Genomic DNA, 72,089 nt, shown 5'->3' with positions numbered 1-72,089 from the left:
GTGAGTCTTACATCAGCAGTAGGGAAACTGATGGAAACACGCTTAAAAGAAAGAGTTGTGGATTACTGTATCTCAAATCCAGCAATTTACAGGATCCCAAACAACATGGATTCACTGGGGGAGATCGTGTCAAACAAACCTTATTGACTTTGTGACTAAAGTGACGATAAAGGTGGAGCCATGGATATATAGCATATCTAGACTTTAGTAAGGCTTTTGACATTGTTCCACATCGCAGACTGCTAAATAAACTCGAAAGCTTGGGATTGGATACTAAGATGGTTGAATGGATAAGATCTTGTTTGCAGGATAGAAAACAGAGAGTTATGGTAAATGTAGTGCATTCACAGGAGGGAAATGTTACCAGTGGAGTACCCCAGGGATCTGTACTTGGACCAGTGCTTTTTAATATCTTTATTGGCATTAAAGGTAAAGTTTGCCTTTTTGCAGATGACACAAAGGTATGCAACAGGGAAGATACACCAGGAGAGGTAAAACAATTTGATTGAGGATCTAGGTAGACTAGAGGAATGGTCAAGAGTGTGTCAATTACAGTTTAATGCCAAAAATGTCTAAATCATGCACTTGGGTCTCAAAAGTCCAAAGGCTAAATATAGTATAAATGGCACTATACTGGAAACTACTGAGGAGGAAAGGGATCTAGGAGTCACTATTTTAGGTGGCTTAAAGGCAGGTAAGCAATGTAACAAAGCAATGAGGAAGGCAAGTCAGATGCTTGGCTGCATTGGGAGAGGAATCAGCAGAAAGAAGTAATAATGCCACTGTAGAGATCATTGGTATGGCCTCATCTAGAATACAGTGTTCAGTTCTGGAGGCCATATCTTCAAAAGGATATTAATACATTAGAGATTGTACAAAGAAGGGCAACTAAAATGGTGCATGGCCTACGTCACAGAACATACCCTGGAAGACTAAGAAATCTCAATATGTATAGTTTGGAGCAGAGAAGGGAAAGGGGGGACATGATAGAAACTTTCAAATATATCAAGGGTTTTAACAAAGTCCAAGAGGGAAACATTCTTCAAATGAAGAGAAGCAATAGGACACGAGGACATGCACTGAGACTGGAGGGAGGGAGGTTCAGGGGAAATTTGAGGAAAAAATACTTCACAGAAAGGGTAGTGAACAAGTGCACTAGCCTCCCACAAGACAATAGAGCAATTTAAATAGGCATGGGATAGACATAAGCATATCCTTACAAAGAAATAAGAATCAAATAAGGTTTAAGATAAAAATATGGTAAAAAAAAAGGGGCAGACAAGATGGGCTAAGTGGTTCTTATCTGCCCTCAAATTCTATGTTTCTATGTTTAACATTATGGCAGAAGAGGGAAATTTGGGGCTCTCCAACCAGATGAGGAGTAGGGAGCTCGGTTCCAATCCACACCTCCAAGAAGAAACAGAACTCTTGAACATCCAATTCCGGCATAGCTCGCTGGGACATCTGTATCGCCTGGACAGTACTTTGATTTGCATCTCCACTACTGAGAGGCTGGTTGTGCTGGACAGTGTTGATCTTCCACTATCGTCCCCACATCATTTCTTACAATGGGGGTGATTCAGATGTGGACAGAGCTCAGGTGTCCATTGCAAAGTACCAATTATCGGTAATTTGCACATGTGCATGACCAGTTCTGTATATGCGTGAACAGGTCCTGCAACACAGGTTGAAGGGACGGCAACAGAATGTCAGTGATTAACAGTCTGATGCCATTTGGGAGTGGCGACGGCATCCGTTTCTCCAAATGGAGACGTGACACCGCCATTGCGAGGTAGGGAAGAGGCCATGATCTCCATCAGAGGATGGAGATTTCCTAGCCTCTGTGTAAGGCTTGCAGCAGCCAGCTTTTGAGACCCCATAGATCACACAGTCGGCCGATGGTGCCAGGGAATATTTGGTACTGTGTCCTTGGAAGCAGTTCGGATTAGTAATGCAGCAGGAGGTGTGACATCTACTGCTGCATTACCATATTAGAAGCATTACTACATACAAGCAGCAGCGATAGCAACTCCAACCACATCTACATTAGGCCCAGTTTCACATACTGTAGCTGACAAAATACTGCAAATTGGCAGAACCTTTGACATTAATAGGTGTCAGCAGTGTGCAACTGAGGCCATTCCACACTTTAGATAACTTAACCAGTTTGGGTGGTTTATTAACCAGCATAAAACAGTATGTAGTTAACACAGGTATGGCAGCAGGTACACAAGGCAGGTATAAACTCTCTTTATGGAGACACTCTTAAAGAATATACAGTTATTAAAACAAATGAAATGTATTCATCTGTATTAAAAGCTATACACTACATAACAATATCTCTTTAAGGAGTAAACACACATGCAGTAAAATACAACATATGAGGTCAAAAATACTCTGGCTCCATCTGGCGTATTGTGTATAATGGGCTCTACCTGGCATAATGTGTATAAGGTGCTCTACCTGGCATAATGTGTGTGTGTATAATGGGCTGTACCTGATGGAAGGTACTTTACCTGGCGTATAGTATGTAATAGGCTCAACCTGGCATAATGTGTATAAGGTGCTCTACCTGGCGTAATGTGTGTAATGGGCTTTACCTGGCGTAATGTGTATGAGATGCTCCATCTGACATAGTGCGTATAATAGGCTCTACCTGGGGTAATGTGAAAAAGATGCTCTACCTGGCGCAATGTGTGTAATGGTCTCTACCTGGCATAATGAGTATAAGGGCTCTACCTGGCATAATGAGTATAAGATGCTCTACCTGTCGTAATGTGTATAAGGTGCTCTAACTTGTGTAATGTGCATAGGGGGCTCTACTTGATGTAATGTGTATAGGGGACTCTACTTGGACATAATGTATTAAGGTGCTCTAACTGGCGTAATGTGTGTAATGGGCTCTACCTGGCATAATGTGTAAAAGGGCTCTACCTAGCATAATCTGTTCAAGATGCTTTATCTGGTGTAATGTGTATAAGGTGCTCTACCTGGTGTAATGTGCATAGAGGGCTCTACTTGGCGTAATGTGTATAGGGGGCTCTACCTGGTGTAATGTGTATATGGTGCTCTACCTGGCATAACGTGTATAAATGCTCTATCTGGCATAATGTGTATAATGGTCTTTTCCTGACGTAATGTGTGTAATGGGCTCTACCTGGTGTAATGTGTATTATGTGCTCTACCTGGCATAAGGTGTATAAGAGCTTTACATAGAGTAATGTGTATATGAGGCTCTACCTGGCATATTTTGTATATGAGGCTTTACTTGGCGTAATGTGTATATGGGGCTTTACCTGGGATAATTATGAAATGCTCTATCTGGAGTAATGTGTATAAGGTGCTCTACCTTGCTTAATGTGTATAAGATGCTCTACCCTGCGTAATGTGTATAATGGGCTCTATCTGGCATAATGTGTATAAGGGATCTACCTTGCAAAATGTTTATAAGATGCTGTACCTAATATAATGTGTATAAGGGGCTCTACCTGGCATAATATGTATAAGGAGTACTACTGTGTGGTGTGATGTGAATTGGTACTATTCTGTAGCCGCGCCACTTCCCTGTGAAGCCATGCCTCTAAATTTTTTGCTACTTTTTTTGTTACTACATGTAGATATTTGATAAGTGGCAACACTTTCCATCACCCACACAGTGGGAAGAAATATGTAATTCAGTACCATCTAACGTGTAAGAGTATGTATGTCATCTATCAAATAATATGTCCATGTGGACTTTCCTATATAGGAAAAATGCAAAGCAAATTTAAAGAACGCATGGCAGCTCACTATTCATCTGTTAAATTGGCATTAGAGACTGGGCACAGTGAGCAACCGGTGGCCCGGCATTTTTTGGAGGCACGACATAACCTGTACAGTTTGAGGTACCGGATGATAGACCACCTCCCTTCCCCCCCGAGAAGGGGTGGTGATAGGAATGGACTTCTGTTAAAGCGAGAAACAGAGTGGATCATTAGGCTGCTTTTTGATCTTCTTTACCTCCGTTATCTTTTTTATTTCCTTTAATTTCTTTAATGTCCATAACATCCTGTACTCATTAGTCCTTTGGCTCCTAGACCAATTATTGTCTTTACTTGTTTTCTGTATTGATCGAGATACAATGGGTGTGTTGTTTATTCATTTTTGGCTCCATATAGGTACCATTAGTGTATATATTGGCTGTAGAAGCCACTATATTTTACCCGGGCCAATGTTATTACCGCTGGTATTGTGGGATATATGTCATGTATCAGTGTATGCACCTTCATATACAGTATACATTCGTTTTTGTCAGGAAACATATGTATTATATATACATTGTATGTATGCTACAACGCACTAGGTTACCCGTTTTTGGTTAGGTTATTTAAAGTGGTTCCTGATGTGAGAGCCGTAGACATTTATCTATGTCTTAACCATCCATTGTATATGCAGTCACCATGGTAACAATATCCTGTTGGGTGGACGTGCATCGCGTCTGTACGTGATGACGTCACTGAGCCGCGTAGACGCTGTGGGAGTCTCCGTGTGTGACGCGGCAGCACATTGTGGAGGGGGTGATGTAAGGTGAGAAGGAATACTCAATGTTTGTATCCTGATGACAATCGTTCTAAGATGGAAACATTGATCCTGACTATGGTGGTCGTGTGATTATTTTTCTTATTCAGTGAGCCGCGAGTGTCGCCCCCTGCTGCTACATTGTATGTTACCCATTTGACGAGGGCACCGGGTACAGCTACATTATTAGTGGGATTGCCGGACACATCTTGGACCTTATTTATATACACACACACACACACACACACACACACACACACACACACACACACACACACACACACACACGTTGGGTATCCCTTATCCAAAATCAAAATCCCACATTTTTATTTATTTGTATTTGGTACCTGTACTGGAATAATGACACAAACGTCATTATAGCACACGCTGTGGGCTGGTTACCACACGCTGTGGGCTGGTTACCACACGGTTCAAAGAAAATCCACTGGCACAAACTGCATACCCGTCAGACAGGCCACGCCCCAACGCGTTTCGTATCACACTTCGTCAGGAGGCTCCTGACGAAGTGTGATACGAAACGCGTTGGGACGTGGCCTGTCTGACGCACTGTGTCCACCTGTGCAGCTGCTCCCACTGTCTGATCCAGAGAGGTTTCCCGACGAGTCACGGCTATTTCCATAGCCGGCGGCGCGGTGTGTGGTCCCGGGTGGCAGCCAGCGGGTATGCAGTTTGTGCCAGTGGATTTTCTTTGAACCGTGTGGTAACTAGCCCACAGCGTGTGCTATATGGTACGAGTCCTATACAATTTGTCCGTGGACCTGTTACTGTTTTTAAATTGAATAAACAGTCTGCACTATGAGCGCCTTTTCCATTATGTTTTATTCTTAGAAATATATATATATATATATATATATATATATATATATATATACTCCTCACACTGGTCCGGCACTCTCCTCTCCCACTGGGTACTGGCTCTGGTGCCCTCCTCAGGGAATGGGTACCCTTCTATGTCCTCCTCAATCAGGCGGCACTCAGAGGCTGAATAAATGGTGAAAACATCCAGTGCTTTATAAAGCACTGGACGTTTTCACCATTTATTCAGCCTCTGAGTGCCGCCTGATTGAGGAGGATATATATATATAAATATATATATATATACCCAGTAATGTGCCGGAGTAAGAGTTTCACACGAGTCCTAAATTATATCGGACTCGTGTGAAAAACTCATGTCGACCTTTTGTCATGTCGGCCTAGAACATGTCGACCTAGTGCCCATGTCGACCTAGAAACCCTGTTGACATAATGCATGTTGACCAATAGTGGTCGACCTAATTACTGTCAACCTACGCGTGGTCGACCTAGAGACCGCATACCCAGTATAACACAGGTAGATCCTTTTTAGCCTGGTTAATGCGTAAGAGAATAACTGCATTCTGCTTCCCGTTAGAAAACAAGGCATGTGTTTCTATTTTTTGTGTGACAAATGAATAATGACAAACCAATTGAACATTTTGATGTGACACAGAACCATTTATTTCTGTTATATCAGTTGGAGGACTGTCTGATATAATTTAGGAAGTTACCCTGTACTCTTTCTCCCACACATTACTGGGTATATATACCCAGAATATCTTGCATGATATATCCCCTGTAAAAAAACATCTTAACTGAGGTATTTTTAACCTCCTACTGTATGTTGGATTTCACTGTATGTGTGTTTACTCCTTAAAACTTTATTGTTATGTTGTGTATAGCTTTAATGCATATCATTAAATTTCATTTTTTTAAAAACCGTAGATTCTTTAGGAGTGCCCCTACAAAGAGAGTTTGTTTTTGCTTCATTTGTGCATTTCCCAATTTAAACTCTAGTGGCGCACCACCAGAACTTGTATCTTTATATTCAACATTGCTAGAAATATTTGCGTGATACTGGTTCAAAAATATGAACTTATCCAGTGCAAATGGACCCACCCCCTCTCCTTATCTCCTGTGAACACAATGCAGGTATGCAGTATTGGGTACAGCCAAGAACATAAAAAGACAAAACTGACAGCTCCTCATTGATCAATCTATAGAGAAATATGTTATTATAGTAGAACAATGCTCTGGGTAGAATTAAAAACAACAACATTTATTCAGACAAATATTATCAAACAAATATCTCAATCTAAAAATATACTACATGTATACACTATATATATATATATATATATATATATATATATATATATATATAGTGCGATATGTTTATAAAATCATATAATTATTGCAATAAAAAAAGCACAAAATACCCTCCTGCCAGCTAATCAAAAAGATGATTTACTGATTCAGACCAGAAAATAGGAGAACAAAGGACATTTTCTCACTACTTTAGTCCCTACAATAAATGACCTGCTGGTATGTATATATGCAGTTTTGCAGAGAGCGTTAGTGTAAAGATCAGATAGTCTTAGGAATGCTGAACACAGACCATTCAGTGTGACATTATCCCCAGTCAATAATCCAGTTTAGGGGGTGAGAGGATGATTGGTAATCTATGTCTAGAAGGGCGTCTGGTCAGTAATGTACCTCAGTGAGGGCGGGGACGGAGGGCAGGCGATAGTCTGTGTCCCATTAGTGGGAACCACTTCTGTTTCTTGTAATGCACTTTCCTTAACTTTTGTTCTTGTCTCAATTTTCAAGCAAAATTTAATTGTCTCAACTTTTGTAAATGTTAATGTTTGATTGCCAATCCATTTGATTGTGATAGGGTCACACTCAGTTAGTTTACTGAACAATTCTTCATTACAGCTGAAATTCATTCTTGCCTGAATCAACATACCGACAATCTTTTTTGTGGTTATCTCTGACAATGAGGGAAACTCATCTTTATCATTAGATTTCTGGCTCTGCAGTCAGTTGCTTAATTATAACAGTTGAACTTTCTGAATAACTATTTTTTTGCTTGTAATGCAGTTGTCTCAGCATTTGATTCATAGGTTAAATATTCCTTAAACTGGTATAGCTATGCCCTTATTGGGGTAAATTTACTAAGGGAAGGTGCGAGTATAGAACTGGTGTTGTTGCCCATAGCAACCAATCAGATTCTATCTATTATCTTCTAAAAGCAGCTAGATAAATGTTAAATAGAATCTGATTGGGTGCTATGAGCAACATCACCAGTTCTAAAGAAACTCCCACCTTAGTAAATTTATCCCATTGTGTCTGTTGTCAACTAGGAATTCAAACTCTGGTGTTAAATTTTGCAGCGTGGCTGTCACTAATTCTTCATCATCTGTTTGTACTCCAACGAGCATAAACTGCTGAGAGACAATCATCTGAATATATAATCACTCATACTTCTTCATTCACATAACTTTGTAATGGACAATGCTCATCTCCAATTTATTATTTTTATGAGACCCCCCCATCCTGATATGCTTACTGCAATGTCATCCACATGTCTCTATCTGACAGTCTCCCATTAATTATGGTGTCCATGGCTCTCTCTACATCATCTGGGCTTGGACTGTCACCAGGATCTACTGTTACCTTCCACAGCCTTTCCAGCTTTAGTTACATTTCCATAGAACTCATTATTAGAACTCAATAATTAATAAATATGCGTATCATATCATTCTTCTCTGTAAACATGAACCAGAGTAAGTGCCTGTGCAGTACTAAAAATTACACAGTGCAACAGATTTTCTTCATATATTATTCAGTGAGTGTGGTCTTCAAGGGATTCTACTCTGTACATGATCATGCATGTAGTTAGTGATACAGTATACATAAAAGTTGTGTAAAGAGCTACAAACAGTATATTTTTATTGTACTGAAATACACAGTGATATAAACAGATCACTTATTTACTCTTCAATAACGTGGAATTGTCGTACACTGTCATTTCCTATTTTATACAAACTAAATTAAGTATCGAATAACTGATTGAGAATGGATAAAATTGACTAGTGTTCCCACAGGATGGGCTCTGAAAGGCCTGCATGAAGCACGTAGGCAGACTGAACAGTAATTAACATGCTGAGACGGAAATAAACAAAAAATTACAATCAGCGCCAGATAACTGCCTCTGCAGGCCTAAAATATATTGATTAGTTTTATTTTAGACCATACAAGGAACTTCTGCATTTTTAATATGGATTGACTCATAATAACTGAAACCATGCATTAATTCTGAGAATGCTGAAGATAAAGCAAATATTCAATAGCAGCATTAATATTGGAAATTTGTGAATCCTTTGGTCAAGGTTTATCAAAATTTTCTGAAAAGTTTAGGCAAGTACCAATTTATATTTACAAAGGCTTTGTAATAGCCACAAAGGATTCCCATAATAAGCTTACCATACCTATCTGATGTTACTCACATGTTAATTTTTACAATTTCCAAAATAGCCATAGCACTACTGTATAATAACATTAAGAACTGCAGAACACACAAAAAAGTCACATTCTGCAAGCTAATCACTATTGACCAGATTGTTCCTCAAAAATACAATTGATCAGTTACACAAATTACTTTTTTAGACTGACAGCATTAGAAATTGTTTACTGCATGAAAAATGAAAGATGTTTAGAAAATCATTGTACTTTAATAACAGAACAATACACACATCACATACAGTACCATACAGATATAGTTCAATAACAGACTGCAATTACCAGTTTATCGGGACATCAACATTTGATTATATTTCAGACATCCACACAAGTATAGATTTGAAATATTCAGAAAATATATTAAATTCAGTTACCTAATTATAACATATGTGGTCAGTCTATTTCTACAGTGATTTACCAAGTCCACCCTTATTTCCCCAGCAGTATATAAAGCATCTACAAATATCTAAATGCTTTCACCATGAATTCCCAAGTTTCTAAAAAAAAATATGACAGTGGTTCTTACTATTGCAACAAAACTGACACATACCTGTATACCATGCCATCATTCTGTGTGATGTATTAATGTTACATCATTATAGTAAATGAAACCCTCAAGAAAAGTATGAGCAGATTGTAAAACCAAAACAAATGTAAGCAAAACCCTCATGGTTTAAAGTAAAAGATAGATCATATATTATTAGGAACAGTCTCAGAAAAATTCACTTTTGATTTAATAACAAGTAGTGGCCACCAGAGTTCACAAATTGCTATTGAACTTGCCCTTATCCAAGATGGCTAGTACTAAATGAAGAGGTTCTATATTGGATCCTGTTACCTGTTTGGTGTATAAATAATTACTCTCTGATTGAAGACTTTGTTTCAGCATTTTGTTTGCTCAGCTCCTTCTTCTTGATCATTTTCCTCTTACAGTAGATTATATGCTACCTTTTTGTGCACCTGATTGGCCACAGGAATCACAAATTTTCCTATGCACCCCTGGCCCTGATGAGACTGTCAGCCAGGTGATTTATTTCTGAAGTCAATGGGTACCATCTAGCCTGAAGGGGTTGGTCCTTGGTTCCAGAACTGCAGTTTCGGGTCAATAGTGTTCTAATGTTTGATTATTAGTATTAAGGAAAAGATATAGGTATTGAAAAAAATTAAATGCAAGTTACACATGGTTGCACTTGCGGTACCACTGGTATTGGAAATTTTTGTTTGCAGCCCCATAGGAATGCATACAAGCAGAGCCATAAGGGGACTGTTGGTGGTGTTTCCACACCGTTACAATTGCCCCACTAAGTGTAAATTGAATTGACCCCAATGTTTCAAAACAACACACGGGTGGACACACCACTAGAGTAGTTGTCTTCTATAGTTACATATAGTAAAAGAAAATACATTTGGCAGTTGATATTAAAAACTCTATACCTTGTTACAGGAAGAGATTAAAGCTGGGCATACATTAGAACGATTTTAGGGAAGATTGCACGATTTCGATGCATCGGAGTAATAAAAATAATTTAAATTGTGCAAATCGTGCCATTTTCATGAACGATATCGATCCGATGCGCGATCCCACGGGTCGTTTGTCGTTTCTTCAGATCTTACGTGCAGCAGGTGAGATCTGAAGCTATCGCGTCAACGACAGCAAGCTCCTGGATGTGGCCACTCTTCAGATCTTTTGCAAGATATTAAAGATCTATTGTTAGCGACATCGCTCACTTGCCAGCTTAACACTTTTAGGGTTGTATCCAATTAGCGTCGAAAAAAGTTTTTGGGCCTATATTATTTTAAAGAGCAATCCTATTAGGACGCCTGAAAAAAAAAGTAATTTTCTTGCGGAAATACACATCAGTTATATGTTTGCTTTCAGGGATTTTATTTTGCCTGCTCGAGGCAGGGGAAACAAAATCCCTGATAAGCGGCAGCTCGCACCGGCTATTCAAGGCTAATTAGTTAGTCCCGGGTGAATCCATTAGCCAAAAGAAAATATTGTGGCTAATTGGATACCACCCTTAATGTATTGATTTATTTGTTAACAGTATAAAAGTAATACAAAACTTTGCTGCAATATTTTAAAACATATATGAATCTCCATATCTTACAGAACCTTAATAGTGCAAACAGAGTTTTATTTTCACAAATTGGCAGTAGATGTCACATTTTAGAATGCGTGATCCCCTCACAGGGTTAAATTCCTGAAATAGCCTCCGAGATGTATGTAGGTGTAAAGTTGTATAGTATTTATATGCAACCAGGTAACCAGCTAAAGTATAGTTTCTTCCTAATATAACGTTAATGTACATTTAGCAACAAATAGACCAATAAATATAGTAACATGATACTACTATGCCAACATCATGCTGCAAGACAAGTGGATTGGGCACATAATTGAGATGTTGCGTACTAATCTTTGAACTAAACATGAAAAACTAATGTTAAAACACTGTCCACACACACATATTTCAAGACTTTGCTTGCACCATATTCCAAATTGTACATAGTGTTTTTCCACATGTATGAAAAATAGTGTAGGCAACAGGATGCATTGATCCCAGCCACTGAGGGATGTAATGTATGATGTTCACTGTCTGTCTGGACTGTATGGTGGCCACTGGGATGCTGTCTGTACTGTAGGCGGTCAGTAAGATGCTCAATGTTCACTGGGATGTTGCCTGTACAATATTGCAGTCATTGAGATGCTCTCTGTACATAATAATGGTTACAACAATGTTCTCTGTATTGTATGTCACCGGGATGCTGTCTGCGTCACACGCACCTGCTTCCCAAGATGTCTGGATGTGTCCCATGCTGTGCTGCCACCTGTAGTTGTTTATTTCCTTCATGTGGAGTCAGCATTGCTGGAACATGGGCTGAGCCATCTTACCTGAGATCAGCTGACCGCTGTTATACCAGTCCTAGACCTGATTCCCTGCACATGACTCCAGTGACCTATCAGCAGTCAGAGCTCCCCATATAAGTCTCTTCCTGACCACTACTAATTTCCAGAACAACTTCTGCAGTTACCTGGTTGTAAACTTTCAGTTTGCGGTTGTTCCACAGTTTGGCTCAATTGTACAGTGTACTCCATCTGCTGCTGTGTTCCTTTTACGCTATCAGCACCTGTCATATTATTGGGCGTTCTCCATAGATTCCACTGTGTTCCCGAGATACTCTCAGCACCAGTCAGTATTACTGTGCAGTCTCCACAGTTTCCAGTGTGCTCCTGTGATACCAGTCACCTTTTCAGCGCACTAGTAACCGCAGACTCCAGTCACTCATTGCTCTATGCCCTGTGTACACTCCATTGTGCACAACAGTATATCTGACTCCTCTGGCTATCAGCTTCCTGCTTTACTCATTGTCAGGGCCGAATTTAGGGGTCAGGCCGCCCATAGGCACATTATTGGCCACGGCCCCCCCCCCCCTTCAGTACATCATTGTCCCCTTAATTTCAGGTGTCAGTCCGGATGCCTTCGAGACCACCAACGCAGCCCCAATCTCACCCTACTACCAACTTCTGGACCACAATTTTCTGCCCACCGTCTTACCCCCATTATTTGCTATACATATATATATATATATATATATATATATATGTAATGACGAAAAAAAAAGAATCGTCCACCCCTTATCAGCAAGGTGTGCCTCCCCTAGGCGTGTGCCTCACGTGCCTAGTGGGAAATCCGCTACTGCTCATTGTGCTTAGAGCTCTATAGAAATTGATCGTTCCTGGGTAGACAGTTTCTTCAGTCAGTAATCACTTTTTATGTAGGAGATCGCATGCTCTGGAAGATGTCTGTTGGTGTAGGAATATAACCAAGTCACACAATAGAGGTTCAGCCAAACTGATGCTCCCTGTGTCACCTTCTGCCTCCTGTATCCCCTCCAGCCTCCTGTCCCATTTCACTGACCCCTGTATCTCTCTAGCCTCCAGTCCTATGTTTCTGCTACTTCCTGCCCATCTTTCGAGCCTCATGCCACATCTCTCCAGCCTCCTGCCACATGTCTCCCTAACCTCCTGCCCCATCACTCCAGCCCCGGTCACTCCAATGTCCTGCTCCCTGTCACTCCAGCCCCCCGGTTACTCCAGCCTACTGCCTCTGGTCACTCTAGCCTCCCGCCACCCTGTTCTGTCTCATGCTCAGCAGTGCAAGTGGGCTGGTACGGGTGGGTACAGCGTACCCTTAAGAATTTAGCTGTGGGTACGCCGTACCCACGCCGACGGGCCAACGCTCCTCGCCGCTCGCTCCCCTCCCTCCGCTGATCACCGCCGCTGCATGAGGGGAGGAGAGCGCAGTGTTCGCTCTCCTGCCCCTCAGTGTCTTTATTCAATTCAGCGCCTGGCCCATGAGCCAATCAGAGCTCGCGGACCGGCAGCCAATGCTGCCGGACAGCAAGCTTTGATTGGCTCACGGATCGTGCTGAATTGAAGAAAGACACCCGCACCGACTGAGGGGCAGGAGAGGCGCACCCTCACACACACAGGACAGCAGCAGCGGTGAGCAGGTGGGGGATTGGGGCAGAGAGGCATGTATACCTGGCACTGGGGGCACATGTGTATCTTTCACTGGGGGCATATCTGGCACTGGGGTATATCTGGCACTGGGGGCATACAGTATCTGGCACTGGGGAACATGTATACCTGGCACTGGGGGCATATCTGGCACTGCGGAGGACATATGTATCTGGCACTGGGGCATATCTGGCACTGGGGGGGACATATGTATCTGGCACTGGGGGCATATCTGGCACTGCGGGGGACATGTGCATCTGGCACTGGGGGCATATCTGGCACGGGGGCATGTCTGGCACTGCGGAGGACATGTGTATCTGGCACTGGGGCATATCTGGCACTGGGGGGACATATGTATCTGGCACTGGGGGCATATCTGGCACTGCGGGGGACATGTGTATCTGGCACTGGGGGCATATCTGGCACTGCGGGGACATGTATATCTGTCACTGGGGGCATTTCTGTATTTGGCACTGGGGGCATATCTGGCACTGTGAGGGCATTTCTGTATCTGGCACTGGGGGCATATCTGGCACTGTGAAGGCATTTTTGTATCTAGCACTGGGGCAATGTATATATGACACAGTGGGGGCATTTGTGTATCTGGCACTGTGGGGCAATGTGTATCTGGCACTCTGGGGGCATTTGTGTATCTGGCGCTGTGAGGCAATGTATATCTGGCACTGTGAGGCAATGTATATCTGGCACTCTGCTCTGAGTGTATATTTATGCTACTATCATTTACCTAAAATGATTTGGCCTATTTGTTTAGGCACCTGATAGAAATCTTTATGTGTATAGATTTTAATTTGAGTAAATATCACAAGTTATCAGCAGCTGCAGATACCCAGGTATGCCTGTAACCACATAGTAAAGGGGGGTACACACTAGGCGATTGTATGGGGGCATTATTGTTGAGCGATGAACGATGCACACTTCCGCACGTCAGTTAGCGATCACCAATATTGAAATTGAGCTGACATGCAGCTCAACCTGTCAATGGGGGTCATTCCGAGATGATCGTAGCTGTGCTAAATTTAGCACAGCTACGATCATTCACACTGACATGCGGTGGGACGCCGAGCACAGGACTAGTCTGTACCGCATGTCAGTGCCGCCCCCCCCCCCCCCCGCAGAAGTGCAAAGGCATCGCACAGCGGCGATGCCTTTGCACTTCAAGAGTAGCTCCCGACCAGTGCAGCTTTAGCGTGCTGGCCGGGAGCTACTCGTAGCTCCCCGGCCCGCAGCGGCTGCGTGTGATGTCACGCAGCCACTACTGCTCGCCCCCAGTTCGGTCTGGCCACACCTGCATTGGCCAGGCCACGCCCACGAAATTGCGGCCAAATGCGCCGTTCCGCCCCCCCCGTCCAGCGACCGCCTCTGCCTGTCAATCAGGCAGAGGCGTTTGTAGCCTTCGGACATCTGGCACGCGCTGGCGCACTGCTGCGCCGGTGCATGAGCAGTCCAGACCCGATCACACCGCTGCAATAAACTGCAGCGTGCGATCGGGTCAGAATGACCCCCAATGTTGGGCTGTGCTGCATGTCCGGGAATGCCGGCGGTGACGTCGCTGATCATTATTGTTGAATGATTCTGTGTGTATTCGCTATATCGTTGAACGCTATATCGTTCTACGATATAGTTGTTCACCGCGGACATTTAAACATCGGCTAGTGTGTACCCGCCTTAAGAAATGTTATCCAATAAAGAATGACAAAACATTGCAAAATGAAATATTAATGGTAATGCACTTATCAATACAAAAACAGTCTGTTTTGGCTGAAATAATATCAACACACTTACATATAATAAATAAAATAATATATATTCATGAATACTTTAAATAACAATAAGTACATTTTAACCCCTGGGATGCCTACATGGATCGAAGAGGACAGATCTACACAGGATTTTTTGTGAGTATATTTTTTGTTAAAACAGGTACCCTAGTGGATTCTTCTTGGACAAGGGGACGTGAATGGCGGCGTGGGATGTAGGTAAGTATGTGTGAGTGTCAGTTGCGTAAGTCTGTCCCAGTTGCTAGGAGGCAAGATATATATTGGTGCTCCCCCCCTTGTATATATTGATAAATATTAGAGATGAGCGCCTGAAATTTTTCGGGTTTTGTGTTTTGGTTTTGGGTTCGGTTCCGCGGCCGTGTTTTGGGTTCGAACGCGTTTTGGCAAAACCTCACAGAATTTTTTTTGTCGGATTCGGGTGTGTTTTGGATTCGGGTGTTTTTTTCAAAAAACACTAAAAAACAGCTTAAATCATAGAATTTGGGGGTCATTTTGATCCCAAAGTATTATTAACCTCAAAAACCATAATTTACACTCATTTTCAGTCTATTCTGAATACCTCACACCTCACAATATTATTTTTAGTCCTAAAATTTGCACCGAGGTCGCTGTGTGAGTAAGATAAGCGACCCTAGTGGCCGACACAAACACCGGGCCCATCTAGGAGTGGCACTGCAGTGTCACGCAGGATGTCCCTTCCAAAAAACCCTCCCCAAACAGCACATGACGCAAAGAAAAAAAGAGGCGCAATGAGGTAGCTGTGTGAGTAAGATTAGCGACCCTAGTGGCCGACACAAACACCGGGCCCATCTAGGAGTGGCACTGCAGTGTCACGCAGGATGGCCCTTCCAAAAAACCCTCCCCAAACAGCACATGACGCAAAGAAAAAAAGAGGCGCAATGAGGTAGCTGTGTGAGTAAGATTAGCGACCCTAGTGGCCGACACAAACACCGGGCCCATCTAGGAGTGGCACTGCAGTGTCACGCAGGATGTCCCTTCCAAAAAACCCTCCCCAAACAGCACATGACGCAAAGAAAAAAAGAGGCGCAATGAGGTAGCTGTGTGAGTAAGATTAGCGACCCTAGTGGCCGACACAAACACCGGGCCCATCTAGGAGTGGCACTGCAGTGTCACGCAGGATGTCCCTTCCAAAAAACCCTCCCCAAACAGCACATGACGCAAAGAAAAAAAGAGGCGCAATGAGGTAGCTGACTGTGTGAGTAAGATTAGCGACCCTAGTGGCCGACACAAACACCGGGCCCATTTAGGAGTGGCACTGCAGTGTCACGCAGGATGTCCCTTCCAAAAAACCCTCCCCAATCAGCACATGATGCAAAGAAAAAGAAAAGAAAAAAGAGGTGCAAGATGGAATTGTCCTTGGGCCCTCCCACCCACCCTTATGTTGTATAAACAAAACAGGACATGCACACTTTAACCAACCCATCATTTCAGTGACAGGGTCTGCCACACGACTGTGACTGATATGACGGGTTGGTTTGGACCCCCCCCAAAAAAGAAGCAATTAATCTCTCCTTGCACAAACTGGCTCTACAGAGGCAAGATGTCCACCTCATCATCACCCTCCGATATATCACCGTGTACATCCCCCTCCTCACAGATTATCAATTCGTCCCCACTGGAATCCACCATCTCAGCTCCCTGTGTACTTTGTGGAGGCAATTGCTGCTGGTCAATGTCTCCGCGGAGGAATTGATTATAATTCATTTTAATGAACATCATCTTCTCCACATTTTCTGGATGTAACCTCGTACGCCGATTGCTGACAAGGTGAGCGGCGGCACTAAACACTCTTTCGGAGTACACACTTGTGGGAGGGCAACTTAGGTAGAATAAAGCCAGTTTGTGCAAGGGCCTCCAAATTGCCTCTTTTTCCTGCCAGTATAAGTACGGACTGTGTGACGTGCCTACTTGGATGCGGTCACTCATATAATCCTCCACCATTCTATCAATGTTGAGAGAATCATATGCAGTGACAGTAGACGACATGTCCGTAATCGTTGTCAGGTCCTTCAGTCCGGACCAGATGTCAGCATCAGCAGTCGCTCCAGACTGCCCTGCATCACCGCCAGCGGGTGGGCTCGGAATTCTGAGCTTTTCCTCGCACCCCCAGTTGCGGGAGAATGTGAAGGAGGAGATGTTGACAGGTCGCGTTCCGCTTGACTTGACAATTTTGTCACCAGCAGGTCTTTCAACCCCAGCAGACTTGTGTCTGCCGGAAAGAGAGATCCAAGGTAGGCTTTAAATCTAGGATCGAGCACGGTGGCCAAAATGTAGTGCTCTGATTTCAACAGATTGACCACCCGTGAATCCTTGTTAAGCGAATTAAGGGCTCCATCCACAAGTCCCACATGCCTAGCGGAATCGCTCCGTGTTAGCTCCTCCTTCAATGTCTCCAGCTTCTTCTGCAAAAGCCTGATGAGGGGAATGACCTGACTCAGGCTGGCAGTGTCTGAACTGACTTCACGTGTGGCAAGTTCAAAGGGCATCAGAACCTTGCACAACGTTGAAATCATTCTCCACTGCGCTTGAGACAGGTGCATTCCACCTACTATATCGTGCTCAATTGTATAGGCTTGAATGGCCTTTTGCTGCTCCTCCAACCTCTGAAGCATATAGAGGGTTGAATTCCACCTCGTTACCACTTCTTGCTTCAGATGATGGCAGGGCAGGTTCAGTAGTTTTTGGTGGTGCTCCAGTCTTCTGTACGTGGTGCCTGTACGCCGAAAGTGTCCCGCAATTCTTCTGGCCACCGACAGCATCTCTTGCACGCCCCTGTCGTTTTTTAAAAAATTCTGCACCACCAAATTCAAGGTATGTGCAAAACATGGGACGTGCTGGAATTTGCCCATATTTAATGCACACACAATATTGCTGGCGTTGTCCGATGCCACAAATCCACAGGAGAGTCCAATTGGGGTAAGCCATTCCGCGATGATCTTCCTCAGTTGCCGTAAGAGGTTTTCAGCTGTGTGCGTATTCTGGAAACCGGTGATACAAAGCGTAGCCTGCCTAGGAAAGAGTTGGCGTTTGCGAGATGCTGCTACTGGTGCCGCCGCTGCTGTTCTTGCGGCGGGAGTCCATACATCTACCCAGTGGGCTGTCACAGTCATATAGTCCTGACCCTGCCCTGCTCCACTTGTCCACATGTCCGTGGTTAAGTGGACATTGGGTACAGCTGCATTTTTTAGGACACTGGTGACTCTTTTTCTGAGGTCTGTGTACATTTTCGGTATCGCCTGCCTAGAGAAATGGAACCTAGATGGTATTTGGTACCGGGGACACAGTACCTCCAACAAGTCTCTAGTTGGCTCTGCAGTAATGATGGATACCGGAACCACGTTTCTCACCACCCAGGATGCCAAGGCCTCAGTTATCCGCTTTGCAGTAGGATGACTGCTGTGATATTTCATCTTCCTCGCAAAGGACTGTTGAACAGTCAATTGCTTACTGGAAGTAGTACAAGTGGGCTTACGACTTCCCCTCTGGGATGACCATCGACTCCCAGCGGCAACAACAGCAGCGCCAGCAGCAGTAGGCGTTACACGCAAGGATGCATCGGAGGAATCCCAGGCAGGAGAGGACTCGTCAGAATTGCCAGTGACATGGCCTGCAGGACTATTGGCATTCCTGGGGAAGGAGGAAATTGACACTGAGGGAGTTGGTGGGGTGGTTTGCGTGAGCTTGGTTACAAGAGGAAGGGATTTACTGGTCAGTGGACTGCTTCCGCTGTCACCCAAAGTTTTTGAACTTGTCACTGACTTATTATGAATGCGCTGCATGTGACGTATAAGGGAGGATGTTCCGAGGTGGTTAACGTCCTTACCCCTACTTATTACAGCTTGACAAAGGGAACACACGGCTTGACACCTGTTGTCCGCATTTCTGGTGAAATACCTCCACACCGAAGAGCTGATTTTTTTGGTATTTTCACCTGGCATGTCAACGGCCATATTCCTCCCACGGACAACAGGTGTCTCCCCGGGTGCCTGACTTAAACAAACCACCTCACCATCAGAATCCTCCTGGTCAATTTCCTCCCCAGCGCCAGCAACACCCATATCCTCCTCATCCTGGTGTACTTCAACACTGACATCTTCAATCTGACTATCAGGAACTGGACTGCGGGTGCTCCTTCCAGCACTTGCAGGGGGCGTGCAAATGGTGGAAGGCGCATGCTCTTCACGTCCAGTGTTGGGAAGGTCAGGCATCGCAACCGACACAATTGGACTCTCCTTGTGGATTTGGGATTTCGAAGAATGCACAGTTCTTTGCTGTGCTGCTTTTGCCAGCTTGAGTCTTTTCATTTTTCTAGCGAGAGGCTGAGTGCTTCCATCCTCATGTGAAGCTGAACCACTAGCCATGAACATAGGCCAGGGCCTCAGCCGTTCCTTGCCACTCCGTGTCGTAAATGGCATATTGGCAAGTTTACGCTTCTCCTCCGACAATTTTATTTTAGGTTTTGGAGTCCTTTTTTTTCTGATATTTGGTGTTTTGGATTTGACATGCTCTGTACTATGACATTGGGCATCGGCCCTGGCAGACGACGTTGCTGGCATTTCATCGTCTCGGCCATGACTAGTGGCAGCAGCTTCAGCACGAGGTGGAAGTGGATCTTGATCTTTCCCTAATTTTGGAACCTCAACATTTTTGTTCTCCATATTTTAATAGGCACAACTAAAAGGCACCTCAGGTAAACAATGGAGATGGATACTAGTATACAATTATGGACTGCCTGCCGAGTGCAGACACAGAGGTAGCCACAGCCGTGAACTACCGTACTGTACTGTGTCTGCTGCTAATATAGACTGGTTGATAAAGAGATGTCTATGTAACTATGTATGTATAAAGAAGAAAGAAAAAAAACCCACGGTTAGGTGGTATACAATTATGGACGGACTGCCTGCCGAGTGCCGACACAGAGGTAGCCACAGCCGTGAACTACCGCACTGTACTGTGTCTGCTGCTAATATATAGACTGGTTGATAAAGAGATAGTATACTCGTAACTAGTATGTATGTATAAAGAAAGAAAAAAAAACCACGGTTAGGTGGTATATACAATTATGGACGGGCTGCCGAGTGCCGACACAGAGGTAGCCACAGCCGTGAACTACCGCACTGTACTGTGTCTGCTGCTAATATATAGACTGGTTGATAAAGAGATAGTATACTCGTAACTAGTATGTATGTATAAAGAAAGAAAAAAAAACCACGGTTAGGTGGTATATACAATTATGGACGGGCTGCCGAGTGCCGACACAGAGGTAGCCACAGCCGTGAACTACCGCACTGTACTGTGTCTGCTGCTAATATAGACTGGTTGATAAAGAGATAGTATACTCGTAACTAGTATGTATGTATAAAGAAAGAAAAAAAAACCACGGTTAGGTGGTATATACAATTATGGACGGGCTGCCGAGTGCCGACACAGAGGTAGCCACAGCCGTGAACTACCGCACTGTACTGTGTCTGCTGCTAATATAGACTGGTTGATAAAGAGATAGTATACTCGTAACTAGTATGACTATAAAGAAAGAAAAAAAAACCACGGTTAGGTGGTATATACAATTATGGACGGGCTGCCGAGTGCCGACACAGAGGTAGCCACAGCCGTGAACTACCGCACTGTACTGTGTCTGCTGCTAATATATAGACTGGTTGATAAAGAGATAGTATACTCGTAACTAGTATGTATGTATAAAGAAAGAAAAAAAAACCACGGTTAGGTGGTATATACAATTATGGACGGGCTGCCGAGTGCCGACACAGAGGTAGCCACAGCCGTGAACTACCGCACTGTACTGTGTCTGCTGCTAATATATAGACTGGTTGATAAAGAGATAGTATACTCGTAACTAGTATGTATGTATAAAGAAAGAAAAAAAAACCACGGTTAGGTGGTATATACAATTATGGACGGGCTGCCGAGTGCCGACACAGAGGTAGCCACAGCCGTGAACTACCGCACTGTACTGTGTCTGCTGCTAATATATAGACTGGTTGATAAAGAGATAGTATACTCGTAACTAGTATGTATGTATAAAGAAAGAAAAAAAAACCACGGTTAGGTGGTATATACAATTATGGACGGGCTGCCGAGTGCCGACACAGAGGTAGCCACAGCCGTGAACTACCGCACTGTACTGTGTCTGCTGCTAATATAGACTGGTTGATAAAGAGATAGTATACTCGTAACTAGTATGTATGTATAAAGAAAGAAAAAAAAACCACGGTTAGGTGGTATATACAATTATGGACGGGCTGCCGAGTGCCGACACAGAGGTAGCCACAGCCGTGAACTACCGCACTGTACTGTGTCTGCTGCTAATATATAGACTGGTTGATAAAGAGATAGTATACTCGTAACTAGTATGTATGTATAAAGAAACTAAAAAAAACCCACGGTTAGGTGGTATATACAATTATGGACGGGCTGCCGAGTGCCGACACAGAGGTAGCCACAGCCGTGAACTACCGCACTGTACTGTGTCTGCTGCTAATATATAGACTGGTTGATAAAGAGATAGTATACTCGTAACTAGTATGTATGTATAAAGAAAGAAAAAAAAACCACGGTTAGGTGGTATATACAATTATGGACGGGCTGCCGAGTGCCGACACAGAGGTAGCCACAGCCGTGAACTACCGCACTGTACTGTGTCTGCTGCTAATATAGACTGGTTGATAAAGAGATAGTATACTACTAATATTATATATACTGGTGGTCAGGTCACTGGTCACTAGTCACACTGGCAGTGGCACTCCTGCAGCAAAAGTGTGCACTGTTTAATTTTAATATAATATTATGTACTCCTGGCTCCTGCTATAACCTATAACTGGCACTGCAGTGTTCCCCAGTCTCCCCCACAATTATAAGCTGTGTGAGCTGAGCACAGTCAGATATATATATACATTGATGCAGCACACTGGGCTGAGCAGTGCACACAGATATGGTATGTGACTGAGTCACTGTGTGTATCGTTTTTTTCAGGCAGAGAACGGATATATTAAATAAAACAAACAACTGCACTGTCTGGTGGTCACTGTGGTCGTCAGTCACTAAACTCTGCACTCTCTTCTACAGTATCACAGCCTCAGGTCAATCTCTCTCTCTCTCTCTCAACCCTAATCTAAATGGAGAGGACGCCAGCCACGTCCTCTCCCTATCAATCTCAATGCACGTGTGAAAATGGCGGCGACGCGCGGCTCCTTATATAGAATCCGAGTCTCGCGATAGAATCCGAGCCTCGCGAGAATCCGACAGCGTCATGATGACGTTCGGGCGCGCTCGGGTTAACCGAGCAAGGCGGGAAGATCCGAGTCGCTCGGACCCGTGAAAAAAAACATGAAGTTCGGGCGGGTTCGGATTCAGAGAAACCGAACCCGCTCATCTCTAATAAATATATGTATGTGTGTGTGCGTGTGTGCGTGTATGGAGTGTTCTGAAAAAAAAGTATATACATTTCATTGTCTTTTATTTTAAATCACACATTTCTTAGCAGTCATACCCAGGATTAGAACCCATGACCTGTTACACTGACAGCAGACACCTTACTGATGGAGCTATTTTCTCCTGTGCAAGAGGCATGACAATTTTAACTATATGAAGTTACATGTAATTGTCAGAGAATTAACTTCATATAGTTAGAATTCTCATATTTCCAATACAGGAGCAAACAGCTTCATCAGTAAGGTGTCTGCTTCCAGTGTAATAGGTCGTGGTTTCTAATCCTGGGTATGACACTTGTCAAATGTGTATCTACAGTATAATAAAAAGGGTGTGACTTCTAAGGCGCAGGGACCAGTGAGGAAGTCAGACACTGAAGAGATAGCGGCAGCTATCAATTAACTTAATTCAGTGGTGTCACAAAATGGGAGGAGAGGTACCCCCCTTCATAGCAGGAGCCTGGCGGCAGATGACTCTGTTTCCTCCCAGAGTTATGCCTCTGGTGAGTGTGTAAATAATCTTTTACCTTCAAGGTGTGTGTGTGTATTGTCTTTTTTGGGGTATTTCTTTTGTTGTGGAATTACACGTAACAGCGGGCCCGTTAATTCCCCGCATGCTGGTATTTTTGGTTCTCCAAGTACCAGCATGCGGGGGTGGGGGTGGGGCTTGCTGGGACTTGTAGTTCCACAGCAAAAGACAATATTATTTTTAACACTTTCACGGCTATCAGCCCGGCACCCACCACCCAGGGGTGCTGAGGAAAGCCCCGGGCTTCATCCCTGGCCCGTGGGTGCCTGGAGGGGGGACCTCTTTATTTTAAGGGTCCCCACTCCCCCAGGGAACCCCGGCCAGGGTTGACTAGTAGGGGTGTGTGCTGCAGGGACTTATATAAAAGTGTCCCCCGGATGCGGCATCACCTCCCTGGCTAGTGGAGCCCGGTGCTGGTCTCAAAAATACGGGGGACCCCTACTTATTTTGTCCCTCGTATTTTTGGAACCAAGATTTGTCCAAGAGTCTGGTGCTGGTTACTTAAATATGGGGAACCCAAGTAAATTTTTTCCCCGTATTTTTGCAACCATGACCGGCTCAGAGAGCCCGGGGCCGGTTATGCTTTTGTGGGGGACTTGCACGTCATTTAAAAAAAAAAAAATTTAACACTTTTTAACACTTTCTTTACTGTTCCATACAGAAGCATGCACGGATCACACTGATAAAAACATGAACAAAAACCGCAAGTTTTTATTACTAAAAATTGCATGTTTCCTTTACTAAAAATCGCCAAAAATCACATGCAAATTCCATTTTAACCATAGTAAAAAATCGCAGGTTACAAATGTGCAATTTGGTGCGATTTTTTTAGACACCTAAAAAAATCGCCCCCATTACATCTAGCCCCTTGAGTAAAAATGGTTCTTATCTGTATAGACATTAAAAAGATGTTTTATCAATGGCCCTCATTCCGAGTTGATCGCTCGCTAGCTGCTTTTAGCAGCAGTGCAAACGCTAAGCCGCCGCCCTCTGGGAGTGTATCTTAGCTTAGCAGAAGTGCGAACGAAAGGCTAGCAGAACAGTGCTGACATTTTTTCAAGCAGTTTCAGAGTAGCTGCAGACCTACTCCTACCTTGCGATCACTTCAGTCTGTTTAGTTCCTGTTTTGACGTCACAAACACGCTCTGCGTTCGGCCAGCCACTCCCCCATTTCCCAAGGCACGCCTGCATTGTTACCTGACACGCCTGCGTTTTTTAGCACACTCCCGGAAAACGGTCAGTTACCACACAGATACACCCACTTCCTGTCAATCACTCACCGATCAACAGTGCGACAGAAAAGCGTTGCTCAACCTTGTGTGAAACTTCATAGTTTTGTGTGAAAGTAAGTTGCGCGTGCGCACTGCGGCCCATACGCATGTGCAGAAATGCCGATTTTTAGCCTGATCGCTGCGCTGTCAACAATGGCAGCTAGCGATCAACTCAGAATGACCCCCAATATTCCCTAGTACCTTAACAAAGAAGGACTTTTTGAAGTGCACCACTGCACATCAATGGAGCCAGTCTGACCTGCATAAACTTCTCAGCCACCAGCTGCCTCTGTACAGGAACTTCACTCCCGGGACTTCTGAGAAGGAAAATTCCGTGTAATTCTCTTTTCAGTGATCATCTGGTAGAAAGCAAGGCTATCTTATGGGGATGGTTAACTGTTACATATCAAATAACAAGTGTATTTAATTATGTGAGTGTTATAATCATAATAAAGGGGGTAATTCCAAGTTGATCGCAGCAGGAATTTAGTTAGCAATTGGGCAAAACCATGTGCACTGCAGGGGAGGCAGATCTAACATGTGCAGAGAGAGTTAGATTTGGGTGGGTTATTTAATTTCTGTGCAGGGTAAATACTGGCTGCTTTATTTTTACACTGCAAATTAGATTGCAGATTGAACTCACCACACCCAAATCTAACTCTCTCTGCACATGTTATATCTGCCTCCCCTGCAGTGCACATGGGGGGTCATTCCGAGTTGTTCGCTCTGTAAATTTTTTCGCATCGTAGCGATTTTCCGCTTAGTGCGCATGCGCAATGTCCGCAGTGCGACTGCGCAAAGTAAATTTGCTATGCAGTTAGGTTTTTTACTCACGGTTTTTTCTTCGTTCTGGTGATCGTAATGTGATTGACAGGAAGTGGGTGTTTCTGGGTGGAAACTGGCCGTTTTATGGGAGTGTGTGAAAAAACGCTACAGTTTCTGGGAAAAACTCGGGAGTGGCTGGAGAAACGGAGGAGTGTCTGGGCGAACGCTGGGTGTGTTTATGACGTCAAACCAGGAACGACAAGCACTGAACTGATCGCAGATGCCGAGTAAGTCTCGAGCTACTCAGAAACTGCACAGAGATGTCTTTTCGCTATATTGCGAATCTTTCGTTCGCAATTTTAAGAAGCTAAGATTCACTCCCAGTAGGCGGCGGCTTAGCGTGTGTAAAGCTGCTAAAAGCAGCTTGCGAGCGAACAACTCGGAATGAGGGCCATGGTTTTGCCCAATTGCTAACTAAATTCCTGCTGCGATCAACTTGGAATAACCCCCCATGTGCACTGCAGGGGAGGCAGATATAACGTGCAGAGAGAGTTAGATTTGGGTGTGGTGTGTTTAATCTGCAATCTAAATTGCAGTGTAAAAATAAAGCAGCCAGTATTTACCTTGCACAGAAACAAAATAACCCACCCAAATCTAACTCTCTCTGCACGTTATATCTGCCTCCCCTGCAGTGCACATCGTTTTGCCCAACTGCTAAAAAAATTCCTGCTGCGATCAACTTGGAATTACCCCCAAAGTGTTGAGAATAATGCACTAAATATGCTTTTCTTGATCTTTTTTGGGATACATCTGAATTTTGAACAATGGTCCATTAAAAATACCACGTAACCATAAAGATACAGGGGCCCATTTATCAATATGTGCAATGCGATCTGGGCACGATATTAGCGCCCAGGATTGCACTGCAGAATTGGGTGAATGTATCACCTGGCACAGGCAGGGATATGGGCTCCAAAAGCAGCTTGTCCTTGCGATGTACCAAGTGTGGTGCCGGGGCTTCTGCGCATGCGCGGTCCCTACTGACTGCCATGCACAGCGGCCAATATTAGCAGTAATGGCAGGGGCCAAAGATAGCAGTAATGGCAGGGGCCAATATTGGGAATGCTTTGCACAGCGGCCACTTCCACAGAGGGTTCTGGGGGATCCCTCTACCCAGCCAACTACGCGTAGCCTGTAGACTACAGTGACTGTGACCATTTTCAGATGGCGGTAGCTGCAGGGACCAATATTGGGAATGCATTGCATTTCAGATATTAGTAAATCAGTCAGCATCGTATACCCATATAAACCTATGGGGGATGCGGCTGCGGTACGGTTACCACCTCCAGGGCCATTTTAACAGCAGTGTTGGCCCCTGGGCACAGCAATGCACTGGGTCCCCTATCCATCCTCCAGTGGTAGGGCTGGGGGATGCTATCAGCAGCAGCTTTGATGTCCTGTGGCGGTAGGGAGTGTTCTGTCTTCCGCTCAGCATGTAGGACCTGGAGCAGTAATTTCTAATTATAACTCTTTTACTGCACAGATGGAAGGAGATGGAGCAGGAGGGAGAACACTAAACTGTAGAAGGGGGCATTAAGCTGAATGAAGGGGCCCCGGTACATGACTTTCTGGGCGGTAGGGGGTGTTTAATATGCACGGGAGAGTTGGATAGTGGAGTGGGCTGAATATTCATCATTTTCCGGTGGGAGGGCAGCTTGCTTGACTGCAGGTATCTCCAGTTCTTGATAATAGATTTCTAAGCTTTAAATGGGATAATAAACTAGATAGTCCCATCTTTCATGAGGTACTTGGGACTTGGGGATCAGAGTTCAGGAGTCAGAGCAATCCACTGACGAAAATGTAAAACTGCATACCAGGTGTGTGGAGCCAGAGCAGGGACAAGCTGCTGGAAGGCTTATATATGTATCCACCGAAAGGGGAGGGCCCCAGCTTTTGGAGTATACCCTCAGAAAAAGTCAGACAGAACCCGAGATATCTGATTGGGAAGAGCAATTAACAGGTTCAGATGGGGACTACTGCTTAGAAGTCGGATATCTCCGGTTCCTCCAGACGATTTTCAAAATTATGGTACCCTTGGAAAAAGGGAACTCTCAGCTATCATCCCAGGGCCCATATACTCCTGTGGCCCTTGGGCAACTGCCCATTGAGCGCATACGAAAAGATGGCCCTGACCACCTCATCCCTTTAATTCTGGACACATTAATTACAAAGCTTCTGTGGCTGATTAAAACCAGGTGAAATGGAGTCTTGAAGTCACCAAGCCACAGAACCTGTGTAATTAATATGTGAGAAAGGGGTTTGTGGGAGCCGCACCGGTCTAGCAACAATTTTTGTAAGAAAAGCAATCTGAGTAATGTCCTCTGAGAAACTGAAATTTGTGTTATAGAATTGCTTCAGATTAAGGTAACTGTGCATATAGGAAGATATTATATCTTTCAAGGTGCACTAAATATAGTTACCATTCAGTGGTGCTCCCATGAGTCAAAAATATATTGAGAAAGATACCAAATAAGAGAAAATGGAAAAAGAAGTAGCCTCTTGTTTGGGAGCACTCTAACTCAGAGGAACTAAGTTGTATACATGTCTTAGACTGGTAAAATCATGATTTTAATAGATTCTTATTAAAATATATAGAATTATCGGAGTTCAAAATTTATTATATGTGATTCAAGACTATTGTGCAAAAATATCTATATCAATTTAGTAAATAATTAGCGAGAATTGCTATAGTATAATGTAAGCCGGAAAAGCTTAAGAATTCACAAAAAGGGGGGGGGGGGGAAACCTTCTAGTCTCAATGGTGTCTGTCAAATGAATATATGACCATCATAAGCGCCTTGAGTCCTGTTGGAGAAAGAGCGCTATATAAATAAAAATTATTATTAATTATTATTATTCTTACTGCAAAAATCCCAAATGGAAAAAGTAGTTGCAGGAAATTAAATCATGAGTCATATGAATCCGAGTACCTATCTGTGACTTAGAATTGGGCAGAAAAATGTATTTGCAGTACCAGGATGTTCCAAGGTGGTCTCCCATCCAAGTACTGGTCCGGCCCTCCACTGCTTAGCTTCCAAGATCGGAAGAGATTGGGCATCTCCAGTGGGGTATGTCCGCAATTTCTTAAGCTAGCCCTTTCATTTGTCACTTTATATTGGAAATGGAGTCGTTCATATTTTCAACAAGAAAAATGAAAGAATGGGACAGACAATCATGTGACCGGCTGGCTCAAAAAGTGCAGATTGGATATGACAATTATATGGCAAGAAAGTATCAAGGCCATAAATATCCAATCAAAGTGAATCCTTCCTTATTGGTATTGTACTGTACACCAGTCAATTGTATATAGATAACAAAATCATTCTTGGTTGTGCTGTCTAAGTAAGACAGTCATAAGCATAAATTTATCACCAAGAAAGATCAGAGTAATTACTACAAAGAATCCTTTATAGTTAGTGGGTTAGCATCTGTGTTTTTCTCACAACCAAAGATCCACCATTGGTATACAAAATCTCTGAAATAAACAAAAAATGAGAACAAATATTGCAGTATCAGGGTGTTCCAAAGTGGTCTCCCATCCGAGTACCGACCCTGTCCACCACTATATAGCATTTATGCTCAGATGCAATTAAGCACCATTCGTGGGGTACATCCGCAATTAGATGCTTGTCACTGATTGGTATGATCACCTTCAATCATAGTTTTTGGAAAAAACATATGTTAAAAGGGCAGATAATAATTAGATAAGTATACCATCTATGTGTACCTATGCAGGATATGCAGTTGGTTTATTACCACAGCATATAGCATATTTCCCTGCAAAAGAGTGTATGGTCAGAACACAACAGGTGTAAGCTTATAAGGCAAAACCATCATAAGTCATTCTATAATGAGCAACAAACACATATTGGTCCAAGCCTAAAAGACTTGGTAATGTAAGAATAATATTACCACTAACCAGAAATGTAGCAGAGAGCTTATTTGCTAATCACCCTAGATAAAGATTGTTAAATATGTAAAACATGACAGGTGCTATTATAATTGAACCAGACACTTGGTTAATTTCATACAATACCGATCTGTAGAATTTGGTATCCCAGGTTTTCTGGTGCAGGCAGTGGAAATGTGAACAACGGGATAGGTGCAACTGATCCCCGCAGCTCCTGCCCGAAATCGAGCTCCAGCGGATGGGGGGAATATCGCTGCGTCCCGCCGTATTTCCCCGCTAGCGGGTTCCAGACACTAGGGGATAATTTATATGAGTGTCCGCCTCTCTTGTGCCCGTAGTCGAGCTCCGGCGGGTGGGGATAGCCGCTAACTTCCGCGGCTTGTATGGTTGCCTAGTAACAGGCTGTGATGGTCCGGCTTCCAGGTCACGTGTGCGCACCATGTGACCATGTGGGTCCTGACGTACGTTTCGCTGATAGGCTTGATCACAGGACGTAAGTCGTCACTGTGGGTTTAGATTTTTAAAGGAGAGTCTGATTGCTGATAGGAGATTCAGATTTGATGGACAGTTTCCTCGATCTATCCAAATGGTTCATTTTTTCTATAGTGACAAAAGCCTTATTCATTAACTTCTTTTTAAAGAAAATGCAATTACATTGCAATTCCATTATTAGATGTTGCTGCTAAAGCATTTGTTATGCATAAAGCTGTCCCATAATTGGGTATATAATAAGAATGTGTAATTAACAGGAATTAAAGGCGGGGGAGTAATAATAATTAATTAATAATTAATAAAGATAAATAATAAAAAATAATATTAAAAATTAAAAAATATATATAAAAAATAATAATTAATAAATAAAAATAATAAATAAATAAAAATAAAAAATGATGAAAAATAGATAAAAATAAAATAAAAATATGTATAAATAAGAATAAAAATAATAATTAATAATGAATTATAAATTAATGAAGAAAGGGGGAGGGGCAGTGGAAAGGCGTTACTTTTGTATGTGGAGAATCTTTTATGTGCATTGTATATAGATGGTGCAAGTAATACTAGTACAGTGGAGATAGCAAGAATATGTGAAAGTTGTATGGTAAATGACCTAAAGTGGGGAATTTCAATTAAATAATTGTAAACATAATGATGTGAAATGAAGGTGAAATAAAGATGAAGGGGGGACTGTAACGATTAAAGGAGGGAAGGGGTGAAAAAAGGTTGAAAAAAAGTTTGAAAAAAAGGGGGGGAGGGGGAAATAGCAAGAGTGAAAATGTGGAATATGGGTGTATAAACACAATAGGGGGCAAAGTATGAATTCTAAATTAAGAGCCCATAGTGAAAATTATATGGTAGTGAAAAAATGTGAGTATCTTATATACAGCTGAGTGGACTTTCCAAATAAAGGGTGACAGAGATTAATCCATGTATTAAATTCAGAGAGTGAACCTTCCAAGTGTATAAACACTATAAATGAATAACTGTGAGGACAAGAGTCGTGAAAAATAAATAAAGTAAAAGAAATCATAAAGTAGGTTGCCGTTAATAGGAAAAATGCCGAGACATACTGGGTATTGACTAGGCGGGTATTGTTTCAAAACGTAGGCCAGTATTCTAATTCAGGAAAGCCCCATAGTTTATATTGTCATTCATACCGGCGGGGTAAATGGATCCCATTTTGAAAATCCATTCACTCTCTTTTTGCAAGAGGACATTTGTGAGGTTGCCTCCTCGTATACCTAATTTAATCCTTTCCAGACCGAACACTTTTAATTCTTCCCATCTGTTGTTATGATGGGTATGAAAGTGACGAGCGACAGATGTCAGTTGCTTCATTTTTGCTTTGTCCGAAATAGCATTGCGTATTGATCCTATGTGTTCTAGGATCCGCTGTTTTATGGGGCGAGTAGTCATGCCGATGTATTTCTGGTTACAACTACATTTAATGCAATAAATGACACCTTCTGTCTGACAGTTCATATAGTCTAAAATTTTGTGTTTTTTCCCAAACTTGTCCTCTATTTCCTTGGTTGGATCAATGAATTTACAGGCTTTACATTTGCCACAGGGGTATGTTCCAGTTATTATTGGTCTCTTGTTTGGCAGTCTTTGAAAATGGCTCTGTACAAGGTGGTCTCTCAAATTTCTAGACCTACGCCAACTCATGGAGACTTTTGGGCCTAGTTTGGCTGATAGAGCAGAGTCTACATGCAAGATATGCCAGTGTTTTTGTATGGCATCATTAACTTTTCTCCATTCCTGACAGAAATTGCCGACAAATCGGATGGTTGTGTTGGCTTTTGTTGGGTTTGGAACTTTTTTGAAAATTATATCGTCTCTGTTGGTATTTTTGGCAAATGTCATAGCTTTCTTCACTGAGGTGTTGCTGTATCCCCTAGTTCTTAGTCTCTGGGCTAGCTCCAAACTTTGTGTCTCAAATTTCTTGTTGTCTGAGCAATTTCTGCGGAGACGGAGAAATTCCCCCTTGGGTATGTTTTCAATAGTAGGGGGAAAATGGGAGCTGGTTTGGTGTAGGAGTGTGTTGGTTGCTGTGGTTTTCCGATATAGACTTGTTGCCACCATTCCCTCTGAGTCTTTATAAATCGTAAGATCTAGGAATGGTAGTTCTTGCTGACTGATACTGTGGGTGAGGCGAATGTTCAGATCGTTTGTATTGAGATGTTCTATAAATTGGTGTAATAGTTGTAAATCGCCCTCCCATATCAGGAAGATGTCATCTATGTATCGATTCCACATAATGACATGTGATGTATACAAGTCATTGTCATCATTAAAGACAACCTCTTTTTCCCACCACCCAAGGAATATGTTGGCATATGTGGGCGCACAAGCGGCCCCCATGGTGGTGCCCCTTGTTTGAAGAAAAAACTTGTCATTAAATGTGAAGAAGTTGTAGTGTAATACAAAATGAAGCAGTTGAATGAGGAAAATATGGAATTCGTCCATTCCTTCTGTGTGTAGAAAGTATTCTACTGCTGCTATTCCATCTTTATGGCCTATGGAGGTATATAGTGCCTCAACGTCAAGTGACACTAGATATTGGTTATCCTCTAGTTTTATGTCATGTAGCTTCCTCAGAATATCAGTCGTGTCCTGGACGTATGAGGGGAGGTCTAGAACAAAGTGTCTTAAGTGCAGGTCTAGAAAGATACTCGCCTTTTCTGTCAGTCCCCCTATGCCGGACACTATTGGTCTCCCAGGTGGAGTCTGAATATTCTTGTGTACCTTCGGCAGTAAATAGTATGTGGGAACTTTTGGATTTTGTGTGTGTAGATAGTCAAATTCTTGTTTTGTGATTGTCCCTTGTGACAGTGCTTGATTTATTATATTGTAAAAAGTTCTACTATAATTTTGTAATGGATTCAGGAGCAATCTCTTATAGCATTCCGTAGTATGTAATTGTCGTTGAGCTTCTTTGATATAATCAGTTTTAGACCAGATTACGACATTGCCCCCTTTGTCCGATGGCTTTATGACAACATCTTGCCATGATCGTATTTCTCTCAGAGCCACTATTTCATGCCGTGTGAGATTGGATTGTCTGAAATGTTTGTTTTTGTTTTTATGAATTTGATCAAATTCATTGGCCACAAGTTTCATGAAGACCTGTACTTCTGGACATGTATTTTCTTGAGGGAAGTATGTAGATTTCTTCTTGCACATAGGTCTAGTAGAGAGTCTAGATTCCATATCTGCTGAGATGTTTTGTTCCTGTTCAAGTTCTTGTAGAGCACTAAGGGCTTCTTGTTCAGCCAGAGAAAGGTCCAGATGTGTTGATATTGTCTCTTCTACTCTTGATGAAGTTCTTGGGGTAGTGGGTGTTGTAGTTTCCATTATATCTGTATTTCTTTGTGCTTCAGGAGAGATATTTTCTGTATTGGCATATAGTTTGGTGAGAAGTAGTTTTCGACCAAATAGTTTGAGATCTTTCTCCCACTTGAACCTATCAAAATGATCTGTGGGGGAGAATGTCAGACCTCTACTAAGTACAGACTCTTGTGCTTGTGTAAGTTCATGTTCAGACAAATTGATGATCTTCAAAGTGGATTCCTCATTGGGATGAATTGGATTCACCATCGATCCTGTTGGGGTTGCCTCCTGTATGTGTTGCGAGTCATTGGGGGTGAGAAATCCCATTGCTGTGGACCCCTTCTTCCTCTTGCGCCCCCGCCTTGTCTTCCTCCTCGTTGTCTGCCTCTTCCTCCTCGGGGATCCCCTAAAAAAGGTGTAGAAGTTTGTGTATTGCTTGTTATTTCGTTCCTAGCGTTGGAGTGCTTCTCTGAAATATAATCGGAGGTGTCTTCTGCTCCAGATGTCTCAGTTTCTGATGAAGAGTATTGATCCGTGTGTCTAGGGGGACCTTTTCTCCAAGATGTTTTTTGCCACCTAAATATTTTGCCGGATGAAAAGTCCCGTTTGTCTCTTGCGTATTTGGTCTTTTTGCGTTCGATGATTGTTTGTTCATAGGTCTGTAGTTCTTGTTTGTTTTTTTCAAAACATCTTTGGAATTGGGAATCCTTTTCCCATGTCTCTAGTTTTTTACCGAGATCTTCGAGACCGTGTTCACACTCCTCTAATATAAGGTTGTTATGTTTTATCAGAATGTGCATAAGATCATTGGAGCATTTCAGGAGGGCATTCTCCCATTCCTTTTTTAGATTTTCACTGGCGAGGTCAAAGGTTGGGAACACTCTTGGGCGAAGGCCCCTGGGGGATATTTTGTTTTTAATGTAATTTTCCAGGGTAATAAGATCCCAATTGGTTCTGATTTGTTTCCTTAATAAGAGGTTTAAGCTCTGGAAATCTTCCTCCCAGCTGATGTGGGGTTCGTTGTCTGTTATTTCACTGGGAAAAATATCATCCAAATTATCCTTATTTTTTCGCCTTGTACTCAATTCCTGTTTCAGATTGAAGGTCATAATGGAATTTTTAATAAAAGAACTCCTAATATGTTAGATTATGGAAGAGTCGGATGGGTTTCCTAAGAGAAGGAAAGACCTATCCTGAGTAATATTGTGACCGTGCAGGTATTCCCGAGAAAACTGGAGAACCAGTTATAAGTCAATATTCAAGAAAGGGGTTTGTGGGAGCCGCACCGGTCTAGCAACAATTTTTGTAAGAAAAGCAATCTGAGTAATGTCCTCTGAGAAACTGAAATTTGTGTTATAGAATTGCTTCAGATTAAGGTAACTGTGCATATAGGAAGATATTATATCTTTCAAGGTGCACTAAATATAGTTACCATTCAGTGGTGCTCCCATGAGTCAAAAATATATTGAGAAAGATACCAAATAAGAGAAAATGGAAAAAGAAGTAGACTCTTGTTTGGGAGCACTCTAACTCAGAGGAACTAAGTTGTATACATGTCTTAGACTGGTAAAATCAGGATTTTAATAGATTCTTATTAAAATATATAGAATTATCGGAGTTCAAAATTTATTATATGTGATTCAAGACTATTGTGCAAAAATATCTATATCAATTTAGTAAATAATTAGCGAGAATTGCTATAGTATAATGTAAGCCGGAAAAGCTTAAGAATTCACAAAAAGGGGGGGGGGGAAACCTTCTAGTCTCAATGGTGTCTGTCAAATGAATATATGACCATCATTCTTACTGCAAAAATCCCAAATGGAAAAAGTAGTTGCAGGAAATTAAATCATGGGTCATATGAATCCGAGTACCTATCTGTGACTTAGAATTGGGCAGCAAAATTTATTTGCAGTACCAGAATGTTCCAAGGTGGTCTCCCATCCAAGTACTGGTCCGGCCCTCCACTGCTTAGCTTCCAAGATCGGAAGAGATTGGGCATCTCCAGTGGGGTATGTCCGCAATTTTTTAAGCTAGCCCTTTCATTTGTCACTTTATATTGGAAATGGAGTCGTTCATATTTTCAACAAGAAAAATGAAAGAAAGGGACAGACAATCATGTGACCGGCAGGCTCAAAAAGTGCAGATTGGATATGACAATTATATGGCAAGAAAGTATCAAGGCCATAAATATCCAATCAAAGTGAATCCTTCCTTATTGGTATTGTACTGTACACCAGTCAATTGTATATAGATAACAAAATCATTCTTGGTTGTGCTGTCTAAGTAAGACAGTCATAAGCATAAATTTATCACCAAGAAAGATCAGAGTAATTACTACAAAGAATCCTTTATAGTTAGTGGGTTAGCATCTGTGTTTTTCTCACAACCAAAGATCCACCATTGGTATACAAAATCTCTGAAATAAACAAAAAATGAGAACAAATATTGCAGTATCAGGGTGTTCCAAAGTGGTCCCCCATCCGAGTACCGACCCTGTCCACCACTATATAGCATTTATGCTCAGATGCAATTAAGCACCATTCGTGGGGTACATCCGCAATTAGATGCTTGTCACTGATTGGTATGATCACCTTCAATCATAGTTTTTGGAAAAAACATATGTTAAAAGGGCAGATAATAATTAGATAAGTATACCATCTATGCAGTTGGTTTATTACCACAGCATATAGCATATTTCCCTGCAAAAGAGTGTATGGTCAGAACACAACAGGTGTAAGCTTATAAGGCAAAACCATCATAAGTCATTCTATAATGAGCAACAAACACATATTGGTCCAAGCCTAAAAGACTTGGTAATGTAAGAATAATATTACCACTAACCAGAAATGTAGCAGAGAGCTTATTTGCTAATCACCCTAGATAAAGATTGTTAAATATGTAAAACATGACAGGTGCTATTATAATTGAACCAGACACTTGGTTAATTTCATACAATACCGATCTGTAGAATTTGGTATCCCAGGTTTTCTGGTGCAGGCAGTGGAAATGTGAACAACGGGATAGGTGCAGCTGATCCCCGCAGCTCCTGCCCGAAATCGAGCTCCAGCGGATGGGGGGAATATCGCTGCGTCCCGCCGTATTTCCCCGCTAGCGGGTTCCAGACACTAGGGGATAATTTATATGAGTGTCCGCCTCTCTTATGCCCGTAGTCGAGCTCCGGCGGGTGGGGATAGCCGCTAACTTCCGCGGCTTGTATGGTTGCCTAGTAACAGGCTGTGATGGTCCGGCTTCCAGGTCACGTGTGCGCACCACGTGACCATGTGGGTCCTGACGTACGTTTCGCTGATAGGCTTGATCACAGGACGTAAGTCGTCACTGTGGGTTTAGATTTTTAAAGGAGAGTCTGATTGCTGATAGGAGATTCAGATTTGATGGACAGTTTCCTCGATCTATCCAAATGGTTCATTTTTTCTATAGTGACGAAAGCCTTATTCATTAACTTCTTTTTAAAGAAAATGCAATTACATTGCAATTCCATTATTAGATGTTGCTGCTAAAGCATTTGTTATGCATAAAGCTGTCCCATAATTGGGTATATAATAAGAATGTGTAATTAACAGGAATTAAAGGCGGGGGAGTAATAATAATTAATTAATAATTAATAAAGATAAATAATAAAAAATTTATATTAAAAATTAAAAAAATATATATAAAAAAATAATAATTAATAAATAAAAATAATAAATAAATAAAAATAATAATAATAAAAAATGATGAAAAATAGATAAAAATAAAATAAAAATATGTATAAATAAGAATAAAAATAATAATTAATAATGAATTATAAATTAATGAAGAAAGGGGGAGGGGCAGTGGAAAGGCGTTACTTTTGTATGTGGAGAATCTTTTATGTGCATTGTATATAGATGGTGCAAGTAATACTAGTACAGTGGAGATAGCAAGAATATGTGAAAGTTGTATGGTAAATTACCTAAAGTGGGGAATTACTCCTGGGGCCCTTGGGCAACTGCCCATTGAGCGCATATGAAAAGATGGCCCTGACCACCTTATCCCTTTAATTCTGGACACATTAATTACAAAGCTTCTGTGGCTGATTAAAACCAGGTGAAATGGAGTCTTGAAGTCAGCAAGCCACAGAACCAGTGTAATTAATATGTGTCCAGAATTAAAGGGATGAGGTGGTAACCCTAGGCTGCAGGCGGAAATGGAGGAATCCTACATACATTCAGGGGATACTTAATATTTGTGGCTACATAGCCGCAAATATACAATGATACATTGCCCATTTTAGACTGCACATTAGTAGAATTTACTGATTAGTTCAGTGGACACTTTCCTAATTATTTCTATGTTCAATACCACTGACTATAAGGAACAAGGACTTGTGGGTTTATTTTATTGAGGATTATGTATTTTCATATGTGCTGTGTTTGAGTTTATATTATTTTTCATTTTATTTATTTATGTGTAATTTCTTTATGTTATAGGTAAATATATGCTATTTTTATGAGATTTTGAGATATGAGATTTACTCAACAGCATTGTCTGGTTTCTTTTTGTTATTCATTCCATTTGCGCTCACTGGGTGGATTTCAAATGTTTGAAAAGTCGGTTGGGTGTCTGTTTTTTCCTGTCTATTAGATAGGAAAAAACAGACACCCAACTGACTTTTCAAACATTTAAATCTCCCCCACGGAGTCTGATTCAGATGTGGTTGGAGTTGCTCTCACTGTTGCTTCCTTGGAAGCAAGATGTGCTAGAACTCTGGTATTTGCCCCATGTCTCTTCCTCCCTCCCACCCTCTCTCCCTCTCTCTGTCCCAGGTCTCTCTCTCTCTCTCTACCCCAGATCTCTCTCTCTCCCTCTGCCCCAGGTCTCTCTCTCTCTGCCTCTTTCTCTCTCTACCCCAGTCCTCTCTCTCTCCCTGACCCAGGTCTCCCTCTCTCTCTCTCTCTGCCTCAGGTTTCTCCCACTGTGCCACGTCTTTATCTCTGCCTCAGGTTTTTCCATCTCTCTGCCTCAATTTTTGCTCTCTTTCTGCCCAAGGCGCCATCAACCCTAGTAACGCCCCTGAAAAATGAAAACTACATGCAGGGTGATTTATACAAACTGTGAACTTGAATAATGGTAACAGCCAGAGCAGGAACTTAAAACAGGTTAGTAGACTAGGACAGAGAAATTCGGATAGTGAGAACAAAGACCCTAATGCAACACAATGGGAATGCCAAAGCAATCACTTTACGTTTGAATTTGGCCTCCAGCCTCACTACTGCATATGCACAGACATTAGATTGTGCATGTGCCAGTGGACAGGACTGGGAAACTTTTGTGGAATGTAGCCCATAGGCAACAACAGCTAATGCCATCTAAATGCATCAGCTACCAGGGACAAACTCCAGAATGCATCGCATTCCAGAACTTGCTAAATATGACATTTTAGCGGCCCAGTAGAAACTTATGGGGACAGCTGTTGTTATTGAAAATGAGGACCTGTAGCAGATATCAGAGACATCTGCTGTGGTCCCATGCACATTTATAAAATACCCCATAGAGATGGTGGGAATATAAATCAGAGAAGCAGGAGCAGATGACTTAACAAGGGAAGTAGATTAACTGGTACAAGTAGTGTGTAAAAGTCCAAAATCCACAAGAGCAGCACCTCTGGTAAAACAGTGGTACTGCACAATTAATTAAATATATAAAATAGTTCTAATACCCTTGTTTTAATTAATCATTGCAGTCAACCAGCCTGTACAGTATGTTTATTACTGTGCATGTGCCGCCAGGCAGTCAGTATGTACAATCAAAATCATCACTCTCTCGACATCACAGGAAAGGTGGTGGTAGTGGTGTGTGTGGTGGTGGTGGTGGGGGGGGGGAGGGTGTAGGCATAGGATTGCTCCTTCACACTGTTCTTGCTGGAACTGTTCTTTATTTTTTTTGCATAATTTTTATTCGTGGGATGACAAAAACAGACAAAAACCAACAGACAGTGGTTATAGCATAGTACATTGCAAATACAGCTTAATAGTTCGTAATTATAAAGATGACCAAAAAAACAGTGATCCATTTTTGACCCATAGAATGGGTAGTATAAAACAGAGAGAATGGCAGTCAGCAGAAAAGCTAACCGATTGAGAAGTAAAAGTAGAAAGAGGTCGAGAAGAAAGAAAGACAGAGAAGAAGAGAGAGAAAGAGAGAGATAGACAAAATAAGGTGGGATAGAGTCCCCGGGAGGGTTCCATCAAATATAGCGCGGGGCATCACTAATTAAAAGGTGAAGGGGCATGTTGGGTAATCAACCATGAGCTCCATATTTTTTATCTAATGACTTAGAGGAGCAATTTATAATGCTAGTCATGTAGTCCATGCGGTAAACGTACCAGATACGGGCAATTATAGATTGCATGGAAGGCGGGATAGGGTTTTTCCAATCTGCAGCTAATTGACATGTCATTGCAGAGGCTATGTGACGCAACAGTTTCTTTTGAAATTTTGTCAGCGTTGGCAGGTTTAAGGGGAGAAGAATGTATTTAGGGCAAAAGGAATAGGAGTCTGCAATAAGCTGGAAATAAAATGAATCACCTCCCTCCATATATTTACAATTTTAGGGCATGACCGCCATATGTGTAGAAAAGAGCCCTCTGCTCCACATCCTCTCCAACACCTATCCGATGTATCCGGGTAGATTTTGCTCAAACGAGATGGTACATAATACCATCTATATAATAATTTATAAACATTCTTCTTGATTCTAACGCAGATGGAGCTAGATGCCGCGTTACCCCAGGCTTCAGCCCATTCCTCGTCATCTAAGGCCGAGCCTAGGTCCAGTTCCCATGCTTTCTCGTGAGGATCACGCTGAGAGGAAGTTTCCCCAATGAGAGTAGTATATAAAAGGGAGATTAGGCCCTTGGTTGAGTGATGTCTGAAACATATAGTCTCGAACATGGTCAGGGGTCTGCTAGAGAGGACGTGGCTCAGTGAGGAATGAAAGTGTCTGAGTTGTAAAAATTGATAAAAATACCTGGAGGGAATATCAGTACTTTCTTGAATCTGAGAAAATTGAGGAAAGCTAGTGTCCCTGGTGATATCATTCAGATATAAGATGCCTCTATCCTGCCAAGGAGCAAACAATGATTTATTTGTACCAGGAGGGAATGCAGGGTTGTGTAATATTGGGATGATAGGGGATGGAGCTGGGGCCAAGCCGTATTTCCTATTGGCAAAGTCCCAAACCATCAGTGAGCGGGAAACTACGGGGTGGGATGCTACATTTCTAGGACGGCAGGGTTTCGGAAGCCAGAGAAGGGAAGAGAAAGTAGAGAGACCCAGTTCGGCAGCTTCTATAGATACCCAGACCCTTCGAGATTCAGGGTTGCACCATTGTACGAAAGCTGCGTGGCTAAATAATATCTATTAAAGTCTGGGATGCCTAGGCCGCCACTGCTGGAACTGTTCTTATGTGGTAGCAGTAGGTATTATTTTCCAGGAAGTGCTGGTCAACTAAAGGTACATTATCACCCAAAAAGCATGCAGAGTTTAAACCAGGAAGTATTTCCCTATTCCCCTATATCTGGGTGATCATACCTTATTGTTTTGTCTTGTACTGATTTCTAGCATACATCCTGGAGCTGAACACCGCAGTAGAGAAACTTCTCTTGAAAATGGAGGAACAAGTGGCCTTTCTGTGGATTCAAAAGACTGAGCAAGAGGTTATGGGGTACATTTACTAAGCAGTGATAAGAGCGGAGAAGTGAGCCAGTGGAGAAGTTGCCCATGGCAACCAATCAGCACTGAAGTAACATCTATAATTTGCATACTATAAAATGATATACAGCTGCTGAAATTTCTCTACTGGCTCACTTCTCCGCACTTATTACTGCTTAGTAAATGTACCCCTATATCTCCTATTGAGCAGGACAGGATTGTTAATTGTTCACAAATATATGTGGAAATGTCTGCAATGCTGCTGACTCTTCCTGTCTGTGCCAGCCAACTGCATGTTGGAAGTAGGTTTAGTTACTTCCTCACAGACAGGTGGACTGTCATTTCTCCATGTGGTTGTGGGTGCTGGGCTGCACCCCATGGTACTTATTAGTTGAAAGGGTTTAGGTTATGTGGGTTTTACAATAAAAGTAAATTTTGCCTGGATGATTGCATACCCTTCAAAGGTACCTGATATGCTATAGCTGTTAAAAAGGGCCACCTCAAGGCAGATCGAACAGTTGGTGCGTAAAAGGTAAACATTAACCCAGTATAATAATGGGATCCATTCAATTTGCCGGCTGTCGGGATCTCGGCAGTCAGGATACTGACGCCGGAATCCTGACAGCTGGCAATGCCACCAGCTGGAATCCTGGCGAAACAGGACTTTTCCCACTCGTGGGTATCCACGACACAAATAGTGTAGATCCTGTGACGAGCGCAGTGAGCCACTGGGCCTGCAGCAATTAGAGCGCAGTGAGCCCGCAAGGGGATTCTTTGCGCTTGGCACGCTGCCGGCATTCTGGCAGGTAAGATGTCGCTGTCGGGATATGGACAGCCAGCATCCTGCCCGCCGGTAAATCGTATGTATTCCATAATAACCAATTTCTGTGACCGGACAGTTCCATAAGAAAGCTCTTGCCGCCCTCGCGTCCCGTTCCCAGTCACAGAATGGAATTTTAGGTCACACGGGTCCTGGCCACATAGGGGATTCACGCTTACAGTCAGTAACTGCCTGTTACTGACTCCAGCCACTGCGCAGTGGGCGGGTACTACGCTACCACCACCAGACTCCTAACCTGCCGTGGCATCTGGAACCACGGTTCTGCTCTGTTTGCGTCGACGCGCTGTCTTACCACACCTGTGTGGTGTTGACGAATCCCCACTAGTCGTTTGACTAGGCCTCTACCCGGTAGCTAGCTGGAGGCGGAGCTTGGAGACGCTGGGTGCACCCTGGACAGCCGGAAAACGGAGCTAGGTTTTGCCTAGCCCTGCAGATCACAAGATGAAGTGGTCATCTTGAGGCAGATGATGTTTATTTGCCCAAAATAGTTCTGAAAAGAATTCAGCAATAAAGTAGATGTTTACAGCAGTACGGGTGGTGTAATGGTTAGCATTACTGCCTCACAGCACTAAGGTCATGGGTTCAATTCCCACCATGGCCCTAACTGTGTGGAGTTTGTATATTCTCCTTGTACTCACGTGGGTTTCCTCCCACAATCCAAAAATATACTAGTAGGTTAATTGGCTCCCAACAAAATTAACCCTAGGGTGAATGTGTGTGTGTGTACATGCGGTCGAGAATATAGATTGTAAGCTCCACTGGGGCAGGGACTGATGTGAATGGCTAATTCTCTGTAAAGCGCTGTGGAATATGTGTGCGCTATATAAATAACTGGTAATAATGACAGATGTCTATTGAAGAAATAGATGAGTTGCAGAGAAAGGGGAAGCTGAGGAGCAGGGAATTCTGCTGTACTGTATGTATTTATATTAATATGTAATAAACATAACAATTGTGCAGCATGCTTTCTGAGCACTATTTGACATTAATTGGTGGTGTATTTTTTTATTTTCTGGGTGTCTTTTGTTTTAGCATCTGTTAAATGCAGGCATGTTCAGCTAAACATCCATAGGATGTACGATTATACCACAATAATTACAGTATACACACTTAGGGGTACATTTACTAAGCAGTGATAAGAGCAGAGAAGTGAGCCAGTGGAGAAGTTGCCCGTGGCAACCAATCAGCACTGAAGTAACATCTATCATTTGCATACTATAAAATGATACAGAGCAGCTGATTGGTTGATGGAGAAATTTCTCCACTGGCTCACTTCTCCATTCTTATCACTGCTTAGTAAATGTACCCCTTAGAACCTTATTCAGTACCAGTTGCAGTTTTATTAATGTAGCAAAACTGGAACTGCTAGCACTCGCATACGGGGGACCGCCGAGCACAGGGCAAGGCTGCCCAGCATGCTAATTGCCATCAGCAATGCGATCGCAATTCAATAGCGATCGCATCGCAGACCCTGCAAAACAAGAGAAGCTCCGTGGCTGCGCAGCCTGGCTGCGAAGGCAGGCACGCTGCAGCCATGTTTTTTTTTACAGCAGCTGTGTGTGACATCACGCGGCCGCCCCACGAAAATGGCCCATCGACACGTTCCTGCAACGCTGTATCGTCGCCCCTGGCGGCCCCAAGTACGCCTCTGCCTGTCAATCAGGCAGGGGAGATCGCATCACTGCAAGGCGATCACATCTCCCAGGCCACACACGTGCAGAACGGCCCTACACATGCGCACTGGACTGAAAATTGGCCAGATACGATTGTATCGCAGTAGCGACTTCTACTGAATAAGGCTCTTCATTTGCATTGTTTTATTACTACAATTATACATCACACAGCCAATGGCCAACCCACTATTTGCACATACCCTTTTATTTTCTGTAATGGAATAGTTAATTATTGTATTAATTAAAATCATTTTGACATTCTAAACGAGAAGATAATAGGATTTTAATTACCTACCGGTAAATCCTTGTCTCGTAGTCCGTAGAGGATGCTGGGGTCCATTTAAGTACCATGGGGTACTGACGGTTCCGCAGGAGCCTTCGGCACTTTATGACTTTTCAACAGTGTGAACTGGCTCCTCCCTCTATGCCCCTCCTCCAGACCTCAGTATAGGAACTGTGCCCGAGGAGACGGACAACTTCGAGAGAAGAATTTACATTAAACTAGTGGCGAGATTCACACCAGCTCACACCATACAAAACATGCCGCCTAACATGGCTTTCAAGATAAAAACAAAAAGTCTTGGAAATATTCACTGCGCTATTTATCGAATGATTTTAAATAGATAACGTTCTCTTTCCTCAATTGAGTAATGCTAATGTTCCAAAATAACTGTGTAATCATCCAAGTGTAAAATCCAAGAAATTTATTAAAAAACAATAAAAGTTAAAAAGCGTCCTGGCTTAAGGACAGAAATCAAAGATAACCCATGCTAACGTGCATGCATAACGCAACAGCAACAGCTGTGAACATCTTAACACATGAGAACCTGTGTAAAAAGATAAAATGTAATTCTGCAGGAAAAATGAGCACTGGGCGGGTGCCCAGCATCCTCTACGGACTACGAGAAAAGGATTTACCGGTAGGTAATTAAAATTCTATTTTCTCTTACGTCCTAGAGGATGCTGGGGTCCATTTTAGCACCATGGGGATGTACCAAAGCTCCCAGTATGGGCGGGAAAGTGCTAATGTTCCTGTAGAACTGACTGACCAAACTGAAGGTCGTCAGCAGCCAAGGTGTCAAACCTGTAAAACTTAGCAAACGTGTTTGCCCCTGACCAAGTAGCTGCTCGGCAAATTTGCAACGCCGAGACACCCCGGGCAGCCGCCCAGGAAGAACCCACTTTCCTTGTAGAGTGGGCCTTTACCGAACTCGGTAACGGCAATCCTGCCGTGGAATAAGTATGCTGAATGAGTGTGCTGAATGGTACCTCCGATCCAGCGCGCAATAGTCTGCCTAGAAGCAGGACCCCCAATCTTGTTGGGGTCATAGAGGACAAACAAAGATTCTATATTCCTTATCCGAGCCGTTCTTGCCACATAAGTCCTCAATGCTCTGATGACATTCAAGGACTTTTGAAACGGCTGAGGTGTCAGAAGCCACTGGCACCACCACAGGTTGGTTGATATGGAAATAAGACACAACCTTTGGAAGAAAATGCTGACGTGTCCGCAGTTCAGCTCTATCTTCATGAAAAATCAAATAAGGACTCTTGTGTGACAGAGCCCCTAATTCACTGCCTGAGGCCAAGGCCAACAGCATGACCACTTTCCAAGTGAGAAACTTCAACTCTACCTCTTGTAGAGGCTCAAACCAGTCCAATTTAAGGAACTGCAACACCACATTAAGATCCCATGGCGCTGCAGGAGGCACAAAGGGAGGTTGGATGCGCAGAACCCCCTTCACGAACGTCTGAACCTCAGGAAGGGAAGCCAACTGCTTCTGAAAGAAAATGGACAAGGCCGAAATTTGGACCTTGATAGACCCTAATCTCAAGCCAGCATCCACACCCGCCTGTAGAAATAGGAGAAGACGTCCTAATTTAAACTCCACCGCAGGAGACTTCTTGGATTCACACCAAGATACATATTTTCTCCAAATACGATGGTAATGTTTGGACATTACCCCTTTCCTGGCCAGAATAAGTGTGGGAATGACTTCATTGGGAATACCCTTATGGGCTAGGATCTGGCGCTCAACAGCCATGCCGTCAAACGCAGCCACGGTAAGTCTTGATAAACAAACGGCCCCTGCTGAAGCAGGTCCTCGTGAAGAGGAAGAGGCTGTGGATCTTCCAGTAATAACTCCTGAAAATCTGGATACCAAGCCCTCCTTGGCCAGTCTGGAGCAATGAGAATTGCTCGAACCCTTGTTCTTCTGATGATCTTGAGAACTTTTGGTATTAGTGGAAGTGGAGGGAACAGATACACCGACTGAAACACCCACTGGGTCACCAGTGCATCCACTGCTATTGCTTGTGGGTCTCTTGACCTGGAACAATATTTCTGAAGCTTCTTGTTGAGACGTGATGCCATCATATCTACTTGAGGAACGCCCCAACGATCTGCTACCTCTGCAAAGACTTCTGGGTGGAGGCCCCATTCTCCTGGATGGAGATCCTGTCTGCTGAGGAAGTCTGCTTCCCAGTTGTCCACTCCCGGAATGAAAATTGCCGATAGAGCTTTTGCATGTCTTTCTGCCCAGAGGAGTATCTTTGTCATCTCTGCCATTGCCGCTCTGCTTTTTGTTCCGCCCTGGCGCTTTATGTAAGCTACTGCCGTTACATTGTCTGACTGGATATGTATGGGACGACCTTGAAGAAGGTGTGCCGCTTGATGAAGGCTGTTGTACACAGCTCTCAATTACAGAATGTTTATGTGAAGGAGTACTTCTTGACTTGACCTTTGTCCTTGGAAGCTTTTCCCTTGCGTGACTGCTCCCCAACCTCGGAGGCTTGCATCTGTGGTCACCAGGATCCAAGTCTGAATCCCAAACCTGTGTCCCTCCAGGAGGTGATAACTTTGAAGCCACCACAAGAGTGAAATTCTGGCTTTTGTTGACAGGATTATCCTCCGGTGCATGTGTAGGTGTGATCCAGACCACTTGTCCAGTAGGTCCCATTGGAACACCCTGGCATTTAATCGGCCAAATTGTAGAGCCTCGTAGGCCGCTACCATCTTCCCCAGCAGGCGGATGCACTGATGAATCGATACGCGTGCTGGTTTTAAAACTTGTTTGACCATCCTCTGGATCTCCAGAGCCTTTTCCACCGGTAGGAATACTTTCTGTGCTTCCGTGTCCAATATCATTCCCAGAAATGATAACCTCCTTGTGGGCTCCAATTGTGATTTTGGAAGGTTTATGATCCAACCGTGCTGTTGAAGCACCGTCAGGGAAAGTGCAATGTTCACTAGTTTCTCCCTGGATCTCGCTTTTATGAGGAGATCGTCCAAGTATGGGATGACTTTGACTCCTTTCTTGTGAAGAAGAACCATCATCTCCGCCATCACCTTGGTGAATATTCTTGGAGCCGTGGAGAGCCCGAAAGGCAATGTTTGGAACTGGTAGTGGCAGTCCAGCACTGCAAACCTCAGGTATGCCTGATGCGGTGGGTAGATGGGAACATGTAAATAAGCATCTTTGATGTCCATCGATACCAGAAATTCCTTTTCCTCCAAGCTAGAGATCACCGCTCTCAGGGATTCCATCTTGGATTTGAACCTTTTCAAATAAAGGTTCAGAGTCTTTAGGTTTAAAATCGGTCTGACCGAGCCATCCGGTTTCGGCACTACAAACAGGCTTGAGTAAAACCTTTTTTCCTGTTGTGACACAGGAACTAAGGAAATTACGTTGTCTTGACATGATTTCTGTATTGCGTTCAGCACTTTTGCTCTGTCCTGAACAGAAGCTGGTAAGGCTGATTTGAAAAATCGGCATGGTGGAAGGTCCTGAAATTCCAATTTGTACCCTTGGGATACTATCTGCAATACCCAAGGATCCAGATCTGAGTGAACCCAGACCTGGCTGAAAGACAGTAGACGTGCCCCCACCCGATCGTACTCCTGCAGGGGAGCCCCAGCGTCATGCTGAGGTTTTAGCAGAAGTAGCTGTTGACTTCTGCTCCTGCGAGCCTGATGGTGTTGTAGATTTTTTACTTCTTCCTCGACCTCTTCCTGCGAAGAAGGGGGTACCCTTTGCCTTTTTGGACTTGTTGGGCCGAAAGGATTGCATCGTATGAGAATTAAATCCTTTCCTAGGTGGAGCAGCTGCAGAAGGCAGAAATGCTGACTTGCCTGATGTAGTTGTTGAAATCATGGCATCCAGCTTGTCTCTAAAGAGGGCTTCTCCATTGTAAGGAAGCGCCTCAATATTCTTTTTTGATTCCGCATCAGCATTTAATTGGCGGATCCACAGTGAAATCGCCATAGCGGAGGATCTTGAACTCAGCAACCCAATATCCTTCATAGCTTCAACTAAGTAACCTGCAGCATCTATGATATGGCCGAGAGTTAGGACTATTTCATCCCTGTCAACTGTGTCTATGTTAACAAGCAAGTTGTCAGACCATTTTTCCACAGCGTTACCTACCACACACAAGCAATGGTGGGCCTGAGCACCGTTCCGTTAGCTGTATATATGGATTTTAGGGTTGTTTCTAATTTACGGTCAGCTGGATCTTTTAGTGAGGCTGAACCAGGGCCAGGCAAAACTATTTTCTTAGACAGCCGAGAAACTGAGGTGTCTATCATTGGGGGTGTCTCCCATTTGTGCCTGTCTTCCTCAGGGAAAGGGTACGCTACACGTATCCTTCTGGGAAGGGTAAATTTCTTCTCTGGGTTAGCCCAGGACTCTTCAAAGGACGCATTCAAATCCTTTGAAGGAGGAAAAGTCACAACCTGCTTTTTATTTAATTTAAAATAATTATTTTCCTCAGGGACCAGTGTTGTTTCAGGAAACTCCAACACTTCCTTTATAGCAACTATCATACATTGTATGCTTTTGGCTAATTTGGGGTCTACCCCTCTCAAATCCCCAGTGTCGACGTCAGAGTCGGAATTTGTGTATGTGTCCCATTGCATTATCTGGGCCAGATAACTTTTCTGGGAACTGGATGGGACCCGATTGGATGATATGGAGGGGTCAGTAAACTGTGCATCCTCCACAGACTGCCTCCAATATTTAGTCTGAATCTGTTCAGACTCAGAGAATTTCTTTGCAAGCATTGACATATTCTTTTGCAACATTCTCACCCACTCCGGTTCCTTCTGAGAGGGAAGGGCCACCACATTACCCTCTTGTGTATCTAAAATGGGTTCTTCCTGGGAAGAACCCTCCCCGATGTCTGACATGTTACACACACACACACACACACACACACACACACACACACACACACACACACACACACACACACACACCCCCATCACACAGGGGAGCTATTGGGGACAGACCCACACTAAAGTCTGTCAGAGAGACACAGAGGGAGTTGCCAGTCCACACACTGCGCCTTATTGTGAATTGTGGAAATATTACCCACTTACAGCGCATATACCAATAATAGGCCCACAGACCTAATTATAATGAACACTCTCTGCCCCTTCTATAACACCCTGTACTTGTATCAGCATTGTCATGGGGAGAAACAGCGTTCAGGAGCTTCACACTGGAGATTCTGCAGGAGAAAATGGCACCCAGTGAGTGTTCTGGCAAGTCTGAGGAGAAGCCCCGCCCTTCAGCCTCAGCAATGTAATATTTATACTGGCTGGGGATGGCACATCAGCGGCTGTACATGTATGTACCCTTTTTGCCAGTGAGAGTAAGGTTTTAAAACATGCCCTCAGAGTGTGCCCCCCCCCCACGCTCTGCACCCTTCTGCTGAGAGACATGGCGCGTGCTGCGCGTGTACCTGTATGCCGCCAACGATGACCGGAGGATCCCCTCTCTGCAGGACTCCGGTAATATGCTCACCAGCCTTCTGACTTTTGGCTCTGTTAGGGGGTGGCGGCAGTGCTGTGGGAGTGAACGCTGGCCAGGCTTGGGCTGTGTTCAGTACCCTTCAGGAGCTAATGGTGTCCTGTCAGTGGAAGCAGAACCATTAACTAATTGAGAAGTTGGTTCCTATTTCCCCCCCTAAGTCCCATGAAGCAGGGAAGCTGTTGCCAGCAGCTTCCCTGTAAAATAAAAAACCTAAGAAAGTATTTTTCCAGCAAAGCTCTGTAGAGCTCAACTACTGTGCATCCAGTCTCCTGGGCACATTTTCTAAACTGAGCTCTGGAGGAGGGGCATAGAGGGAGGAGCCAGTTCACACTGTTGAAAAGTCTTAAAGTGCCGAAGGCTCCTGCGGAACCGTCTATACTCCATGGTACTAAAATGGACCCCAGCATCCTCTAGGACGTAAGATAAAAGATATTAGTTACATAAAATGCATCATTTCTATGAGCCTTACTTGCAAAACCTGCTACAATATTTTATTGCTGTATCTTGTATTGTGCCATTCAAGCAGACTAAAATTCTGGAAACCATTCTAACTAATGAGTTTACATCTTACATCAAGGTTCATTATGAACTTTTAAAGAAATTAACACTGCTTCAGGCTTGGAGTGGACAATTCCACTTACAGCTATCTTCATAGTTACCCAATGAAAGTTAAGTCAGATTCCTGCCCTCGTTATAAAGAACCTTTCTACCTAAGTTAATCACATAGTTTTTGCCTGTCAACAGCAATCAGTAAGGAAGTTGATGTTATTGATTTTCTCTTTTAAACTATTTGGATTGTGTGAATTTCCACGTCAGTAGAACATATGCCTGCAGCAGATCACTCACAAGTGCTCAGTAGCTCTTTACACTCCATCTACTGTATATACCAGTCTCACATTGCATTTACAGACATGTACCCAGCATCAACTATGCATACACATATTCTGCATATGTCCCAATATAGACATATTGGTCCCATGCTTGATTGGTTCAAATGATTCCCTATTTTGTCTTAACTATTTTCCATTCTAATTATCCATGCCAGCTATGCAGGGGCACGTTAAGAGAGGAGGAAGCCCGTGTGCAGCCTCCTTTGCTCGGGCCCCCTCCTTTCTGCTGGCAGCGCTGGAGAGTCTGCGCACTAGAGGGCTTGTGCAGATCACCGGGAAAATGGCACGGCTGGCATTTTTCCTGTAAATTGTCTACTGAGTGTGCGCATAACACCGTGAAAATGTCCGTTGCGCCATTTTCCCGGTAATTCCACAATGCTGCTGACATTGGCGGGGGACTCCGTAGGGATAAGTATTCAAAACATGGGTGCAGCGTGTGCGGTGGGGGCCCTCTCTGGACTCAGGGGCCTGTGTGCACCGCACACACTGCACCCAGTAGAGATACGCTAGTGCAGCTATGATTTTGTGAAAATCAGTTCTGTTGAAGCTGGAGAGCACTACTATGCATACTCCATATTGGCTCCTTCAGGGAAGCTTCAAACCCTAACCAAGATGGCCACCGACCTTATTCTGCGCACATGCGGTGCCACCTTGGCACAGTGTTAGAGCGCCACAGTGAGAGATGTATGTCTTCCACTGCACTCCCATTATGCGCAACACTAGAGATGCTGATACCGCTAGTATCCTGCACCGCTACTCACATACAGTCAGCGGCTGGTGACCTGTATGCTCAGCTTACACTCCACTCCATGCAAAGAGTCTGTGTATGCATAACTGAGTACGACCATGGAATTCACATTACCGCTCAATAAACCACCTTCACATGGTCAACTGTACGTGGGTCTCTCCCGTCTCTGTAATGTACCTCATAAATGCTAGCTAAAAGCTGGTTACTGTAGGCTACTTCTCTCTTTAGAAGGTTTGAAACATCAGGCTGAGCATTTGTTGCACTTTCTCCTGTAGCTATTCTGGGAGACAGAATAGAGTCATATCTACACTGCCATAAATATGTTTCATATGGAGTACATTACTTAACAGAGTTTCTTCTGGAGTATACTCATCACCACCAGTAACACTGCCATGTGGGGCCCAACACGGTTCTACACTAAATCCCATGCTTATTGCAGTACACATGCTACCACTGGGGATAATAATCAGACGCCATGGCCTGGTATACCACTGCTATGCAGATGACACACAACTATACCTGTCATTTGCTCCAGGTACTGAGAAACCAATAGCAACCCTAAATGGCTGTCTGGGATGGATGAGTGCCAGTTGACTGTAACTTAACCCTGATAAAACAGAGGTCCTCATGATAACTTACAGGACAAGACTGCAGCATAGCCAACCAACAGGACTTATGTTTAGGGGATCAGAATTACAAAACACTGAACATGTGCAGAATATTGGTGTTGTCCTGGATAGTGGCTTGACACTTAAAAATCAGGTATCAGCCACAATCAAATCCTCATTCTTTCATCTAAGGAACACAGCCAGAATCAAGTTCTTAAGTCCCTCAGAAGATATGCCTAAAGTCATACAAACATTTGTACAGTATCATCAAAACGTGGCTTCCATGCTATTATCAACCAGCAGCATTCCAGCCACATAACACTAGAGATGAGCGCCGGAAATTTTTCGGGTTTTGTGTTTTGGTTTTGGGTTCGGTTCCGCGGCCGTGTTTTGGGTTCGACCGCGTTTTGGCAAAACCTCACCGAATTTTTTTTGTCGGATTCGGGTGTGTTTTGGATTCGGGTGTTTTTTTCAAAAAACACTAAAAAACAGCTTAAATCATAGAATTTGGGGGTCATTTTGATCCCAAAGTATTATTAACCTCAAAAACCATAATTTACACTCATTTTCAGTCTATTCTGAATACCTCACACCTCACAATATTATTTTTAGTCCTAAAATGTGCACCTAGGTCGCTGGATGACTAAGCTAAGCGACCCTAGTGGCCGACACAAACACCGGGCCCATCTAGGAGTGTCACTGCAGTGTCACGCAGGATGTCCCTTCCAAAAAACCCTCCCCAAACAGCACATGACGCAAAGAAAAAAAGAGGCGCAATGAGGTAGCTGTGTGAGTAAGATAAGCGACCCTAGTGGCCGACACAAACACCGGGCCCATCTAGGAGTGTCACTGCAGTGTCACGCAGGATGTCCCTTCCAAAAAACCCTCCCCAAACAGCACATGACGCAAAGAAAAAAAGAGGCGCAATGAGGTAGCTGTGTGAGTAAGATAAGCGACCCTAGTGGCCGACACAAACACCGGGCCCATCTAGGAGTGTCACTGCAGTGTCACGCAGGATGTCCCTTCCAAAAAACCCTCCCCAAACAGCACATGACGCAAAGAAAAAAAGAGGCGCAATGAGGTAGCTGTGTGAGTAAGATAAGCGACCCTAGTGGCCGACACAAACACCGGGCCCATCTAGGAGGGTCACTGCAGTGTCACGCAGGATGTCCCTTCCAAAAAACCCTCCCCAAACAGCACATGACGCAAAGAAAAATTAAAGAAAAAAGAGGTGCAAGATGGAATTGTCCTTGGGCCCTCCCACCCACCCTTATGTTGTATAAACAGGACATGCACACTTTAACCAACCCATCATTTCAGTGACAGGGTCTGCCACACGACTGTGACTGAAATGACGGGTTGGTTTGGACCCCCACCAAAAAAGAAGCAATTAATCTCTCCTTGCACAAACTGGCTCTACAGAGGCAAGATGTCCACCTCATCATCATCCTCTGATATATCACCGTGTACATCCCCCTCCTCACAGATTATCAATTCGTCCCCACTGGAATCCACCATCTCAGCTCCCTGTGTACTTTGTGGAGGCAATTGCTGCTGGTCAATGTCTCCACGGAGGAATTGATTATAATTCATTTTAATGAACATCATCTTCTCCACATTTTCTGGATGTAACCTCGTACGCCGATTGCTGACAAGGTGAGCGGCGGCACTAAACACTCTTTCGGAGTACACACTTGTGGGAGGGCAACTTAGGTAGAATAAAGCCAGTTTGTGCAAGGGCCTCCAAATTGCCTCTTTTTCCTGCCAGTATAAGTACGGACTGTGTGACGTGCCTACTTGGATGCGGTCACTCATATAATCCTCCACCATTCTTTCAATGGTGAGAGAATCATATGCAGTGACAGTAGACGACATGTCCGTAATCGTTGTCAGGTCCTTCAGTCCGGACCAGATGTCAGCATCAGCAGTCGCTCCAGACTGCCCTGCATCACCGCCAGCGGGTGGGCTCGGAATTCTGAGCCTTTTCCTCGCACCCCCAGTTGCGGGAGAATGTGAAGGAGGAGATGTTGACAGGTCGCGTTCCGCTTGACTTGACAATTTTCTCACCAGCAGGTCTTTCAACCCCAGCAGACTTGTGTCTGCCGGAAAGAGAGATCCAAGGTAGGCTTTAAATCTAGGATCGAGCACGGTGGCCAAAATGTAGTGCTCTGATTTCAACAGATTGACCACCCGTGAATCCTTGTTAAGCGAATTAAGGGCTCCATCCACAAGTCCCACATGCCTAGCGGAATCGCTCCGTGTTAGCTCCTCCTTCAATGTCTCCAGCTTCTTCTGCAAAAGCCTGATGAGGGGAATGACCTGACTCAGGCTGGCAGTGTCTGAACTGACTTCACGTGTGGCAAGTTCAAAGGGCATCAGAACCTTGCACAAAGTTGAAATCATTCTCCACTGCGCTTGAGACAGGTGCATTCCACCTCCTATATCGTGCTCAATTGTATAGGCTTGAATGGCCTTTTGCTGCTCCTCCAACCTCTGAAGCATATAGAGGGTTGAATTCCACCTCGTTACCACTTCTTGCTTCAGATGATGGCAGGGCAGGTTCAGTAGTTTTTGGTGGTGCTCCAGTCTTCTGTACGTGGTGCCTGTACGCCGAAAGTGTCCCGCAATTCTTCTGGCCACCGACAGCATCTCTTGCACGCCCCTGTCGTTTTTAAAAAATTCTGCACCACCAAATTCAAGGTATGTGCAAAACATGGGACGTGCTGGAATTTGCCCATATTTAATGCACACACAATATTGCTGGCGTTGTCCGATGCCACAAATCCACAGGAGAGTCCAATTGGGGTAAGCCATTCCGCGATGATCTTCCTCAGTTGCCGTAAGAGGTTTTCAGCTGTGTGCGTATTCTGGAAAGCGGTGATACAAAGCGTAGCCTGCCTAGGAAAGAGTTGGCGTTTGCGAGATGCTGCTACTGGTGCCGCCGCTGCTGTTCTTGCGGCGGGAGTCCATACATCTACCCAGTGGGCTGTCACAGTCATATAGTCCTGACCCTGCCCTGCTCCACTTGTCCACATGTCCGTGGTTAAGTGGACATTGGGTACAGCTGCATTGTTTAGGACACTGGTGAGTCTTTTTCTGAGGTCTGTGTACATTTTCGGTATCGCCTGCCTAGAGAAGTGGAACCTAGATGGTATTTGGTAACGGGGGCACACTACCTCAAGAAATTGTGTAGTTCCCTGTGAACTAACGGCGGATACCGGACGCACGTCTAACACCAACATAGTTGTCAAGGCCTCAGTTATCCGCTTTGCAGCAGGATGACTGCTGTGATATTTCATCTTCCTCGCAAAGGACTGTTGGACAGTCAATTGCTTACTGGAAGTAGTACAAGTGGTCTTCCGACTTCCCCTCTGGGATGACCATCGACTCCCAGCAGCAACAACAGCAGCGCCAGCAGCAGTAGGCGTTACACGCAAGGATGCATCGGAGGAATCCCAGGCAGGAGAGGAATCGTCAGAATTGCCAGTGACATGGCCTGCAGGACTATTGGCATTCCTGGGGAAGGAGGAAATTGACACTGAGGGAGTTGGTGGGGTGGTTTGCGTGAGCTTGGTTACAAGAGGAAGGGATTTACTGGTCAGTGGACTGCTTCCGCTGTCGCCCAAAGTTTTTGAACTTGTCACTGACTTATTATGAATGCGCTGCAGGTGACGTATAAGGGAGGATGTTCCGAGGTGGTTAACGTCCTTACCCCTACTTATTACAGCTTGACAAAGGCAACACACGGCTTGACACCTGTTGTCCGCTTTTCTGTTGAAATACCTCCACACTGAAGAGCTGATTTTTTTGGTATTTTCACCAGGCATGTCAACGGCCATATTCCTCCCACGGACAACAGGTGTCTCCCCGGGTGCCTGACTTAAACAAACCACCTCACCATCAGAATCCTCCTGGTCAATTTCCTCCCCAGCGCCAGCAACACCCATATCCTCCTCATCCTGGTGTACTTCAACACTGACATCTTCAATCTGACTATCAGGAACTGGACTGCGGGTGCTCCTTCCAGCACTTGCAGGGGGCGTGCAAATGGTGGAAGGTCAGGCATCGCAACCGACACAATTGGACTCTCCTTGTGGATTTGGGATTTCGAAGAACGCACAGTTCTTTGCGGTGCTTTTGCCAGCTTGAGTCTTTTCAGTTTTCTAGCGAGAGGCTGAGTGCTTCCATCCTCATGTGAAGCTGAACCACTAGTCATGAACATAGGCCAGGGCCTCAGCCGTTCCTTGCCACTCCGTGTGGTAAATGGCATATTGGCAAGTTTACGCTTCTCCTCCGACAATTTTATTTTAGGTTTTGGAGTCCTTTTTTTACTGATATTTGGTGTTTTGGATTTGACATGCTCTGTACTATGACATTGGGCATCGGCCTTGGCAGACGACGTTGCTGGCATTTCATCGTCTCGGCCATGACTAGTGGCAGCAGCTTCAGCACGAGGTGGAAGTGGATCTTGATCTTTCCCTAATTTCGGAACCTCAACATTTTTGTTCTCCATATTTTAATAGGCACAACTAAAAGGCACCTCAGGTAAACAATGGAGATGGATGGATACTAGTATACTTATGGATGGACTGCCGAGTGCCGACACAGAGGTAGCTACAGCCGTGGACTACCGTACTGTGTCTGCTGCTAATATAGACTGGATGATAATGAGATGAAATCAATATATATATATGTATGTATATATAATATCACTAGTACTGCAGCCGGACAGGTAGATAATATATTTATTAGGTAATGATGACTGATGACGGACCTGCTGGACACTGTCAGCTCAGCAGCACCGCAGACTGCTACAGTAAGCTACTATACTATAGTAGTATGTACAAAGAAGAAAGAAAAAAAAAAACCACGGGTAGGTGGTATACAATTATGGATGGACTGCCGAGTGCCGACACAGAGGTAGCTACAGCCGTGGACTAACGTACTGTGTCTGCTGCTAATATAGACTGGATGATTGATAATGAGATGAAATCAATATATATATGTATGTATATATAATATCACTAGTACTGCAGCCGGACAGGTAGATAATATATTTATTAGGTAATGATGACTGATGACGGACCTGCTGGACACTGTCAGCTCAGCAGCACCGCAGACTGCTACAGTAAGCTACTATACTATAGTAGTATGTACAAAGAAGAAAGAAAAAAAAAACACGGGTAGGTGGTATACAATTATGGATGGACTGCCGAGTGCCAACACAGAGGTAGCTACAGCCGTGGACTAACGTACTGTGTCTGCTGCTAATATAGACTGGATGATTGATAATGAGATGAAATCAATATATATATGTATGTATATATAATATCACTAGTACTGCAGCCGGACAGGTAGATAATATATTTATTAGGTAATGATGATTGATGACGGACCTGCTGGACACTGTCAGCTCAGCAGCACCGCAGACTGCTACAGTAAGCTACTATACTATAGTAGTATGTACAAAGAAGAAAGAAAAAAAAAAAACACGGGTAGGTGGTATACAATTATGGATGGACTGCCGAGTGCCGACACAGAGGTAGCTACAGCCGTGGACTAACGTACTGTGTCTGCTGCTAATATAGACTGGATGATTGATAATGAGATGAAATCAATATATATATGTATGTATATATAATATCACTAGTACTGCAGCCGGACAGGTAGATAATATATTTATTAGGTAATGATGACTGATGACGGACCTGCTGGACACTGTCAGCTCAGCAGCACCGCAGACTGCTACAGTAAGCTACTATACTATAGTAGTATGCACAAAGAAGAAAGAAAAAGAAAAACCACGGGTAGGTGGTATACAATTATGGATGGACTGCTGAGTGCCGACACAGAGGTAGCTACAGCCGTGGACTAACGTACTGTGTCTGCTGCTAATATAGACTGGATGATTGATAATGAGATGAAATCAATATATATATGTATGTATATATAATATCACTAGTACTGCAGCCGGACAGGTAGATAATATATTTATTAGGTAATGATGACTGATGACGGACCTGCTGGACACTGTCAGCTCAGCAGCACCGCAGACTGCTACAGTAAGCTACTATACTCTATAGTAGTATGTACAAAGAAGAAAGAAAAAAAAAAAACCACGGGTAGGTGGTATACAATTATGGATGGACTGCCGAGTGCCGACACAGAGGTAGCTACAGCCGTGGACTAACGTACTGTGTCTGCTGCTAATATAGACTGGATGGTTGATAATGAGATGAAATCAATATATATATGTATGTATATATAATATCACTAGTACTGCAGCCGGACAGGTAGATAATATATTTATTAGGTAATGATGACTGATGACGGACCTGCTGGACACTGTCAGCTCAGCAGCACCGCAGACTGCTACAGTAAGCTACTATACTCTATAGTAGTATGTACAAAGAAGAAAGAAAAAAAAAAAACCACGGGTAGGTGGTATACAATTATGGATGGACTGCCGAGTGCCGACACAGAGGTAGCTACAGCCGTGGACTAACGTACTGTGTCTGCTGCTAATATAGAGTCTAGACTGGATGATAAATTATTGATAATGAGATGAAATCAATATAATATCACTAGTACTGCAGCCGGACAGGTACTATATATATTTATTATGTAATGACTGATGACGGACCTGCTGGACACTGTCAGGTCAGCACAGCACCGCAGACTGCTACAGTAAGCTACTATAGTAGTATGTATAAAGAAGAATGAAAAAGAAAAAAAACCACGGGTAGGTGGTATACAATATTATATATATATATATATATATATATTATATACAATTATATATATATATATATATATATATATATATATATTAAACTGGTGGTGATTGATTATTAAACTGGTGGTCACTTCAGGTCACGTTGCAACTTGCAACTAGTACTCCGAGGCCTAAGCAGACAATCACAAAATATATTATTATACTGGTGGTCAGTGTGGTCACAACAATGGCAGTGTGGCACTGACTCTGGCAGCAAAAGTGTGCACTGTACGTTATATGTACTCCTGAGTCCTGCTCTCAGACTCTAACTGCTCCCCACTGTCAGTGTCTCCCCCACAAGTCAGATAATACACTTACAGTCACACTATCTAATCTATAAATATCACTTCAGCAAGTAGTATAGTAGTATACAGTATAGTAGTACTCCTCCTAATAATGCTCCCCAAAATACTGTGTCTCTCTCTTCTCTAAACGGAGAGGACGCCAGCCACGTCCTCTCCCTATGACTCTCAATGCACGTGTGAAAATGGCGGCGACGCGCGGCTCCTTATATAGAATCCGAGTCTCGCAATAGAATCCGAGCCTCGCGAGAATCCGACAGCGTGATGATGACGTTCGGGCGCGCTCGGGTTAGCCGAGCAAGGCGGGAAGATCCGAGCCTGCTCGGACCCGTGTAAAAAACCTGAAGTTCGGGCGGGTTCGGATTCAGAGGAACCGAACCCGCTCATCTCTACATAACACCCACTCTCTACTCCCTTCAATGGCTGCCTGTAATATGCTGAATCATTTTCAAGACTGGTTTACTGACTTTCAAAGCCCTTCATGACCAGGGCCCAGGGTACTTGAAGCAGCTTCTGATCCCTTACTGTCCCACTCAATTACTGCGATCTGTTGATGAAGGACTATGAACAATACCTAGAATCTACCTGAAGTCATTTGTGGGTTGAGCCTTTAGCCCTGGGACTCCCTTCTCCACATAGTTTGAGAAGCCTCGACTCTAGAATCTTTCAAAAATAGCCTCAAGACTGTTACAAAATGGAGGTTTACAGCACTTCCCACTCACACTTTGACCTACCTGTGGCACAGTCAAAAGCGCTGTCCGCCATTTGCTGGTCCATCCGGCGTCCCGCGCTGTCAGTCACAGCATCCATTTCAGGATAGTTAGGCTTCGGCTCCTTCCTGGCCTGCTAGGCCTCAGTCCACTCTGATGCCTAGCCTGGAGTACTGCATGTTACTTCTTGAACAGCTGACTCTGCAGGGAACTCTCCAACTAGGTAGTGTTTCCATGACATGTGATCCCTTCAGCCTATCACCAGAGAGCAAGGGATATATATTCCAGCTCCAAGCACTGGGAAGCTGTTAGTGCTTTGTTGTCTTCAAGCCTGTAGAGAGCTCCTGCAATCTCCTGCATTACCAGCTTCAGCACTTCCTGACTCTCATCTCTAGGATATCTGCAAACCTGCACCTCTGGTTATGTCATCTCCAGGATATCTGCAAACCTGCACCGCTGGTTATCTCATCTCCAGGATATCTGCAATCCTGCACCACTGGTTGTCCTATCTCCAGTATACCTGCAAACCTGCACCACTAGTCAATACAATTTCCAGTGTATCTGCAAGCCTACATTACTAAGTATCCTATCCAGCTATCCTGAACTGCTTGTTCAATCCAGCTTCCAGCTAACCTGTACTGCTGGTTCAATCCCAGCTATCCAGCTAACCTGTACTGCTGGTTCAACTCCAGCTATCCAGCTAACCTGTACTGCTGGTTCAATCCCAGCTTCCAGCTATCAAGCTAACTTGTACTGCTGGTTCAATCCCAGCTTCCAGCTATCCTGTACTGCTGGATCAATTCCAGCTATACAGCTATCCTGACCTGCTTGTCAAATCCCAGCTTCCAGCTATCCTGAACTGCTGGTTCAATCCCAGCTTCCAGCTACCCAACTAACCTGTACTGCTGGTTCAATCCCAGCTTCCAGCTATCCAGCTATCCTGTACTGCTGAATCAATTCCAGCTATACCGCTATCCTGAACTGCTGGTTCAATCCCAGCTTCAAGTTATCCTGAACTGCTGATTCAATTCCAGCTATCCAGCTAACCTGTACTGCTGGTTCAATTCCAGCTATCCAGCTAACCTGTACTGCTGGTTCAATCCCAGCTTCCAGCTATCCTGTACTGCTGGTTCAATCCCAGCTTCCAGCTATCCAAGTAACCTGTACTGCTGGTTCAATCCCAGCTTCCAGCTATCCAGTACTGCTGGTTCAATCCCAGCTTCCAGCTATCCTGAACAGCTGGTTCAATCCCAGCATCCAGCTATCCTGAACTGCTGGTTCAATTCTAGCTATCCAGCTAACCTGTACTGCTGGTTCAATCTCAGCTTCCAGCTATCCAGCTATCCTGTACTGCTGGTTCAATCCCAGCTTCCAGTTATCAATCTCTACCACAAGTGTCACTCAACTTTCATTGCACTGGTATTCCCAGTGTTCTAGTTCCCCGTAGTTGTACAAACACCTGTGGCTAGCCATAGACTTTAGCCGAACCTGCTATGCCTGTATGAGCAGGCCATATATCAAGCCTGCAGTATTCCGTCCTCGGGACTCCAGCCAACTAGCTACTAGACCTTGTCCGGATCCACAAGTACTAACAACCGTGACAAAGATTTACCTGATCACCGAAACATTTCACTAATGTTAAGCTTGTTTTGTATTTTGCGCTGTAAAGGCACATCTGAAGCACTTTGGGGCTGATATAATTGTTACGATCCTCAAACCCCCTCCCTGCCGGGCGCCTAATGGGTGTGAGACTAATGGTTGTCTATCAGAGTTATTCAATTGCTGCTCTAATCAGACACCATTAGCATTTTATGCAGCTGGCAGCTCTGGGTTTAGCCATATAAAGCGCCCAAACTACGGACTTTAAATATATTTTTTTCTCACAACTCTGGAGGCTGTGAGAAAAAATGTGTGTGCCACGGATAATAGGAAACTGATCAGAGCAACAATTGAATAGCTTCGATAGATGCCCATTACTATAGATGCCCAGCAGGGAGAGCACAAAATAATTGAATCAGCCTCTTTGAGTCCTGTTAGGAGAAAAGTGTTATATGAAAAACATTATAATAATGGTGATGATGGTTGATGATGATAATCATCATCATTATTATAATTATTATTATCAACATTGTCGTTGTTGTTGTTGTTGTTATTATTATTATCTGTTCAGTCCATTACCCTAACTAAAAATCTTTTTATAGTCTATTTACATAAAAATATTTTTTATCCAAATGAGTTTCATTTATAAAAAAAAAACAAAAAGAGATATTTTTGGTATTGATATACCATAAAACTGTGTTTATTAATGTAAGCATTGTTTAAACATTTAAACATGAAAATCTACTAAAGGTTAACTTTCACCATATTTTTAAAATCAACCCAAATTATTACAAATCACAGAACAAAAATGTATGGGAAGTGTCCAAATTCTGTAATATGGGACTGATTTAGAAATGTACGGTATTGCTCAGCTGCAGGGAAGCAGCTGTGCAATACCACACCCAGTGGTGGCTCCAGATGTGGGGTTGCAACTAGTGATGAGCGGGTTCGGTTACTCGGAAACCGAACCCCCCCGAACTTCACCTATTTTACACGGGTCCGAGGCATACTCGGATTCTCCCGTATGGCTCGGTTAATCCGAGCGCGCCCGAACGTCATCATCCCGCTGTCGGATTCTCGCGAGATTCGGATTCTATATAAGCAGCCGCGCGTCGCCGCCATTTTCACTCGTGCATTGGAAATGTTAGGGAGAGGTCGTCGCTGGCGTCCTCTCCGTTTATTAATAATATTTGTGCTGCTTATTGCTTAATTGTGGGGACTGGGGAGCAGCTGTATTATATAGGAGGAGTACAGTGCAGAGTTTTGCTGACCAGTGACCACCAGTATACGTTGTCTGCCTGAAAAACGCTCCATATCTGTGCTCAGTGTGCTGCATATATCTGTGCTCACACTGCTTAATTGTGGGGACTGGGGAGCAGCTGTATTATATAGGAGGAGTACAGTGCAGAGTTTTGCTGACCAGTGACCACCAGTATACGTTGTCTGCCTGAAAAACACTCCATATCTGTGCTCAGTGTGCTGCATATATCTGTGCTCACACTGCTTAATTGTGGAGACTGGGGAGCAGCTGTATTATATAGGAGGAGTACAGTGCAGAGTTTTGCTGACCAGTGACCACCAGTATATGTTGTCTGCCTGAAAAACACTCCATATCTGTGCTCAGTGTGCTGCATATATCTGTGCTCACACTGCTTAATTGTGGGGACTGGGGAGCAGCTGTATTATATAGGAGGAGTACAGTGCAGAGTTTTGCTGACCAGTGACCACCAGTATACGTTGTCTGCCTGAAAAACACTCCATATCTGTGCTCAGTGTGCTGCATATATCTGTGCTCACACTGCTTAATTGTGGAGACTGGGGAGCAGCTGTATTATATAGGAGGAGTACAGTGCAGAGTTTTGCTGACCAGTGACCACCAGTATACGTTGTCTGCCTGAAAAACACTCCATATCTGTGCTCAGTGTGCTGCATATATCTGTGCTCACACTGCTTAATTGTGGGGACTGGGGAGCAGCTGTATTATATAGGAGGAGTACAGTGCAGAGTTTTGCTGACCAGTGACCACCAGTATACGTTGTCTGCCTGAAAAAAACTCCATATCTGTGCTCAGTGTGCTGCATATATCTGTGCTCACACTGCTTAATTGTGGGGACTGGGGAGCAGCTGTATTATATAGGAGGAGTACAGTGCAGAGTTTTGCTGACCAGTGACCACCAGTATACGTTGTCTGCCTGAAAAACACTCCATATCTGTGCTCAGTGTGCTGCATATACCTGTGCTCACACTGCTTAATTGTGGAGACTGGGGAGCAGCTGTATTATATAGCAGGAGTACAGTGCAGAGTTTTGCTGACCAGTGACCACCAGTATACGTTGTCTGCCTGAAAAACACTCCATATCTGTGCTCAGTGTGCTGCATATATCTGTGCTCACACTGCTTAATTGTGGGGACTGGGGAGCAGCTGTATTATATAGGAGGAGTACAGTGCAGAGTTTTGCTGACCAGTGACCACCAGTATACGTTGTCTGCCTGAAAAACACTCCATATCTGTGCTCAGTGTGCTGCATATATCTGTGCTCACACTGCTTAATTGTGGAGACTGGGGAGCAGCTGTATTATATAGGAGGAGTACAGTGCAGAGTTTTGCTGACCAGTGACCACCAGTATACGTTGTCTGCCTGAAAAACACTCCATATCTGTGCTCAGTGTGCTGCATATATCTGTGCTCACACTGCTTAATTGTGGGGACTGGGGAGCAGCTGTATTATATAGGAGGAGTACAGTGCAGAGTTTTGCTGACCAGTGACCACCAGTATACGTTGTCTGCCTGAAAAACACTCCATATCTGTGCTCAGTGTGCTGCATATATCTGTGCTCACACTGCTTAATTGTGGGGACTGGGGAGCAGCTGTATTATATAGGAGGAGTACAGTGCAGAGTTTTGCTGACCAGTGGCCACCAGTATACGTTGTCTGCCTGAAAAAATAAGAATTTACTCACCGGTAATTCTATTTCTCGTAGTCCGTAGTGGATGCTGGGAACTCCGTAAGGACCATGGGGGATAGCGGGCTCCGAAGGAGGCTGGGCACTCTAGAAAGATCTTAGACTACCTGGTGTGCACTGGCTCCTCCCACTATGACCCTCCTCCAAGCCTCAGTTAGGTACTGTGCCCGGACGAGCGTACACAATAAGGAAGGATTTTGAATCCCGGGTAAGACTCATACCAGCCACACCAATCACACCGTACAACTCGTGATATGAAACACAGTTAACAGTATGAAACAATAGAGCCTCTCAACAGATGGCTCAACAATAACCCGATTTAGTTAACAATAACTATGTACAAGTATTGCAGATAAACCGCACTTGGGATGGGCGCCCAGCATCCACTACGGACTACGAGAAATAGAATTACCGGTGAGTAAATTCTTATTTTCTCTAACGTCCTAGTGGATGCTGGGAACTCCGTAAGGACCATGGGGATTATACCAAAGCTCCCAAACGGGCGGGAGAGTGCGGATGACTCTGCAGCACTGAATGAGAGAACTCCAGGTCCTCCTCAGCCAGGGTATCAAATTTGTAGAATTTTGCAAACGTGTTTGCCCCTGACCAAGTAGCTGCTCGGCAAAGTTGTAAAGCCGAGACCCCTCGGGCAGCCGCCCAAGATGAGCCCACCTTCCTTGTGGAATGGGCATTGACAGATTTTGGCTGTGGCAGGCCTGCCACAGTATGTGCAAGCTGAATTGTACTACAAATCCAACGAGCAATAGTCTGCTTAGAAGCAGGAGCACCCAGCTTGTTAGGTGCATATAGGATAAACAGCGAGTCAGATTTTCTGACTCTAGCCGTTCTGGAAACATATATTTTCAGTGCCCTGACAACGTCTAGCAACTTGGAGTCCTCCAAGTCCCTAGTAGCCTAGGCACCACAATAGGCTGGTTCAGGTGAAACGCCGACACCACCTTTGGGAGAAACTGGGGACGAGTCCTCAATTCTGCCCTATCCATATGGAAAATCAAATAAGGACTTTTACAAGACAAAGCCGCCAACTTTGATACTCGCCTGGCAGAAGCCAAGGCCAATAACATAACCACCTTCCACGTGAGATATTTCAGATCCACGGTTTTTAGTGGTTCAAACCAATGTGATTTTAAGAAACTCAACGCCACGTTGAGATCCCAAGGTGCCACAGGAGGCACAAACGAGGGCTGACTCTGCAGCACTCCTTTTATAAATGTCTGAACTTCAGGTACTGAAGCTAGTTCTTTTTGAAAGAAAATCGACAGAGCCGAGATCTGTACCTTAATGGAACCCAATTTAAGGCCCATAGTCACTCCTGCTTGCAGGAAATGCAGAAATCGACCTAGTTGAAATTCCTCTGTTGGGGCCCTTTCGGCCTCACACCATGCAACATATTTTCGCCATATGCGGTGATAATGAGTTGCTGTAACCTCTTTCCTGGCTTTAGTAAGCGTAGGAATGACTTCCTCCAAAATGCCCTTTTCCTTCAGGATCCGGCGTTCAACCGCCATGCCGACAAACGCAGCCGCGGTAAGTCTTGGAACAGACAGGGCCCCTGCTGCCGCAGGTCCTGTCTGAGTGGCAGAGGCCATGGGTCCTCTGATATAAATTCTTGAAGTTCTGGGTACCAAGCTCTTCTTGGCCATCCACGAGTATCGTTCTTACTCCTCGCCTTCTTATTATTCTCAGTACCTTTGGTATGAGAGGCAGAGGGGAGAACACATAAACCGACTGGTACACCCACGGTGTTACCAGAGCGTCCATAGCTATCGCCTGAGGGTCCCTTGACCCGGTGCAATATCTTTTATAGCTTTTTGTTGAGGCGGGACGCCAGCATGTCCACCTGTGGCCTTTCCCAATGGTGTACAATCCTATTGGAAGACTTCTGGAGGAAGTCCCCATTCTCCCGGGTGGAGGTCGTGTCTGTTGAGAAGATCTGCTTCCCAGTTGTCCACTCCGGGAATGAACACTGCTGACAGTGCTAACACATGATTTTCCGCCTATCGGAGAATCCTTGTGGCTTCTGCCATCGCCATCCTGCTTCTTGTGCCGCCCTGTTGGTTTACATGGGCGACTGCCGTGATGTTGTCTGATTGGATCAGTACCGGCTGGTTTTGAAGCAGAGGCCTTGCCGGCCTCAGGGCATTGTAAATGGCCCTCAGGTCTAGAATATTTATGTGTAGGGAAATAACCTGACTTGATCAAAGTCCCTGGAAATTTCTTCCCTGTGTGACTGCCTCCCAGCCTCAAAGGCTGGAATCCATGGTCACTAGGACCTAGTCCTGTATGCCGAACCTGCGGCCCTCTTGAAGATGGGCACTCTGCAGCCACCACAGTAGAGATACCCTGGTCCTTGGAGACAGGGTTATCAGCCTATGCATCGGAAGATGCGATCCGGACCACTTGTCCAACAGGTCCCTCTGAAAAGTTCTTGTATGGAACCTGCCTAATGGGATTGCTTCGTAGGAAGCTACCATTTTTCCCAGGACTCGCGTGCAATGATGCACCGCTACCTATTTTGGCTTCAGGAGGTCTCTGACTAGAGATGACAACTCCTTGGCTTTCTCCTCCGGGAGAAACACTATTTCTGGTTTATGTCCAGAACCATCCCCAGGAACAGTAGACGTGTCATAGGAACCAGCTGTGACTTTGGACTGTTTAGAATCCAACCATGCTGTTGTAGCACTTTCCAAAATAGTGCTACCCCGACTACCAACTGCTCCTTGGACCTCGCCCTTATAACGAGATTGTCCAAGTACGGGATAATTACAACTCCCTTTTTTTGAAGGAGTATCAACATTTCGGCCATTACCTTGATAAAACACCCTCGGTGCCATGTACAGTCCAAACGGCAGTGTCTGGACTTGGTAATGGTAATCCTGTACCACAAATCTGAGGTACTCCTGGCGAGGATGGTAAATGGGGACATGCAGGTAAGCATCCTTGATGTCCCAGGATACCATGTAATCCCCCTCGTCCAGGCTTGGAATAACCGCCCTGAGCGATTCCATCTTGAACTTGAATTTTTGTGTTCAAGGATTTTAAATATAAAATGGGTCACACCGAACCATGCGGTTTCGGTACCCCAACCCGTGTGGAATAGTAACCCCGTCCTTGTTGAAGTAGGGGCACCTTGAGTATTACCTGCTGGGAATACCGCTTATTAATTGCCTCTAGCACAGCCTCCCTGCCTGAGGGAGTTGTCAGCAAGGCATATTTTAGGAAACGGCTGGGGGGAGACATCCCGAATTCCAGCTTGTACCCCTGAAATACTACTTGAAAGAAACAGGGATCCACCTGTGAGCGAGCCCACTAATTGCTGAAATTTTTGAGACGGCCCCCCACCGTACCTGGCTACACCTGTGGAGCACCCGCGTCATGGTGTGGCCTCACAGGAGGCGGGGGAAGAATCTTGATTCTGGGAACAGGCTGACTGGTGCAGCTTTTTTCCCTCTACCCTTGTCTCTGTACAGAAAGGAAGCGCCATTTGTTTCTGAAGCCGAAAGGACTGTACCTTTGTCTGTGAGGAAACCTGAGGTAAAATTATTTCTTCCCAGCAGTTGCTGTGGATACGAGGTCCCAGAGACCATCCCCAAATAATTCCTCACCCTTATAAGGCTCTCTATGCGCTTTTTAAGTCAGCATCACCTGTCCAGTGACAGGTCTCTAATACCCTCCTGACAGAATGGACATTACATTTATTTTGGATGCCAGCCGGCAAAATATCCCTCTGTGCATCCCCCATATATAAGACGACGTCTTTAATATGTTTTTATGTTTGCCAACTAGTATCCCTGTTTGACAGGGTCACCGACCACGCTGCAGCAGCACTATCTGCAGGTCTCAGTCTAGTACCTGAGTGTGTAAATACAGACTTCAGGATAGCCTCCTGTTTTTTATCAACAGGTACCTATTAAAGTGGCCGTATCCTAAGACGGCAGTGCCACCTTTTTTGACAAACGTGTGAGCGCCTTATCCACCCTAGGGGATATCTCCCAGCGTAACTTATCCACCTGGCGGGAAAGGGTACGCCATCAGTAACTTTTTATAAATTACCAGTTTCTTAACGGGGGAACCCACGCTTTCACACACTTCATTTATTCATCTGATGGGGGAACAAAACACTGCCTGTTTTTTCTCCCCAAACCTAAAACCCATTTTTAGAGGTGCTTGGGTTAAAGTCAGAAATGTATAACACATTTTTTATTGCCGGGATCTTTTTGAGCCCCTGATGGCCTTTGAGACGCCTGGGCAGGCGCGGGCTGCGAAGCCGGCTGTCCCACAGCTGTTACGTCATCCACCCTTTTATGTAAGGAGTTGACACTGTCGGTTAATACCTTTCACCTATCCATCCACTCTGGTGTCGGCCCCACAGGGGGCGACATCACATATATCGGCCTCTGTTCTGTCACCATATAAGCCTCCTCATTCAACATGTCGACACAGCCGTACCGACACACCGCAGACACACAGGGAATGCTCTAAACGAGGACAGGACCCACAAAAGCCCTTTGGGGGGACAGAGTAAGAGTATGCCAGCACACACCAGAGCGCTATATATATACAGGGACTAACTGAGTTATGTCCCTAATAGCTGCTTTTTATATAATATACTGTATACAGTGCCAATTTTAATGCCCCCCCTCTCTTTTCCCTCCTACTGTACTGTAGAATTGCAGGGAAGAGCCAGGGAGCTTCCTTCCAGCCGAGCTGTGAGGGAAAAATGGCGCCAGTGTGCTGAGGAGATAGGCTCCGCCCCTTTTTCGCGGCCTATTCTCCCGTTTTTTATGGAATTCTGGCAGGGGTATTTACCTCATATATAGCCCCTGGGGCCATATATTGAGATATTTTAGCCAGCCAAGGTGTTTTTATTGCTGCCTCAGGGCGCCCCCCCCAGCGCCCTGCACCCTCAGTGACCGGAGTGTGAAGTGTGTGAGAGGAGCAATGGCGCACAGCTGCAGTGCTGTGCGCTACCTTGGTGAAGACAGAGTCTTCATGCCGCCGATTTTCCGGACCATCTTCTTGCTTCTGGCTCTGTAAGGGGGACGGCGGCGCGGCTCCGGGACCGAACATCAAGGCTGGGCCTGCGGTCGATCCCTCTGGAGCTAATGGTGTCCAGTAGCCTAAGAAGCCCAATCCGGCTGCAAGCAGGCGAGTTCGCTTCTTCTCCCCTTAGTCCCTCGCTGCAGTGAGCCTGTTGCCAGCAGGTCTCACTGAAAATAACAAATTCTAAGACTATAACTTTCTAAGAGCTCAGGAGAGCCCCTAGTGTGCATCCAACCTCGGCCGGGCACGAAATCTAACTGAGGCTTGGAGGAGGGTCATAGTGGGAGGAGCCAGTGCACACCAGGTAGTCTAAGATCTTTCTAGAGTGCCCAGCCTCCTTCGGAGCCCGCTATCCCCCATGGTCCTTACGGAGTTCCCAGCATCCACTAGGACGTTAGAGAAACACTCCATATCTGTGCTCAGTGTGCTGCATATACCTGTGCTCACACTGCTTAATTGTGGAGACTGGGGAGCAGCTGTATTATATAGCAGGAGTACAGTGCAGAGTTTTGCTGACCAGTGACCACCAGTATACGTTGTCTGCCTGAAAAACACTCCATATCTGTGCTCAGTGTGCTGCATATATCTGTGCTCACACTGCTTAATTGTGGAGACTGGGGAGCAGCTGTATTATATAGGAGGAGTACAGTGCAGAGTTTTGCTGACCAGTGACCACCAGTATACGTTGTCTGCCTGAAAAACACTCCATATCTGTGCTCAGTGTGCTGCATATATCTGTGCTCACACTGCTTAATTGTGGAGACTGGGGAGCAGCTGTATTATATAGGAGCAGTACAGTGCAGAGTTTTGCTGACCAGTGACCACCAGTATACGTTGTCTGCCTGAAAAACACTCCATATCTGTGCTCAGTGTGCTGCATATATCTGTGCTCACACTGCTTAATTGTGGGGACTGGGGAGCAGCTGTATTATATAGGAGGAGTACAGTGCAGAGTTTTGCTGACCAGTGACCACCAGTATACGTTGTCTGCCTGAAAAACACTCCGTATCTGTGCTCAGTGTGCTGCATATATCTGTGCTCACACTGCTTAATTGTGGGGACTGGGGAGCAGCTGTATTATATAGGAGGAGTACAGTGCAGAGTTTTGCTGACCAGTGACCACCAGTATACGTTGTCTGCCTGAAAAACACTCCATATCTGTGCTCAGTGTGCTGCATATATCTGTGCTCATACTGCTTAATTGTGGGGACTTGGGAGCAGCTGTATTATATAGGAGTATTACAGTGCAGAGTTTTGCTGACCAGTGACCACCAGTATACATTGTCTGCCTGAAAAACACTCCATATCTGTGCTCAGTGTGCTGCATATATCTGTGCTCACACTGCTTAATTGTGGGGACTGGGGAGCAGCTGTATTATATAGGAGCAGTACAGTGCAGAGTTTTGCTGACCAGTGACCACCAGTATACGTTGTCTGCCTGAAAAACACCCCATATCTGTGCTCAGTGTGCTGCATATATCTGTGCTCACGCTGCTTAATTGTGGGGACTGGGGAGCAGCTGTATTATATAGGAGGAGTACAGTGCAGAGTTTTGCTGACCAGTGACCACCAGTATACGTTGTCTGCCTGAAAAACACTCCATATCTGTGCTCAGTGTGCTGCATATATCTGTGCTCACACTGCTTTATTGTGGGGACTGGGGACCACCAGTATATTATATAGGAGGAGTACAGTGCAGAGTTTTGCTGACAGTGACCACCAGTATACGTTGTCTGCCTGAAAAACACTCCATATCTGTGCTCAGTGTGCTGCATATATCTGTGCTCACACTGCTTTATTGTGGGGACTGGGGACCACCAGTATATTATATAGGAGGAGGACAGTGCAGAGTTTTGCTGACCAGTGACCACCAGTATATATAGCAGTACGGTACGGAAGGCCACTGCTCTACCTACTTCTGTGTCGTCAAGTATACTATCCATCTAGATTCTATACCTGTGGTGCATTTTAGTTTTGCAGTTTGCTGACAGTGACAACCAGTATATATAGTAGTACGATACGGAAGGCCACTGCTCTACCTACCTCTGTGTCGTCAAGTATACTATCCATCTAGATTCTATACCTGTGGTGCATTTTAGTTTTGCAGTTTGCTGACAGTGACCACCAGTATATATAGCAATACGGTACGGAAGGCCACTGCTCTACCTACCTCTGTGTCGTCAAGTATACTATCCATCCATACCTGTGGTGCATTTCAGTTGTGCGCAGTATATATAGTAGTAGGCCATTGCTATTGATACTGGCATATAATTCCACACATTAAAAAATGGAGAACAAAAATGTGGAGGGTAAATAGGGAAAGATCAAGATCCACTTCCACCTCGTGCTGAAGCTGCTGCCACTAGTCATGGCCGAGACGATGAAATGCCATCAACGTCGTCTGCCAAGGCCGATGCCCAATGTCATAGTTCAGTAAAATGACCCAAAAATCAAAATTAAAAGCGTCTGAGGAGAAGCGTAAACTTGCCAATATGCCATTTACGACACGGAGTGGCAAGGAACGGCTGAGGCCCTGGCCTATGTTCATGGCTAGTGGTTCAGCTTCACATGAGGATGGAAGCACTCATCCTCTCGCTAGAAAACTGCAGTGCCACTCCTAGATGGGCCAGGTGTTTGTGTCGGCCACTTGTGTCGCTTAGCTTAGTCACACAGCGACCTTGGTGCGCCTCTTTTTTTTCTTTGCATCATGTGCTGTTTGGGGACAATTTTTTTGAAGTGCCATCCTGCCTGACACTGCAGTGCCACTCCTAGATGGGCCAGGTGTTTGTGTCGGCCACTTGGGTCGCTTAGCTTAGTCACACAGCGACCTTGGTGTGCCTCTTTTTTTCTTTGCATCATGTGCTGTTTGGGGACAATTTTTTTGAAGTGCCATCCTGCCTGACACTGCAGTGCCACTCCTAGATGGGCCAGGTGTTTGTGTCGGCCACTTGTGTCGCTTAGCTTAGCCATCCAGCGACCTCGGTGCAAATTTTAGGACTAAAAATAATATTGTGAGGTGTTCAGAATAGACTGAAAATGAGTGGAAATTATGGTTATTGAGGTTAATAATACTATGGGATCAAAATGACCCCCAAATTCTATGATTTAAGCTGTTTTTGAGGGGTTTTTGTAAAAAAAACACCCGAATCCAAAACACACCCGAATCCGACAAAAAAATTTCAGGGAGGTTTTGCCAAAACGCGTCTAAATCCAAAACACGGCCGCAGAACCGAATCCAAAACCAAGACACAAAACCCGAAAAATTTCCGGTGCACATCACTAGTTGCAACACAATCCATATTTTAATAGGGGAGCCTGACCTGTGCCACCAACTGTCACTGGCAGTAGTGTGG

At 44.3% G+C, this 72,089-nt stretch overlaps 2 pseudogenes; both read right to left on the bottom strand.

The window, feature by feature from the left end:
* Nucleotides 1-28,272: 28,272 nt before the first annotated feature.
* Nucleotides 28,273-28,392, bottom strand: LOC134931443 (5S ribosomal RNA; annotated as a pseudogene).
* Nucleotides 28,393-34,957: 6,565 nt separating this feature from the next.
* LOC134931424 (5S ribosomal RNA) lies at nt 34,958-35,077 on the bottom strand (annotated as a pseudogene).
* Nucleotides 35,078-72,089: the final 37,012 nt, after the last annotated feature.

Source organism: Pseudophryne corroboree, chromosome 5 (genome assembly GCF_028390025.1).
Source record: "Pseudophryne corroboree isolate aPseCor3 chromosome 5, aPseCor3.hap2, whole genome shotgun sequence".
Taxonomy (NCBI): domain Eukaryota; kingdom Metazoa; phylum Chordata; class Amphibia; order Anura; family Myobatrachidae; genus Pseudophryne; species Pseudophryne corroboree.
The sequence above is the reverse complement of the archived record's forward strand: the minus strand, read 5'-3'. Positions and strand labels throughout refer to the sequence as shown.